Source organism: Pagrus pagrus (assembly GCF_965226575.1).
Source record: "Pagrus pagrus genome assembly, chromosome: 4".
Classification (NCBI taxonomy): domain Eukaryota; kingdom Metazoa; phylum Chordata; class Actinopteri; order Spariformes; family Sparidae; genus Pagrus; species Pagrus pagrus.
In genome coordinates, this window is record NC_140188.1 from 17910913 (window position 1) to 17983001 (window position 72089).

The 72089-nt window shown below is 41.0% G+C and overlaps 4 protein-coding genes across 4 annotated transcripts; 3 read left to right on the plus strand and 1 right to left on the minus strand.

Annotated features, from left to right (window-relative positions):
- The first annotated feature begins 7361 nt into the window (after window positions 1–7361).
- On the plus strand, window positions 7362–10423 carry LOC311255920 (uncharacterized protein). Its single transcript, XM_084350621.1, has 2 exons — window positions 7362–7494; window positions 8130–10423. Exons 1-2 carry the CDS (start codon window positions 7462–7464, stop codon window positions 9345–9347), a joined length of 1251 nt encoding a protein of 416 aa, XP_084206747.1. The 5' UTR covers window positions 7362–7461; the 3' UTR covers window positions 9348–10423.
- Window positions 10424–36618: 26195 nt separating this feature from the next.
- LOC311256759 (mRNA decay activator protein ZFP36L1) lies at window positions 36619–41506 on the plus strand. Its single transcript, XM_084352052.1, has 2 exons — window positions 36619–36865; window positions 38518–41506. Exons 1-2 carry the CDS (start codon window positions 36812–36814, stop codon window positions 39769–39771), a joined length of 1308 nt encoding a protein of 435 aa, XP_084208178.1. The 5' UTR covers window positions 36619–36811; the 3' UTR covers window positions 39772–41506.
- A 5527-nt stretch (window positions 41507–47033) lies between these two features.
- On the minus strand, window positions 47034–51647 carry trappc6bl (trafficking protein particle complex subunit 6B, like). The gene is made up of 7 exons (XM_084350745.1): window positions 51401–51647; window positions 50993–51090; window positions 50677–50744; window positions 50467–50584; window positions 49936–50019; window positions 49714–49807; window positions 47034–49061 (listed from the first exon to the last, which is right to left on the minus strand). The coding sequence occupies exons 2-7, from the start codon at window positions 51086–51088 to the stop codon at window positions 49030–49032; spliced, it is 492 nt and encodes a 163-aa protein (XP_084206871.1). The 5' UTR covers window positions 51089–51090; window positions 51401–51647; the 3' UTR covers window positions 47034–49029.
- A 105-nt stretch (window positions 51648–51752) lies between these two features.
- On the plus strand, window positions 51753–54304 carry bloc1s3 (biogenesis of lysosomal organelles complex-1, subunit 3). The gene is made up of 5 exons (XM_084350186.1): window positions 51753–51839; window positions 52092–52207; window positions 52420–52606; window positions 52795–52895; window positions 53462–54304. Exons 2-5 carry the CDS (start codon window positions 52094–52096, stop codon window positions 53645–53647), a joined length of 588 nt encoding a protein of 195 aa, XP_084206312.1. The 5' UTR covers window positions 51753–51839; window positions 52092–52093; the 3' UTR covers window positions 53648–54304.
- The last annotated feature ends 17785 nt before the right edge of the window (window positions 54305–72089 follow it).

Sequence of the window (72089 nt, forward strand, 5' to 3'; positions counted from 1 at the left end):
TTTACTGGTTTGTTCTATAAAGTAACTACCATTTATTTATTAGTGGATGTGTCGAGCAGGCCTACTATCTATGCATGGTTGTTTTTACAAAATATGGTGATTTATACTGTTGTAGGGTGTTTTTTAAAAATCAATCACTCAATCATACATCGAATGCAACATCAAGTGATGAGCAAGAGCAAGAGTAACATATAAAAGTTAAATGTTAAAACAGTTTAAATAAGGAAACTAAAAATAAAACTTATAATAATGTAAGAAATGAGAGATAACAGTAAAAATCCAATCAGCACTGCCCAATTTTTTTTCTCTTGGATGGATGGACAAAAACTGAAACAGATGTTACTGTTTTGTTTCTGTTAAGATGGAAAATGGTACTAAGATCACAAGTTCCCTTTACTGACTGACTTCCTGCACAAAGAGCCACTCCGCCTGCTTTACTCAGTGTATGAGAAATATATAATAATTAGGGATCCTATGCATATTAAAGGGCATTTTTACCTCATAAAAAACAAAACAGCATTAAAGGTGATATTGATAACATTTTTATATAGACACATTTAAAATAAATAAATAATACATCACCTATACATCTACAGAGCTTTTGGAAAGGTGCAGAATAATCTCTTTCTTGCACAAGACAAAAGCCAGGTCAAAAAACACATATCTTTTACTATTTTACTACTATTATCTTTTACTATAACTATTCTAACTCTAGCTCATTTACAATATATACAGTATATATATTTTGATCATTGGGGCAATGTCTTATTTTCAATACAGTGAAGTTGCTCAAGAGTATCACCAAAACTATTTGGAAATTTAGCGAGGCTAACACTTTTTTTCAGTGTCGATCCAAAATACACTTAAAATATAATATTGTTAAGTGAAACAAGACTCAGTTTCACTGCAACACCTCTGCTGCTTGAAACAGCAACTCTGTTTACACTGTGATTTTGAGAAATGCTCTCTCCTCTCAGAGATGTTTGTTCCTTCCAATAAGGGCTGGTGAAGTCATATGAGCCTCATAGTAACGTATGTGTTTGCACGTTCGCAACGCATGATTTGCCAAAGTCCACAGTCCCTATTATCAAATTAACCTACACAGAAATGACCTTATCAGCTACATGACATATATAAGATAAAGATGGTGACACTGTGTACCAGCCTCTCCAAATATACATAAGTCTGGAGAGGCAGGTACTTTCCCCAGCCATAAAGTCAACACCGACCAACTTGAACCACTGACTCACTTTCTCTCCACCTCATGCTCCCATCCCTCCTTTTTTATCCCCAGTCATCCTTCCATCCATCTCTCTATCCTGATGAATCACCTGATAAATTCAGACACACGAGCAGCTCCGGCCTCATCACATTTCTGCGGCAGCCATGTTAGCTCTGCAAACCTGCTCAGCGGCTGTCGCTAAGTAACAGTTGAACCTGTGCCCGCTTGTGTGTGCACTGTTTGGCGTGTCACCATAGCGATGTTGTGGAGGGTTAAATATTTGCAAAGTATCACTTATTAGAGGCACAGGCTGGTCAAACTGTATCTGTCAGGGGCTTAAAGTGAATCTGGGCCAGAGTTAGAGGGATAAAAGGCATTAAAAAAGAAACTAAAGAGAAAAGAGTGGATGTTGTGTGTTCTGAAGCCGCCACAAGTAAAATAAAAAGAACATGCAAATTCATCTCAATCGTCATCAGCATCAATTTTGTTTCAGCATAAAGGAAACCTCGGTGTCTTGTATGTCGAACAGTCATCATGAGCCATATGATGGTGACTTGGCAGTTTGCAGCCATCCGATGAGTCAGACTCCTTAAAATTCCCCTCAGTTTCCCTCCTCTTAGGGTGGAATAGCAAGTGTCTCTTTAGAAAGAGAATCCTTGAAGGATGAAGATTGATCATATGATATCTTTTCAGTGTTATTATAAAAGCAAAAAGTTCAGTTGTGGGAAGTGAAACTATTCATTTGTATTAAACCGTAGCACCAACGCACAGTTGAGCCTGCCTTTTAATAGTCTATTGTAAATCAGAGGTTCCCAAACTTTTTGTTTTAGATCCACATTAGATCGCAGACCCCCAGTTCAAGGGGATTTTGTCTTACGGTATCCCTTCTTAGTAATTTTCTGAATAAAAAAGTCTTAATAGTCAATTAATTCTTAAATCAGGATCACTATGAATTAAAATCGATATTGCTTTCCTTGCTTCCACTATAGTTACAGTTTCTGAGTTTTGATCAAGATTTTACATTCAAAGCATATTATCAAGTTATAAAGTATGACACATTGTTAGAGATTAAACTTCCCAACAGTACATGATATAGTTTTATAAATGTTTCTTTGTTAATAATGCATAAGTAACATTAAATCTTTTACTTTTACCCCTTTATGTACATGTTGCTGATTGCATTTCTGTACTTTCACTTAATATAAGGACTGCAGTCTACTGTTAATATTAAGTAACAATCAAGTTATAGATCTGATTATTTCTTTCACCACTTATCAGAATAGTGAAAAACATTAGAATTCAGTTATTGTCAAAAAATATGTTTACTTTGTACTGTTTAGGCAATTTGACGATAGTTAAATTCAACAATTAAGAGGCCGAAGTTGTGTAAAAGTAAGGGAGGAGAAATTGTATTGACTTTCTCCTGGTTGAGTTATATGTAAAGCAGACGCTACATGGTTGATAAGGGTAAACACAGGCCTATTTTAGTTAATGATCCATCTATACAGCTTAGTGACACTACACAGTCACAGCACACAAGACGCCACGCAAGCACACTATAGGGATGTGGGGTATATTTTATTACGACCTGTGCTTACTTCTTCTTCTGTTTTACAGTTATAGTAAATACTGTGCATGTAAAGTTATAGCTTTCATTCAGCTTTTACAACTTTTTTTTTTTTTGTACATTTTTTCAATTAGATCATTCATATTGAAAAACTTCAAAGCAGAACAAATGAGTCAATGTGTTTTTTTGCTTTGGAATAACAACACTATTGTGTGATGAACGTGATATGAGGGAACTTGGTCTCCCTGTACTAGGTCAACCCAGTCTCTTGATGATATGGTGTTATGTCCGTGACGACGACAAGTTAAATACATAAATAAGTTCGTACATGTCAATGTTAATGGTCAGCTTCACACGGACCCAAACATTAGTCTCCTGGGTGAAAGTCTGGTGTTTGCTTGACCCATCCATCTGCCCCAATCCCACCCAAATGTGGGCTTTTTGTTCTTCATACTACATCACCTGACATTTTTATGCCTTTGTGCCAGCGATAGCCGTGGCAACATATTTTGTGTTGTCTATACGTACATATGTTCTTGTGATCATGATATCTCAAGAAAGTGTTGAGGGAATCTCCTCAGATTTGGCACATATACCCACTTGGACTCAAGGATGAACTGATTAGGATTTGGTGGGCAAACGTCTAAGGTCAGGGTCACTGTGACCACACGAAACACATTTTTAGCCAGAACTCACCAATTCGTATAGTAATTATGACAATCTTACACAAATGTCTTATAGGATTAAATGATGACATTTTATATCCAAAAGGTCAAAGGTCAACACCAGATTATTCTGTGATTTTTTTTTCTCCTTGCTTTATTCTTGCAACCTATCCCCTCCATTTCTCATATTACAGATTTTCCCACAGTCCTACCATCCTTCCACTCGCTTTTAAAACATCACTGATGCAGCACTGTATTAAACCATGCCCTGACATGTTAGAAACTACATGTACGCCGGTATGCCTGAAAACCCCAGTGGAAAACTTGGCATTGAGCACTCACTCGCTTAGTCACCAAAGAAGAAAAAAAAGAAAAACAACAACAACCTGGAAGGCAGCGTCAGCAGGAATGCTCAGTTAAGCTTGCGTTGTGTGAGCATGTATGTGTGTCTGCCCCTCCCTGTTAGAGTGACTTTCCATGCAACTGAGGCAAGAGGAGAACAGAAACAAGTAGAGCAAGGTAACCACAACACACACAAAAGCACACTACCAACACACATGTCACTGCACCCATTTTCTGCCCTCCTTACCTCTAAGCCTATTTACTGGCATTGCATTCGGGAAGTCTGGCGAGGGGAGAGGTTAAATAAGAAAGACGGGGGGCGGGGGGGGAATTATTCCACACCCTGTAGATTTTCCCATCTTATGCTGTCAGGTTTATAATTAGGTAAGTTATTTATAGCTGCAGTTATTAATAGCTGAACATGAGAGGCCTGCTCGGCTTCGGTCAGCGTGTCGGTCTGTCCATCTGCATAAGAGGCCTGTGGGTTAGATTTAATTCACACTGGAGGCTTTTTATTTTCACAATCAAGCATCCCCGTCCCCTTAATTTAAAGAATGAATGCAGAATTGTATCCCCTTCAATTACACGTCAAACAAGCACGTTCAGTTTCAGAAATCTTTTCACCTTTTTGAACGTGTGGATGTTTTAATGTTTTTAATTATTATGTTCAAACATCATCTTTGACGTTGATGTTTTTAAAGGGGCACTATGGAGTTTTGGAAAAGAAATTCAAACTAAGAATTTTAATATTTATGATACTAATGAGGTAATTATACAAACTCTATATTATAAAATATTAGTTTTTTCTATCACTTAATGAAAAAGCTGTGCTCAGAGGAAAATAAGGTCCCCAGGACACTGTTTGAAGCTGAAAAGGTGGCAGGGTCCGCCACATATAAACAAAGTAGAACAGTATGACATTTTGTTGTCCTTCAAGAGTTTGTCTATTTAGTTTGTTTAGGCTAGTGAAGATCCTTCTCTTCTGATTAAATTGTCTTCCCCAAAACTACATAGTGCACCTTTAATGTAATTGTGTCATTTAAATTTTTGCCATATTATTTGTCTGCTGCTGTATGTTTTATCCTATTGTTAAGTTTTCTGCAGGGTGATTCTGCACTTTAAAATAAATTGATGTCTTGATTTATCCCAGAAATTCAAGAAACTCAAATAAAAAAAAAAGAGAAAAAAAATGTTTTCAACACCGAGATCACTAATATGGAGAAAACTCTGATGTAACTGATGACACGGGTTCACGTGTACAGAGAGTTATGCTGTGGGGATACACTTAAGAAAGTACAGTGAGAACTGGGACGTGTCGTGGCGGTAAGCTGAAGTGAAACTATGGTTTAATGTGACTTGAAGCAGAAGTGGGAAGTTCAGTTCACGTTTGAAATATTCATTGTGCTTGATTTTAAAATTCTACTGCTTCACGTGTGTAAAAATGACTTGTTAGACTTTTAGTAAATTAATCCAGTAGAGATGTTTTGAAATCTTCTGAAATACAGAAAGATTTAAACAGATGACCTCTACTTCTACTTTGGACATTTAGGAACATTAACCTTAACTAAGTCATTAACGTCACAGAAATGGATGTCAAGAAAGGGCTCATACATCAGTGCCCTTACTAATAAAGTACGTACTTAATACATTTTAATAAGACAAATAACATTTTGTTTAACTTGAAATTATCTATAGATGAGCTCATTCCTCAGTACTTCTGTTTGCCGTCTTGAACAGTTGGAGAAGCTTTGTATATTTGGTGTTTTGGCCTCAGGTTGAGCAGACAGTAGTCTGCTGGCACCCTTCTGTTTACCAATCTCACGCGTTGCCACTAAGCAATCAATATTGTCCTGATTTTTCTGGACTTGCGCAACACTTAATAGAACATGTGCACCGTCATTGCCAGGATTGAATATGACTCATGGGAGTGGGTGATTCATGCAGCAGCAGAGAATTGTGAAGTCTCCTGATTAGCTGATATCAGCACAACAGCCTCGTAGAAAACAAAATGAAAGCTCTGTAGATTTGGATTCAGTGGTCACTTATTGGAGTTTCATGGGGTCACGTGACTTCATCTGCGCGCCATTTCCCACATATCTCGCTCCTAAATCGCATTTAACATCTTATCATTCTGTGTCCGTCGTGCTTGTGATGTCATTAATTAACCATCAGATAATAAAGCTACAGTATTACGAGCTGCATAACTGATTTAAAGTGTGTCTTAAAGGGGACAAGAAAAGAGTGTGTGACATGTTTTTTACAGCCTTGAAAGTCAGATGACACTATGTGAAAACAGCCCTTGTAATGTGGGACTCTCGGAAATAACTCTTAGTGATTGTGTCTGCAGTTATACGCTCACATAACACACACACACACACACACCATGTTACTGTTATACATTCTAGTGCGGGGGGGAAAGGAAAACAAAAAACATAACTGCAACCCTCACCATAGAAACCAGCATTACATTTTTATTTTTTTTTTAAAAAACATCATCAGCCACATCAGCCACTAACATTAATCTGCTGCTAATAACATGTTCAGATTGGTTTGTGAAGTTTATTTTTATTTGACATTTCCATTGTGGGCCATGCAGTTAAAAGTAGGACAAGGGTGTGAATCTCCCATAGAAGCATCTTTAATAAATGCGCTTGGTGATAATGATTCATGTAAATGATAAAATTATAGTCACAAGAGCGAAGCTGAAAGAACGCAGTGTTGAGCACAGAGGTATCAGAGTCCAGTGTTCAGGTTTATTTAGATTACTCGGCCCTGGTGTTTATTTTTACTCACTTCTATCTTGTTTTCAGCCCAAAGGTTTCTGCCTTGTACTAATCAATACTTCTATTGGCTGTGTTCTGGTAACTGCTCGACTCTTTCGCCGCTCTGGTGGAATATTAGACCTTTGTTGTACAACAGAAACCAAGGGAAAAAAGGGGAAATGTATTCTGGTAAATGCATACATCTGTCTGTAGGTAAAAACACTCAGATCACGTGACAAGGTGTGATCTGAGGCAAGATGATTGACTACTTCCTGAAAACCCATTACTCATAGGAATGTATGTACTGTAAATATATGATTATGTTCCTGTGTGTGGTTGCTACAGAAAAGCCGTGTTGTACTTGTTCGTGTGGGATGAAAAGCATCAGTCAACACGTCTTCGCTTCAGGTCCTGAAATATTTCACAGAGCTGGAATCATTTCCTGCAGAAAACGTCTCAGTATTCAGTATTCACAGGAATGAACGAAAAAAACACAGGAAAAACAAATGTACACTACTATGAAGAGAGTGCATGAGTGCTGTGTAAATAAGCCACTTTGCTTTCACATGCCCACGAAACTGAAGCATTTCACACAGCTGGCTAAAAATACACCGTTTTCTTTCTTTTTCCTTTTTTTCTTTTTTTTTCTCTTGTTGTTGTTTAACTACCAGCCCTCCTCTGAGCTCACTGAAACCTGAGGTGGAGGGAGGGAGGGGTCATCCGGGAACATAGCGAGTGGAAACTCCTCCCCAGCCAAGTCCTGGGAGGGGTGTTCAGAGGCGGCTATAAAAAGGCAGAAGACTGCATAGACAGTTAACTTAAGTCTGGACACAGGTATCAAACAGCCAACCCGTGGATCAGAGCTTGAATCTTCTTCTTCTCTCTTGGCCAAATTGGTACAGCATGTCCGAAATGCTTGACGACATCCTCACAAAGGTGAGTCAAAGTTTTGTGGATTTGTTTTTTTTCATTTTGTTTTGGAAAAAAAAGGCTTCATAAAGTTGGAGAGGGCTGGGTCTGTGGCTATGTTTGTTTTTTCCTGCTCGTTTTATTCCTCTGGGACTCACTGATCTGACAGTGGCTTCCTTTTGAACTGAGCGTAGTCACAGAGGAGTTCTCCATTCTACAGAGATAATGAGATAAGGGAGACAGTCGGCACTCGGTTGTTTGTTTCTTGAATTCCAATCCTCCACTCGCAGAATATTCACGAGAGACAGGATACGAGTCAAAAACTGCAATTATCTATATGTAATCTGTATTTTGTGATCTCATAGAAATGGCAGATAAGGATAATGGTTATGTAACTTCTAGTACTGCACCGTTTCTTTGGTGACTTGATTTTACTTTTTATAATTGCCTTATTAATAAGCGCCTTTGGTATTTTTTGTACTTTCTTTCTTTAAATGTGAACTTGCTCTTGAATAAGTTTTCTGTAGCTGAATAAAATAGTTAAAATTGAAATAGATTTGTTGTGGAAAGTAGGCACAAAAAGGAACGTGATGATGAATATTCACACAGTATATGAGCGGTATGAGTGTCTGTATGTTAACTATGTCAATCTTCTGTCACAGAACTTCATGAACCTGGCCCTGGATGAAGTCTTGCTCTCGCAACAGTCTCAACTCAAAGTCCCAGGGCAGAGTCGCCTCAACCGGTCAACTTCCTTCTTCTCTCCCCCCTCCCCTCCTGCCTCCTCAGGCCACAGCATGAGCACCGAGCATGTTGACGACAATGGCAGCCCTTTTTGGCCATCCAACATCTGGGGCCAGGGCCCTGTCTCCAAACCCAAACAGCTGCCCTTCAGGCCCGACCGCTCCATGAGTCTGACCGAGTCCAGCAGCAGCCTGCTCAGCTCCTTCGCACAGCTGAAGAACCTGGAGGCTTTCACCTCAGGCCCTGCCACCACTGTGGCTCCACCGCCTGGCTTCCCTCCCTCATCTAACCTCCCACCCCAGGTCCAACCGATGGTGTCCCCTAATCGTTACAAGACTGAGCTGTGTCGTGGCTTCCAAGAGACCGGCAGCTGTAAGTATGGCAGTAAATGCCAGTTTGCCCATGGCGAGGCAGAGCTGAGGGGACTGTACCGCCACCCCAAATACAAGACGGAGCCCTGCAGAACCTTCTACAACTTCGGCTACTGCCCTTACGGCTCTCGCTGCCACTTCATCCATGAGGATAAAGCCAGCGGTGGTCCGTTACCATCTGGTAAATTCCAGAATCAACAGCAACCTCCCACAGCAGCTCGCCACCAGCTCCGCCAGAGTGTCAGCTTCGCTGGGTTCCTGGGCTCCTCCCGCAGCTCACCTCCTCCATCATTCCCTTCATCATTCAATGATCCTAACATGGGGTTCAGCCGAGCTCCCTCTGTTTCTCCACCACCTGCTGATCTCCTCTCCCCAGTGTTTGCCGACTCCCTGCAGCGGGAGGCAGCCGCATTCCAGTTTGGCAACCATCAGACCCGTGCCAGCACCGGAGACATCCACAACATTCCTCTCATCCTGGAGCCAAAGGCCTCACGCTGTGTGTGTGGCCATGGAAATAACTTTAACAGCAACAACAGCAGAGCTTTTGCCAACGTGGAGGATGGGCACCACCAGGACGGCAAGCTGTTTCCTGGTCCTGGGGGATTCATGAAGCCTGCTGGACTCCAGCGCTTCTCCTCCGAGGACTCCCTGGAGGACAGCTACAGCAGCAGCAGTGGCGGCTCCAGTGGAACCGAGTCTCCAACGTTCGATGGGTCAGCCACCAAGAGGCTCACCGTGTTTGAACGCCTGTCCCTGTCCGACTAAACGGCGGGAAAGAACAGAAGAGAACTGACACCTTGTTAACTGTGTCTGTTTGTCTGAACTTTCTCCAGAACCAGAACTGATCAGGACAAGTCAACCTTTGACACAATAACACTTAAAGTTCTTAATTTATGTTTGTAAAAAAATGGAACTCGTCTTGGATAAACTACACATGCTGAGATGATTTTAATACCCTCTATTTTTATACTTTAAAAATTGTGTAGCCTATTAGACCTTTGTATGTGGTCTTCCATAAAAAATAACTCTTCTGCAGGTTTTGACAGTACCAGTAAATAGCCTGGTTTGTTCTTACCGTAAATCTGTAGTGATCAAAATGGCTTATCTTTAGTGATAATCATGCTGTGCCTTAATGATTCTCCTTGCCTCATAGGCTATGTACTCTGGTGCCATGAACAGTATGTTTGATTCAGTAGCCTTAATCAGTGAGACCTGACATGTGTCATTGATGCCATTTTATCTGTGATATGCACTTTACAGCTAATTCAAATGGGAGAAACTGTCAACTCTCCCAGTAGCATTCAACCAAAGCTTCATACTTCACTCTGCTTTGTGTGTGTGTGTGTGTGTGTGTGTGTGTTTGAGTCTGTACATATGCGTGTGTGGGTGAATGTGTCATTTTCCTGAGACCTGGGGTGCAAAAGCATGTGTGAGTTGCAGAATGCTGAAAGATCAAAGTCTGCTGATAGAAAAAGTGAATGTCTGACACATAATGTAAGATTTGCTTCTGTAAAACATTCTGTTATCTTTGCCATTTTGTAGAATTGCACCCCATCTTTCATTGTCCCCCGTTTGTTTGACAACCTGGTTCAGGGACTTTAACACCGCAGTATTCCTTTCGGTTATCGGTTGCCTTGTGTTTGTTTAACTTAAACTAATATATTTATTATGATATTTATTTGTGTTTAAAGAAAAAACGTGTATTTTGTACGTTATTTATGGTGAAATATTTCAAGTTCTGTGAAATACCAATGTGAGAAAGTGCAGTAAAAAAAGAGAATCCTATATTTTTAATTGCCTGAAAGGGACAAAATACATTTCTTAATAAAGAAATGAATGTACTCGCTTCTTCTTTTTGACTCATTTGTTATTCAGTGAGAAGTAGATGCTCACACAAGATGCCCTCTGAATAAAAGATATAGAAAGATATAGGTCACTTAACTTATAACACATAACTTACAGAATATACAATTTAGTAACACCCTCACCCACAGTGCCTTTAAGAGATTTTAGGGAAAATTAAGGTTAAGAAAAAGGATATAGTTAGAGGAATACTTTACCTTGAATGTGGGATGTTATTAACACTAACATATGATATAATTGGTGTTGATATTGTCAACAATACTGACTCTATGTTGTAAACAGTAACTGGTTTCAAGAAAAGGGAATCATTTTCAATCTCTCGAGGAATCTGTGTCAGCCACTTGTCAATTATTGGCTGAAGATCAATTATTTTAGTAAGTATAAAATCATCAAACACAAATTTAGGACAACATAATGTATGTCAGCGAGAGAGAGTTCAGAACATTTTTGCAAATTGCCTTGATTTTAGGAACATGTTGCGGTCTATAGACTGAATCACAATGTTTATTGTTTACAATGACTTCCAGGTAGAAAACCGCTGTTTCCTGCACAAGCTTACATATAATATCATTTTCTTTTTTCAAGTTATTTCAAGTGCATACATCCCGATCATCTAAAATGCATGCAAGTTTGATGCTTTCATATCTCGTTAATAATGAGGCTTTCACTAATGTTAGATTGGAGACTGAATTTACCTGTACCTGGGCCACAGACTAAAGAAAATGATGGCTTGAGTTTACCCAAAACTAGCAGTTAGTTTGAGATTTCGCTCTTGGGAATATATCAAATACATTAGCAAAGCAACAAAGTGCATAAAATAAGCACAACAGAAACATCAAATCCAACAGGTGAACCACCTTGTTTTACTATAAATCTTAAAATGTTACAGTTACGGCTGAAAATGATGAGAAAAATAAACAAGTTTGCCAATTTCACATCTCTTTACAATGCAGATCAACTGCTGGTTTTCTCCCAAAGTCAAGCTAAGTTATATAGCAGATTTCATAGAACAGGCGTAGACTCAATGTGCTTAGAAATAAAAATGAAAAGCAAAGTAAACACCATACATGACAAAATCCTATACAAAACAATCCAAACATACAAGAGAGGAAAATGTAAAACATATATGATGAGAAGGTAACAATAAAAAGGAATCATAAAAAAAATAATGATAAAAACAAAAATACCAGTGATTTGGTCTATTACGGGTTACATACACATAAACAGGATAGCCTGTTGTTTGTCAAACTCTGAGCCACTGTCCTTCTGTTTCTCTCTCCTCCTGTGTTTTGTGTCATACAGTGTCTTTGTTGTGTATACAGTACAGACCAAAGCATTAAGATCATCTCACGGAAGGTGGCACGTATACACACGAACACTCAGCTTTTCAATCCCAGGACACAAACAGTCATTCCCCCTTGCAGCGATACTCCAAATTACCTTTGGATCTTGACAAATAAGGTTACAAATACACAAATAAACACTGTACAGGAATTTTAAAAGAAACACGGATGTTTAAATAAGATCCCACGGTACATGGTGGAAATCAGATCCAACAATTGAGAAATCTAAAACATCGTGGAATCCACGAGACCTTTTGGTCTCTTTCCGGTCCAACTTGGTCATTGCGCAAGATGGATTTCTGTCAGGGAGGAAGCCAAAAGCAGAATATGTTACTCTGATAGCAGGACGGAAGAATTCTGCTTTTTCTACCAGAACCTCATTGAATGTCATCACAGATCCACAAACCTGTTGAACAGCAACCTTACATCCAAGAAAGTATACCATGCAATGTTGTGATCTGTGATGACAAATAACAACATCCCCACCGGGAATTCACAAGTGGTTCAGAGTTAATAGCCCACCTGGCAACACACCCGGGATGACTTGAGTGAAGTCATTACAATCCAACGCTTCTAATCCAACTAATCCCGCTGATCTTGAGTAAAACAAAGGGAAAGACAGCGGGAAATACTCAAATTTAGATTTATAAAGCTGATCTATTAACAAAGACTCACAGCTGTAATCAGTGCCAAGACACTGACGACATTTAATTTTTAATATTTAAGAAAAAAAACTTGTCTTTCATATCAAATTTCTGTATTAGTCCATTTTTGTCATTAACATACACACAATGTTCTGTTCACTGGGAATTTGCAGATGCCGTTTGATGGATCACCTCTGCTTCCTGGGCTGCACAGCCTTTGTTCAGAGCCCAGATGTTAGATACTTTTATGGAAATGGGATTGTGTAAGGCACATTTAAAAGTTAAGCAGAAGTTCAAGAAAATACCCTGTTGCAATTTCCCCTTTTTACTCCGGTGCGATCTTGTGTTGAGCAACCTGAGGCTACAGCCACCACCCCTAACTGTCACAGAGTAAAAGTCCTGGATTCTGTGTTGCAAGGCTTCAATCTGGAAAAAACATTTTTTATAGTGATAGCTCACAGTATCAGAGACAAACAATGGCCACTTGTTAAAATGAATTATACTCACAGTTTATGACACTGTAAAACAATGACTAATGAGCCGCAATATGATTTGCATCAGGCATTTTAAAGTAACTTTGCCAGATCTTGATAGTACACCGTTGTTGAGATAAATATGACTCACAGGAATCAGATTTCCAAGGAACATGTGGGGGTTGACTGATGAAGAAATTGGCATTAGGAATCTTGATTTTCAACACTGCAGAGTGCTTCCTTGTAACCTCTATAACTCTTTCTTAATCTGAAACATCACACACATTGTGGAAATCTGGTTTTACACTTCAGCTGTTTGGTTCAGCTCAAATAAACAGTTGTATTTTTGGTTCTGGTTCATCTGGGCTGGTTCCAACATTGTTACTGGTCTCAATCCACCTCCACACAAACTCTGGTGTGGTGAGGACATATGGTGGCCCAACCACAGGCCTGTGTGATGGTGGATATTTGACACTTGCATGAACTGAAAAGCTAAAAATGAGCAAATTTACACAATATTCTGAGGGATTTTCCACAATATTAAGGGAGTGTAATGTGATTTTAAACAAAGGTGCTTTGTGTTAGGTTCTTACACATTTGGCAGTTCCTCTGTTAAAAGGAAATAAAAGTTGTGACCACGGTTTTTGTTTAGTTTAGTTTAGTTCTTTAACAGCAGCCATATTCTCTGTCATATTTTGGTGGTCAATTACTTTATAACTTAAAATACCACAAGAGTCTTTGATGTACTTTAGCTGATTCCAGCGGTACACCAATCCTAATAGGTACAACGCACTTGTGCAATAGCTTCTGCTTAAACTTTGTACAGGGAAGTAATGTAACAAAAAGTGAAGCACATATATAACAGCATGCATACTGTGCACGCCAAGCCTAAGTGAAACTGAAAATCTAGCAGTGAGATAGAATACCGAAGTAATGAGCAGGTTTCCCCATATCCATCCACCCATACCCTATTATATGTTATACTGCCTCAGAAGACACCTTGTTTCTGTACTCTATTCCCACCTTGTTTGGCTTAGGACTATCATAAAGAATTTTAAAAAACAAAACAAAACCCAAGGCATTTAAAAAGTGTCAATGTGAAGAGGAAATGTGTGAGTACTTGTGAGAACTAATGTGTAACTCCACCAGTTTTACACATTAAAGTGTGTTGACAGGTCTTGGGGAGTACTACTGCATATGTGAAGTAGTATAAAGCCTTTTGTGGCTCCAGAGGAAGCTGCAGTCCAATAAATTCCCCTTAGTGATGTCACTTAGAGGTTAAGTTGCATCGTGGGTATAAAGGAAGAAGTGGAATAAAAAAGGTAACATCTTTGGTTCTGCTGTCGGTCTTAAACTGTCCATAATGAGTCCATAATGAGAACAGTGAGTGCAATGCTCAACAGTGACATCACTGGAGGCTACAAAAGGCTTTTTAGTGTTGTTTTTCAGTACTCCCCAAGACCTGTAAACACACTTTAATGTGTAAAATTGATGGACTTACCCTTTAACAAGAAAAATACATGCTTTTTTCTTAAGTCTAAACCGGGGAGGCAAACTACACCCTCAGTGCTGCTGTAACCAATTTTAATTTCTTCCACATAGGCCTGTTATTTGTCTACACTGTGTTAATCATAGTACATGTGGGCCTGTAACCAGACATTCTCTCTCAAAACCGGTCTTTTTACACAATTTCTCACTTGGTAAACTCCTTATCTTACCTTGCTCCTATTAAAAGCCACATTTGGCAGAAACAGAAAAATTGCTAAAGGTCTTAGCCTATAAAAAAAATGATAAATATTGTGGTTAAGCTGTATCTGTGTAGCCATTCTCAGCTGCGGTTCCTACTGTGCATTGTGTCTCAAACCCTTGTTCCCCTTTGGACCAATGGCAGGATGTGTTGCTATGGAGATGGACAATGACCACAAAGAGTAAACAGCAAACACAAAAAGAAGGGATCAGTGTGTGTTTGTGCGTTCACAAATATTAACTTCCCAGCCTGTTTTATAAGACCGGACTGGTTAAAGTTCACCAAACTGTGCGGCTCGTATCTGACAGAATACTGTAGATACAGTTAGATTCATTATACTTTTGTCAAACTTAAGGTGAAAATATGTGAATTTAAAAAGCCTTTGATATAGCTGTTTTTAACTCTCTGCAAAGTATACAAAGTATTCATTTAATTATTACCTACATTTTCTTAATGTTTGTTTCATATCTCCTCAACCCCCTGACCCCAACCACTGCGGCAGCTCCTTCCTAACACAGGCCTAACATTACCACCACCTTCTGTTAATGATCAGCCACAAAGCTGCTGCTCACCTGATCCTGAGCACACAACATGAACAGACACAGACACACACACACACACACACACACACACACACACACACACACACCTTAGAGATAAAGTTTAAACCCGGGTGGAGATCTATGAAAGCAATTACATAGTATGTCGTCTAAAGGTGAGAAAGAGGCTGTGAGATAATGTTATCCACAGAAACTTAAGCAACAGTCCCGAGAGGACAAAAGACGCGTTCATGCACGTTGTATCTGCAAAGAACACAAGAGAGTTTGTTTTAGAGGGACTAATTACTGTAGAGCAAAGTTGTCAGGAGAAGATAACTAGTTAACCCTTTTGAAGCATAATGGAGGGACAAGTGGGATTAAAAGTGCAAGAAAAAAGAGATGTGATAAGGCCAAACTATAGTTTTAAGGTGTTGAAGAGTGTAAATTTGTTCAGGTAAAAGGAGGAGTCTCTGTCAGCAATCTGTTTTTCAACTTTGCTGCTCGTCTGGCCAGTTCTGTTGGAACTTTTCAACCTGAGGCAATCGCCAACCAAGATCGGAGCGCTCGTCTAGAAACAACACGCACAGTCACATTCCTACCTCTGAAATGTGCTCCCGTGTGTGCCTTTATGTGCATACTGAAGCACAGTCAGTTTTCAGACTTGGTTTTCCTCTCAATCCCTCCTTCTCTGTCATAACGTGCAGATTAAGCATTATGGTTGAGTAATCTTTCAACCCCAAACCTTCGTCAACCAGTCCAGAGAGTGACGGAGTACGTTATGTAACTTCTCCTTTACTAACTAGGTCATTGGAAAGCGCTATCTCCTCCTTCTTGGAAAAGACAAAAACCTGAGAGGTTAATGCACCTTCAGAATACGTCATTTATGTTTAAACTTTGACCAATACTCCCACCAAAAACAACTTCTCTTTGGGAGGAGTTTGGCGCAGTTTGTAGGGGCATTTGAAAAAAAGTGACAAGCTAACCGACAGTGCATTGACAGAGTCATGATCAGAAACCATCAGAAAATCAATCACTAAAGACAAGCAACAAAGTCTGAAGGGTCAGATTGTTTCCACTTCAATATCACATTACCCCCTCTAGTGTTCAAGATATTTGAACCATGCTTAGTGCGGTACTTAATGACTAACATCCCCAGAGTAAACTTCTCTTGAGTCACTGCTATGACTCACATTCACGTGCAATCAGAGGAGGGAGGGGTCAAGGCGCCAAATGAAGAAATGGGACACAACACTGGCTGTGCAGTACACTTAGATCTGTATAACTGAGTAAAGTGAAGATTTGAAGTTACTTTCAAGTATAAAGTTTCCTTTGTCTTCCATTCAGTTGACCAACTGAATCTGAAAGAAATTACTATTCTTCTGATTATTTTTAAATTATTCATCCATTTCACTTACTGATACAGGCTCTTATCCATAAGCATAGCCTGAGCTTTTTGTTAATGTTTATATGTCGCTGATTGCAGTTTAGAGATTCTTTGTCCAAATGCAGGGGTCCAAACCAAAGGGAAAGGACATGCTCTCTTGGAATTATTTTCGATTTCCCCGAACAGAAAAAAAACTCATCTCTAAGTTGAGTAACAACTAACAACTTTTTTTAACAAAGAGTCCAAGTTGGTATCATCTATTATGAGGGCATGGGAAAGAGAAATGAGTGATGGTCTCCCCAATGAGGTGTGGTTGACTGCACTCTCGTACATTCATAAATGTTCAATAAACAGCAGATACAGGTTAATTCAATTTAGAGTTATACATAGGTTTCATTATTCTAAGGTTATGTTGCATACATTCTATCCTTCTGTGTCCCCAACCTGTGACAAATGCAAAGTAAACAATGGTACGTTGCTACATTTATTTTGGAGTTGTCCAGTCATCTGTGCATTCTGGTCAAAGATTTTTTCTTTTTTTTCTGAGGTATTCCACAGCTAATTTTTACCCGACAGAGACTTAGCCCTTTTTGGATGTTCAGTGGACTCATTAACTCTTCCGTTCTACACCCAATCTGCACTATTAATGGGTACAGTGCTGGCCAAGAAACTCATACTGGCAGAATGGAAGACATCAAATCCACCATCTTTTCAAAACTGGCTGCATGAACTTGTCTCAGTTATACATATGGAGAAATTGCGATACAACGGACAATCCAATCAATGCAAATGGGAGGATTCCTGGGGCCCTGTGATGAAATATCTTGGCTGCAAAAGTCAATAGGCTGGTTTGGGGAGTTGGTGAATGTATGAATTGTCATTATTATTATTATTGTTATTTTTATTTTATTTATTTATTTATTTTTATTATTTAAATTTTCTTCTTTCTTTTTCTTTTGGATTTTCTTTAGTTCATGTAAACTTCTCTCCATAGATGTGTGAATGTGTGTGTGAGTGTAGCATGTGGGGGGCCTTTGTTTGTCTGTTGTCACATGTTCTGGTCTGGTTGTGTATTTTTGAATGAAAAAGAATGAATAAAAATGAATATTAAAAAAAAAGAAACCATCAGAAAATCAATCACTAAAGACAAGCGACGAAGTCTGAAGGGTCAGATTGTTTCCACTTCAATGTCACATTGTCACTTTGGACAAAAGTGTCTGCTAAATGCCCTAAATGTAAATGTAAATGTAAATTTCTGCCCTCTACTGTTCAAGATATTTCGAACACCCCATGATGCTTAGTGCGGGGCTGATGACTAACATCTCCAGAACTTCTCCTGACTCACCGCATGATTCACAACACAACACTGGCTGTGCAGTACACTTAGATCTGTATAACTGAGTAAAGTGAAGATTTGAAGTTACTTTCAAATATAAAGTTTCCTTTGTTTTCCATTCAGTTGACCAACTGAATCTGAAAGAAATTACTATTCTTCTGATTATTTTTAAATTATTCATCCATTTCACTTACTGATACAGGCTCTTATCCATAAGCATAGCCTGAGCTTTTTGTTAATGTTTATATGTCGCTGATTGCAGTTTAGAGATTCTTTGTCCAAATGCAGGGGTCCTACACCTTTTCAATAGTCCAATTCAAGCACCTTTCAAGCTAGTTTTTCTGGCAACTTACATCTCTGGTAGATTAAATATTTCTGTGTGTGTATATACTTAAAAGGAATATTTCACTTCATCGCATTAAATCTGACGTTATTATGCTATAAGCAACAAAATTTATGTTTCTTGACAGCATTCTACAGAGGCATGACACAATAAAGGAAAACACAAATAAATGTCATGTTTTAAAGTGTGTCACCTGTCTGTAGGTAGACTTAGCATCCCATAAAACTGAGCCAATAGAGACAATTTATGCGGGAAGTCATTCGGTTACGATTTCAAGCATTTTTCAAACCTTGAAAACACCACTTTAAAATTCAAGTGTGTGCAAGGATTTCCAGGACCCGTACAAACCCTGCAAATATGTCCCTTTTCAAAGCTAATAGAAATTACAGGCCTATATTTCATTTTGTTTCATCAATACAGACCCCAAGATCAGTAGTTAATAGTGGGTATCATCACCTAACTGAATGAGAGGACGCAACCTTGAAGTTTAAATGACTTCAGTATGAGTGGCTTATATATTAAACATTGTAGGCACGATGCATGGCCCATGTCATGCAGATTATTCCACGTAATCATCTACGCACTAAAACAAACAACCCTCTTACTTCTAACCTACATAGTTACATACTTATTTAGCTGGAAAGAGAGGAGGAGATATCCAGAGAAATTTAGGAGAAACAGCAGCGTCAGTAAGTCAGGCCTGGATGTGAAGGAAGGAGGAAATACTTGAGTAGTGACATCACAGCAACAGAGTGGAAGTGCTAACCTTTTATAGCCATGTTCTCTCTCTCAGCCACATTCCTCAGCTACACAACTCTCCTCCTCCTCCTCCTCCTCCTCCTCCTCCTGCCCTCTTTTTCTCCAACTTAACTCTTGCGCCAGCCCAAGTGGTGTGACGCAAAATGCAGGGAGCAGGGGGAGAGGAGATGTGGGAGGAGGAAGGGGGAGAAGAATTGGTAAACTCTGCGAGGGAAAGGCAGAAAATTCCCTGAACTCCCCCTCTCCTCGCCCTCTTGACCACTTCTCTTTTCCTTTCACTCCACGCTTCCTCTCTCCACTTTTACTTTCACTGGCGGGCTCGTTTTGGCACAGACGGTAGACTTGGAGGACTTTGTGACAAAGAGCTCTATTTGCCTTTTCACTGGAACACCTTTTATTGGCTTTCTAGTGTGTCTTGAAAACCCCTGCTACTCACAGGAAGGCCTCAAGGGAGTTTGTCACTTAGTGCTAAAATATTACTTTGATTTCAATTCAAAATCGTTTGACAATCCTCGTGCTGTGCATTTAAGTCTTACATGACGTTTGTCATGAACAGGATCTGAAAGACGTACAACATTACTCCTGAGGTTAACAAAATATTGCGCATAGAAGTGCGAAGGCAAGACGCCAAGGTGAAAACAATATGATGTACTCATCCACAAGAATAGCTATTACATATGATTGCCGTGGCTGCCTTTTTTTTACAGAACAGGAAGTGAATCTAGATGAGTATGTACAAACTGATCTGAAAAGCAGAAACAGCACTCGTGGGCTGTGGCGCGGATATAAAGTACAAGATGAACTATAATATTTGCATTTCCTGTTGAAAAAGTGCATCTGCTACTGTTGTTAGTTACGTGCAAAATAAACAAAGTCCTGTAAATGGTAATTTATTAAATAATTCTGTGTAGTGCCAACTAGAGGGGATCACATTTCACAGCAGTGAAGGTAATTTATGTCTGATGAGACAACCAAAAATTGGGGAAAATACAATATTGCGTGAAAGAGATATGGTACCTTGCTTTAATGTCGCACACATGCTTCATGAGAACTGCTGTATCAGGATTCATTTTCTTAAAGACAACAGAAATGCAGAAATATCATGTTATATTGTTTCACAGCCTGTCCAGTGCATCAGGCCATGCCCTCCAAAATGAGAATGAATAACATATTACAGACAAATGGTAAGTGATACCAAAAAACAAACACAAATGTTTTGTTTGGGGTCATCAAAAACCAGTATGTCATAGAATAAATGTCCTCAAAAAGCTGAACATTTTGATAGTCGAATGGATTATTGTTGCTGAAAGTATGCTGACGTAGTAGCGATGCAAAAAATGTATGGAAGAAGAATAAAACTAGAGAAACGATGCATCACCTCACGTGACCCCTCTCAAGAGATCTCATGGGGAAGTAGACATAAACAACTACTACTACTTGCTATAGTAACCAGTTAAACAAAATAAACAAAAGCAGAAGGTTAAATGTGTGTGGATGAGTGGGAGACATGGTCAACACAGGTTTTCTATTCTTCAGCGAAAAACTGTAGGTGAGACTTTAAGATTTTTAGTTAACAGTAGAATGCTAGCTAACATTAGCCTCAAAGGCTAGAATGTTTACGGCTGTTTGGAGACACCATTACCGATTGAGGACCAAGACCAGATCTCCTCTAAAGGCTGCCCTTACAATCGCCTTTGTTTGTTCACACTGAACCAAGCAGCGCCGGCATAAAGCCACTCCAGTTTGTCATTTCATACTACATTACAGCGCGCCAAAAGAGGCATGACGGTACACATCGTAACATTGAGATCTGTGTGTGTCTATTCACGTGTTTCCCCGGGTGTCCACCTGTTAATCTAAACATGTACCCGCCGACTGTTTATAATCATATGGATGCTGTTATAATATGTTCTGATTGAGATCCTGACCCACCATGCATCTTGGAAACTGACAGTGTTACATTTTTTGCTCTAAATTACATAATTACATAATCAGCATCAACAGCGGACGCTGTCTGACTCTCTCACTCGCTGGGAGGGAGGCTGTTTTCTGGGGGAAAGTTCACCGAAGTCCTGGTCGGGAGGGCTGACCGTTGCGGTTTAGCTACCAGAGACAGTAACTACAACAATACAATAGTGGAAGGTGACAAACACATGGTGAGTTAAAAGTGTTTTGCTCTGAATCCCATCACATAATCACCGCCATTCAACTGCCGGAGTCGCCTGGCTCTACTGTCGGGGACAAACGCTATTCTTCAGACAGAAATGTGACGAAGAGTCGGTAGGACAGACAGGATGACAGAGGCTTTTCCACATATAAATTCTGTATTGTTTTTCCTCATATAAGAGGCTGAAGACACTACCTGCTACCACATTGCAGTTTTTTACTGTTTGGTCCTCTAACGTTTGCTTTGTGGGTTGAAGTGTGAGACATTTCTCTTTTATTTGATGAGTAAAGGATCTGTTTAGTTGTCAGACTCTGAACACCATCAGACCGACACACTCCTGTCCCACGCTGCCGGCTTTCCCATTCACACAGAAGCCGTCTCGCCTCTGTTGTGGCTCTGTCACTACCTCCGGTGGCGGATCAGAGGTGGAACGAAACTGTCCCCACAGTCCGCCTCTGTAACTTTCACACAGACGGCGAGGCGGAATATCGGCGCAAGGTTCCTGCCTTGCAAAAGCTAGCAAACCAGATACGCTCTCGATAGTCGCTGTTGACCGTGACCTCTCACACTATCTCTGTATGAACACATGGCTTATTTGCTTACAAGCGAGACAGGAAAGAAGTTTTGCGTTGGATACTGGAGGTGAAGACTACAAATCCAAACTGAAAGGGCCTGTAGACGTCACTGTTACTCGAAAGTAGGCCAGACTTTACGGCGCCCCCCAGCGACACAGAGGACACTGAAGGGGCTCACTAGTGTGTCCCTTAGCATGAACTAAATTCCAAAAGATAGCGATTAAGGTTACAAATACCCTTTAAATCATCCGAAATTAAGCCCAGCACCTCTGACTTCCCAGATGGTACCTTGTGTTTACTTGTCTCGACGGGAGGATAGCAGGAGAGAAAGTGAAGTTGCTGAGTTGTTTGATTTTTGATCTCTTTGTGTACTTTCTGAATGTCAGTGGTGATAATGTATTAGTCTATGTTATGTATTCCATTATTATTATTATCTATCGTCTGATCACGTATTGATTTTTAAAAAAAAAGATAAACAACAGGGGGTGAGTAATGTGATCGTTGTATGCCTGAACCCTGCGTAACACAGGTGACACCGACTACTACGGCAAGCAATGAGAATGTGTTACAAATGCACTCTTACTTGTTTATTGTTTCCACATAAGATTCATTCAGAAGATCTACTCCACATTTCTCCCTAGTTGTGTGTAATGTCTCCCCCCCCCACCAAACCCAAACTTTGAGAATCAACAACACATTGTATAATAGTTCAGATTTAGATATTAGTTTTTGCTCTTATTACCAGAATTGTCAGACTTTTATCAACTGTAGCCTCGGTCTTATCAGTTGCATCAGTGTGTTGGGCAGAAGAAGAAAGTCCCTTTTGACAGTTTCACATCTGTTTGTCTTATTAACGTCGATCTTTCACAACAGGCTGGCCCATACATGATCATTGCACACTTCCTGTTCATGCTCACACTCAGTACATGCTTCTCCTTTTAGACTTCACACTTCCTGTTTTTATGTCCTTTTCTTAATATGGTATGAAAATAAATTAGCACTGCGTCAGTGTGTTTATTAAAAACAGATGTGTGATCTGCACAGGAGACTGAAAACAGCTATCTGTGTTAAAGGCTAAATGTCTTTACATGTCAAACATTGGCTGAGGAGAGATTGTTTTTAAACTATACATTACGAAGAGTACACAAGTTTGTATCTTTTAAATGTGATCAAAAGCCGGCATTTGAATGACTGCATGGATACGCTCTTCACATTTACACTCTGTAAGTATATTAAGACACTGAGTCATCAAAACCCCCGCATTGTGTCCTCCTTCTGTCTTAAAGGGGCACTATGTAACACATTGTAGCAATTTACACATCTTAATCATTTTTTTATTGGCCTTGTGTGAGCGGATTGTAACGTGACATGAAAAATGACACTTTCCCCGTCTCTCTCAGTTGCCTAAACAACTCTGTGGATGATTTGTTAAAGTTGTTTAATGCTGCTGGACTGTGGATTTCTTTGTGAAGGCCTTGCAACGGATTTTCCGCGACAGTCGAAATGATTTCTCTTTATGCGCGTTCTCGAGTGTTTCGTCTCAGTGCCTCCCTCTGCTCAGCTAACAGAGAGCAACAGAAGCTAACGTTAGTTTAGAGAAGAAGTCTGCTAACGTCAGAGAAAGTTCAACAGAGCCCCTTTAACAGCGTGTGATTCTTCAGCACCATTTCAAAACGATTGTGGAATAATTTAGGTTTTAAGAAACTGTACTTTTTTGTCGATGCTCTAATCAATATTTTTAAAACAACATTGGATCAAAGAACTATGTAATATGAAAAGAGTCACTCATACAGTTTGCTTCAGCTCTACGGAGCAACAGCTGTTTTGGTTCAGTCTTACTGCTCTACTGAGCACCAAATGGCACACAAAGCAGAGACCAAAGGAGAGTGAATACTGTCCTTAAATGTATCAGGTAGCCTAAAACAACATATAAATACTGAAGTTGCTCTGTAGCACATAAGGGGTGTGTTTTGAGTTTAGAAGGATCTCCGTAAGCTAATGCTATGATGTTGGCTTGTCCTCAGGGTGATTATTGCAGGTTTGCAGTTATGCTGATGGATACATGAGGTCACGTGTTAGTGATAAAGGTATGGACTTGAGGCCGAACACACAGGCGTTTAAATAAACACTCATAGTTAACTGTTGACAGCTCCAGGTGTGGCTTAGGCATGACGACCAGCGAGAGAAGTGACTGTTAGAGAATATCAGAAGTGAAGAGTATTTTTCACTGAAAGTAGAAAGCTTGTCTCGATGTAAAAGATGCTCCTCTCTCAATGGGCTTCGGAAAGAGTTTGATTTCCCAACTGGCCCAACTGGCGGTAGCTCTCTCCTACTGTTGATCTGACTGGTTTAAGTTAGCCCTCGATAGACGGTGATGGACAGATGCCTCGTCCAATCAACAATTTTTGCTCAACTCACAATTTAACACACAAAGTAAACAACAAAGTAGGCTACACTTCCTCAAAAAGAAAATCTTTCCTATTTCTGAGCAGATAAATAAATGAATATATAAATGAAAGAGACATTAATTAACAAAAAGAAATTAGTGATGTACATTAAGATCGTTTATGTTTGCCTGGTCTTAAGCTTCTTTATTCCCTGCCTATATTTAGATATTCACAGTAATCGTCTCCTCTCAGACAGCAGACCTATTCTCCGCTTCATGACAATATTTTTTCTGTGTGTCACCGCTTTCAAGACATTGTGATTCATGTCCTGATCCTTAAAACACCACAGCCTCGATGCTGAGCGAGCAGTATTAAGAGCTCAGCTGCGTCTTGTCCGTGGACGTGTTATTTTAGGTCCAGTGTTTTAGTTTTAAGCTAAAATCAGCAGTGGGCTTGTGGCTGCCGAGCCAATTCATGACACAGCACACACATCTTAGCTCGGAGGACAATAGGCCCCTCTGTGAGGACGCGCTCATACGCATATGCACATACACACACTGCTATGTTTATACAGGTGGGCAGAAAATGAAGTGGTTAGCGAGGTGTGCGTGTGTGTGTGTGTGTGTGTGTATGGTGAGTTTGGTTATTGAAAGGAAAGGAATGGATATGGCGTATGTGTGTTTAGCCTTGGCTCCCCTCCAATGAATACATACCACAGTGACACTAGCAGTGCAGAGACCAGCAGAATTCCTTCTTATGAAAATAAGCTTCATGGAAATGGAGAGAAGAGGAGAAAACGGAAGAGGAACAAAATAAGACATAAATGGGCACGAACACCTTTTACACTTATGCAATACAATGCACGTGGTCTATTAACAACCTTTCTTGACCTTTCGTACACATTTCCTGGTCTTCATTGGCAAATTGAAATGGCTCAGGTGTCGTCATGTTTGCCTACGTGCGCAGCGTCACTCAACATGATATCAAGTGGTCACACATGGCAGAGGTTGTGACCTTCCTCACAATCGACCACTGATTTGCTGATGAAGACCATGAGATATGGTTGAACGCTCAGAAAAAGCTGGCAAGTACACCTTGAGTTGAGATTATTTTTGTAACACACTGACCCCAGGGTCAAGAATGAACTTCCACGTTCTCCACCAATATTAAAGTTACAAGAGTTAAATGAACATCTCTCAAATAGCAAATACTATTTTTCTTTTGGGAGTTTTGTATTGGACTGTGCTAGATAGTGCAGTCGCTTGAGATGTTGCGTCCTGTGTAGTTATGCCAATAACATTCGTTCATTTCAAGATTCTGGGCATATTTAACAGGTACTACCTTTAAATGTATCCCTGTCTTTCGCTGGGATCAACATCAGCTATCATCATAAGGAAGCAGTGGTCAAGAAATCCAAAAATTACCGCTACGCAAACAAAACACGTTGGTGCAGCAGTCAGCCACGTGTGACAAAACAAACAGAGCCCATATAGGGAAGTTACAAACGATTGGGTACATGTACGCATGGAGACAGGCTGAGCTTTTGGGAAGTGACTTGTTGTGTGAGGTGGTTTTGGGGTACTGACGGCTGCAAAAAAAAAAAGAGGAAGCAGAGACTCTGATGACGCTGTGTGTCAGTGTTTGGCCAGAAGCCCGGTGAAGTGTTAAGAAGCACTAAACAATGAGATAAACCTGAATGGGTATTTTCATGATGGTTGTTCCCAGAGGAGTGTGTGCTCTCATCTCCTGTGCGTTTTCAGGCGAGTCTAGCCTAGTATCATGGTATGCTCTTACCACACTCGCACACACACACTCATCCTTCACCATGACATAATGTTTACCTTTAGCCTGATAGGTGAGCTCCTTAGAAGAAGGAGAATCACGTCACCTGGAGATGCTCACAAACACCAAAAGCTGGATGTGCGTCATCAATTAGATCACAGTTAGATAGTTAGATAGATAGATGCGCACGCTCGATGGGCCCCACAATGCGGAAGACAATCGAGTCATTATGGCTTCATGCGCCACTGAGCAGCTTTCATAGAAATGAACGGGACTTCGCCTCCATGGCTGTGTCCAGGTATAATTAAAACGTCCTTGATGGACTCCAATGACAACATACAGACACTGACATCACGAAACATTTGCCAGCGTCATTCCCCTGATTCACAGACAGTTGACAGACATGCAAGCTAGCACAAAACATGGAAACTATACAGGAAACAGGGTGGCACAGACACTTCCTTTCCACAGAAACTATGCACTGGAATGACACACACACACACACACTCACACACACAAAGGATTGCACATGCACACACAGGAAAACACATTCAAAGAGTTATATATCGACATGTAGCCGAGAGGAAACACAAGGAATGGGAGGAAATGGAAACCTGAACGCACACGTACTAGCACAGACACACACAGAACTGTTTTCATTACACGTTTCCTGGATACCGATACATAAATAAAAGACGTCATTTTATATGAAACTTCAGATCCATCAATATACCTGTGATCAAACACACCGATCAATATTATGAGCTGTTCCCTGGATACGGATGGATGAGCACAGTTTGAGAATATACAGACCTGGAATCATCTTTTGGCTTCACACACACACTTTGACACTCACATCCACACATCAGCTGCGGCCGTAACTCCTCTCTGACTCGGGTTAACAGATAAACAGTTTGTCTCTTTTCAACCATACAAACAGACACACTCTCCATTACCGTTATGTATAGAGGACATCTTGTCACAGAGTGTTTACACAAAGCTTTCAGACGAATGAAGAAAAAGCTCTAAAAGTATATTTACATTTACCTCTCACAGCTGACATAAATGAAGTTTGTAATATTATGTGTGTAAAAGATGAAAAACCGGAGTTATAAACATACATTCCAACAGAAAATGAATTGCCAAACCTCCTGCCCCACTTCTGACTGGATAGGGCTAGGGTCAACTGCTGTGTGTACACAGCTATGCATATATAAACACACTGATAACATACACACAAGCTAATTCACCTAGCCTCAAGACGACCGTACTGCATAAGCTGCTGAATGAATAACATCGTATTAACTCTTAAATCTGACAGTATTGAAGTATGTTGTGTTGTTTAAGAGAGCAGAAAGAAGCATAAATACACATTAAAGTTGTAATTAGTAAAATATGGTGCAAATTTGAAAGTAGGCCTAAAAATATAGAGCATATAGAGAGCAAGGCCATTAAAGTCCTATGAAGTCAAAGTCACTGTGTAAGTCTATGGCTTGTAGTTTTCTAGGTATTTTGTTTTTTAGAGTTTGTAACTTCCTGGAAAAATCATTACAAATGTTCATGACTCATCCTGCACTCAGGGACGTATATTAATTTTCTTTATTTTATGATGTTGCCATCGATGTACAAAAAGAGGAACACCACAGTGTCTCTCAGGACCGCACCACATGGATTACTGTACAAAAACTTTAAAACTTTTATAACTTTATTCAGTGATTTGGGTGAAACTGGGTCATGCTTTATGAGGAAAACGTTAGCTGCTGTTAGCTCGGTAAGCGGCTCTATTCGCTGACTCAGTCCCGCTATTGGCTGCTGCCTGTTTTTAAAGGAAACAACGTAACTATGTTGATGCAAATAGCACTCCATTTGCCGTTTAATGAAACCTCACGCTTTTAGGATCACATCGGTTACAGTAAATTAACTTGAAATATTATTATTCTCTGTGATTTTGCGACTGAGATTGTTTTACAGAAGCGGAAATAAACAGATGAGCAGTTTGAAGAAGCATTGTTTGGACTGCACAAGGGACCTCATATATGTGCACAAATATCTCAGCAGCACAACACTGCCAACAGAAAATGTGCGCTCCTGCTTTTCAAAGTCCTTCATTCCGTTTATTTTGAGTTTAACGTATGATGTTGATTTGTGAGTTTAAAGCTTCAGGGGCTCAACACAGGTCCCAGAGCTACAGGTTTGGAGTGTGAGTCATCCTCTTGAGGAACGTGCCGTATCATTTCATCATTATCACAGTTTCATCTCACCAGAATTACCGAAGGGTTTGCCTGACATCTCACTGGATTAAACCACCCGTAACTGCCGTATCTCAAACGTTCGATATCTCTTTCATTCATCACCAAAAAAAGCACAAATCGGTTGATGTCGTACGTTTGTGTTTTCCTCACTCTTCGCCAGCACATGAGAAAAAACCAATACATCAGAAGCAAAATATCTTTGGGGAATTTTTACACAGAAAAATGTCTGACGCTGCAGAGTAGCAGACGGACACTCTGTGTTCCCCTTTAACTGCTGCGGCAAATCAATTTGTTGCAACACTACTCCCTCTGACGCTCTTCACTTGGCCTCACTTCAGTATCCAAACACCTGACATCACTCTGCGCTCTTTTTACGTGAGTGATCTTGTTCCTCTCTAAGCCTGAGGTAATTACCAAAAAAAAATCTCTTTCAAAGGTTTTTTCCTGAGGAGCAGATTAAGAGTAATTAGTTCCAATTATTTTTGACATTTCAGCTAAGTAAAGTCTCTTCTGAGTTGGATTTTCTCCTCAAATCAGCCACGAGAACACCAGGTCAGACCGTTCTGATGACAATTTATTCTCCAATTCATTTCAAGGTGCAACATCTGAAAGGAACACAGCCCGCTCGTCTATCATGACACTTTATCTTGCTTTTTCCTCACCTCTGCCCTCTCTCTGTCTTGCTAGCTTAGCATTTGAAACATCAAAACTCAATTTTTCTTCTCATCAAAATGAATTTCCCATGAATATATTTAGATCTTATCACACACTGTTTGAGATTAATGATCTTTCAGTGGGAATTTTTGATCCCATTCCTTGTGTGTGTGTATTTTTGTCCCGTTTCCTGAATTAAAACACACACTTCTGGATTCTTCTGGTCAACATAAGTCTTATCTCGCATGAGGCTGTCAAAAAACACTAAGCGATAACGTTTTTTTTGTTATTAGAACAAAGTTTTGGGTGTTTGTTTTGGGTTCAGGAGGATCTCCAGGAACTGTTGCTTAACACACACACACACACACACACACACACACACACACACACACACACACACACACACACACACACAGCTTTGGGCTCTCTTCCAGGGACTGCTGGGGTTGTGTAAGTTCCCCTGCCTACCAGGCTCTGCGTTCGCTCACAGGCTCTGGCTCCCTGCCTTTGCCTCTTCCTCTTAAAACATGTTTCAAGTGTATGGTAGTAAGCATGCACAGACATGAAAAATAAATAAAAACACACATACAGCGTAAGGTAAAAGATCCATTTCTTTATACATAAAGGCAAATTGATTGAATCCTCTCAGTGAAGTCTACCCAAACACTGTGGACGTGGTACAACAGCTCCCCCTGCTGGTGGATCAGACACACGGAAGAATTTAAAATGATGGCGGGATGTTTTACATGCACGTCTTCTCATATACATGTATCAACAATTACAAGTCTCAGAGGAGATGATTCTTTTCTGTGTGGCAATTAAATCTTGTGTGATTTGTGAAAAGTTGGATGTGTTTCTGTAAAACAACCAGTCGCAGGGATGTTTAAAGGAGCAATCTGTTAGAAATCGTCACCAGTTGGGGCAGCATGCCACCAGAATAACCGCTACCTGATGCTAACTGTTGATCTTTTTACATCCATGACTGTAGCTGCCCAGTTAGCCAGACTAACCTTGGAGTGTTAGTGTTTACACCGCAAGCACAGAAACCTTGGGACTGCCAGGAGGGAGTTTTTTAAGGCCCATGGCATGATGGGAGACCCAGCAGGGAATGCTGGCAAGGAGCAGGACAGGCAACAGTAACCCGGGCTCAGCAGAGATCGAGACGTACGCAGGCCAGTTTGACGACAGGGAATTCAGCACCAAGGTGGTTGACAGTGGCTCTGACCAGAGCTCTGACTCCGGGGATGAGTAAGACACAGCGGGCTCAGGCAGGGAGTGGGAGGAGGTCGGTCATCACAGAGGCTGGCAGCAGGGAAACGGAGCCAAAGTGTTTTCACAGAAAACTGTGAGTTAAGGTTTCATTTTGACCAAAGTTGGTGATTGTTGGAACAGTGCAAAGCAAAGCAAAGATGGTGTTGTGTGCTTACAATGAATTAACAAGGCAATTAAGATCGTATTAGTTTGGTAAAAACCAGAAACTTGAATTCAAGCTTACAGTTCAATTAGGAAAACAGACCTGAGCTACACTATCGCCTCTTGAGGGGCAAAGTAGTGATAATTTGAGTTCTTTTAATGAATTTGTGAATGTTTTAAACCAAAATTCTTACATATTGCACCTTTAAATTACATCTACTGATGTACCTTTATTTCATCAATCATTTTTTTAATAAAATACATTTCAAAGTGTATGAACCTCTTGACAACATTTTATTAAAACTGTCAACACAGTAGCCATCTTGTGATTATTACACATCAAAAGCAGCCTTTAGGTCTTAACCCATATAATGTTTTATTATCTGAGCTCAGCACACTTCACCCAGCAGAGGGCAGCAGAATGAAGCAAATACCAGCAACATCCAGGATGTAAATATTCAGTTCCTCCACTTTTAAAGAAGCTGTGAAACTGATTTAATGAGGTTGCAAATATAAAGGTAGTTATCTCTATTAAATTACACTACAGTGTGGTCACCCAAACAAAGAGCGTATACATCTGAATATTTACATCTACATGTGATTGTTGGGCCTCTCATTTCCAAACCACGAGCGTTAATATGTTACTATAACAGCTTTTACCGTCTGAGAAGACTCTAATGTTGTCTCTGATGTTGGGTGATATGGTTTAACTAGCAGTCAGTGTTACAATTCATCCCAATGACGTTGAAGAGGTGTGAAATCAGGACAGAAAAGTCCTTCCACACCAAACTCAAGTGTTTTTTTTAAGTTTCTTGCTTTGTGCCCAGGGATACTGTCATGTTGTAACAGAAAAGGGCCTTTCCTGAATCCTCATCGCTGAGTTTGAAGCACACATTGTCGAAAAATATCAAGGCACGGCAAGTCTCTTTGTATAGCACATCTGAACGAGGCAAAACAACGTACTTCACATAAGACTCAAAAGGCCTTAAGACAAGATATAAAAGTAACACGAGACACATTAAAAAGATTTAAAGAGTAAAACTAAAGGAACATACAGGATCATTGTCACTTTGGGCCACATAGGGAACCTCAGTATGTCTGTTGTACACAGCTGATTCCTTCTTGGCCACTTTCCCCCCAAAACAAATGGTTTGAAAGAACTGATGCCTCATCTCTCCCATCACTCTCCCACTCTGAATCATTGTCTCTTTCACCACGCTAGATCCTCGGCAGACATTTGTCACTGTTATCTTGTTTTTAACCCTTCCATGCCCTCCTTCTCTCTCGGTCTCCGGCTCCCTTTCTAATTGAATCCACAGGAGTGAATTCCAGTGGGCAGGAGAGGAGGAGCGGGGAGGGAGAGTGATGTCAGAGGTCAAAGGTTGGGTTGTGACCTTTGGCCTGTGAGTAGAACCCTACTGTGCGACGTTTCTGGATGTGTGTTCATGGGAGGGGTTTGTGTGTGTGTGTGTGTGTGTGTGTGTGTGTGTGTGTGTGTGTGTGTGTGTGGATACGAGAGTAAGAGTCATACTTGTTATGTATTTATGCATAAAAGAACATTCCAGTGTAGTCACTCTGGTTATCATGTCTATTCATGAGGTAGCCTTTATACTGATGCTAATTTTTTTTATCCTCTCTGCAGTGGTGGAATGTAACTGAGTACATTTACACAAGTACTGTACTTAAGTACAATTTTGAGGTACTTTTCACTCATTCACTCCATCTCAAAGGGAAATATTGCACTTTTTACACCACTTCAGTTACTTTGCAAATCCAGATTATTAATACAAAATACTAATGCTGCAACATTGAAGTGATGTACACATTAATTAATGCATCAATAATTATAATCCATTGATATAATATATATAATTCTTATGCTAATACTTTTGTACTTAAAGGTGCAGTATGTAAGAATCAACCACCTGTCGAATTCATATCCCAAACAAACAGGGGGCAGCATATCACAAGAGTGACCGCTAACTGCTGCTTACTGTAGCTGCTGCCATGGGCTCATCTGACTGTGCAGCTAGCGGTTGTATTAGCTGAATCTTTCCGGACTGGGATCTCAGAGCACCAGGGGATTATTTGTGTTGTTTACGATCAGACTACCATCTCTCGAGGTAAAATGAGGCTAGGAGCTAGCTGGTTAGCATGCTAACCTCAGTAGATGTCCCTGCAACACAATAGATAGACGAAAAAACTGTTATTTTTTCACATTCTGTTGGTAATTTTAGTTATTTTTTATGTTTTAGACCCTAATCTTTATATACAGTAGTTCTACAATGTGGTATTACTACTTTTACATGATGAAAAGTTGATAACTGATCTGTTAAATATCAGTTTTAAGAAAATAAATGTGATTTCGGAAAAAGTATTGTATTTTTTCTTCACAATGACAAACACTTAATGTTCATTTTTGGATCACAGTTGCACAAAGATTGGGAGAAAGGGTGGCATTAGCTTACTAGTGATAAGATCACATAGTAATTACACTGATGGTTATCAACTGTGGCTTTGCTGAAGTTTCCCTATCAGTGAATCTCCCTTCGTAATTCCCAAACACTCTCTGTGAGCACACAAATGCACACAAGCCAGTGGAGCGGGGGGGTACATTGTGAAAGAAGGGAGGTGGTGAGGGGCGTAGGAGGTGGTGGGGGGGTTGAAGAAAGGGGAGGAAAAGAGGAGCAGATGTTCCTCAGGTCCACAGACCCCTCCTCCCCTCTCTTTAATATGTCACTGGTAAAAGTGGCCTCTTATCTGAAGACGCCTGCGTGGGGCTGTGGAGGAATGACTTCACTTAATCAGGACTGTTTCAATAGGCTGAGTGTGCAACAAACGAGGCTGAAATACAATTGTTTCGCTGTTGACAGTGTTGCGATTGCTGTATAGATTAGCAAGCTCTCCCCACACATCCTTCCCATTCTTCCTCTTAATGGAAATATGCTGCAGTGTTTGTTCATCGGGAATTCTGTTAAATATGTCCCAGAAAAAACATGTGACTTCATTTCATCCAAACACCTTGTTGGATTAGGGACCCTACAGCCAGCCGTCCTTGGCAACCCAGCAGTGCAATGTCACCTCTGTAAATCTCCTGTAACGTCAAACAGATGTTGGATCAGCAAACGCCGTTCTAATGGCACGGCTAATTATTTCCCTGCAGGAGGATGATGTGACAAAGCGAGGGAATGCGTCCCATGACACTTTAGCACATTTTGCGTCTGGTTGATTAATCCCAAATCTATAGTTCAACCTTGTTGCAGTGAGTCTGTTGCCTGCTTCCTTCCTTTAATGCCTTCCTCTCATTCTCCCTGTTTCTTCTAAATAACCCCCAATCCTGCCCCTTCATCCCTCTCCTTACCCCCATCTCTTTCCTCCCTAACAAGCCCTCCTATCCCACCCATTCACCATCCTCTGTTATTTCCACCGCATGTGCATGTGTGTGTGTGTGTGTGTGTGTGTGTGTGTGTATGGGGGTAGAGAGTCGCAGAGGGCGGGCCATTAGTTTGTTAGTTGGTTCTGCAGCTCATTGAGCTCATTGTGCTCATTGTGGCCCTCGAGCCCAGCTGGACTCAACAAGAAGCAAGAACTCTCTTTCAAATCTCTCTCCACCTTTCTCCTCCCTCCTCCCCTCCCCCTTTCCTCCAGAAGACTCCCCCCCCTCCCTCGCTCTCCCTCCACTCGCAGTAATCCCCACCTCACCCAAAAGGGATTTGTTTACAGAAGTAAACTCTACTCGCCAACCAAACAGCTTGTTTATAGATAACACTTCTTTACTCAACCAAATTAGCGGAAGAGGCCTGCTTACCTCAACGCACTCGTGTTGTTGACGTCTTGCTAATGGCTTGTTGTTCGCAGCGGTGGTCCGCGTCTCAGGGTAACAAACAAACACAAACCTCTTAAGACGATGAACTAATTAGGGCAGTGTCTCACGTCTGGGTTAGCACACAAGGGTCAGTCGCAGTATAATTAGGCCTTGTTCACACTTGGCATTAAATGAACTTTGGGTCATATGATCAGTTAAATACAGGAGAGAACGCGGCCAAAATACACACTGGGATCCTCAGAGCTGTTGGAGGTGGTGTGGAAAGTCGTCCACATACGTGAAGGTTTGTGGACCAGTTCCACTTCTGGCCTGGGACCTTCGTTGCATGTCATTCCTCCCCTCTCGACCTTCATTTCTGGTAGGGGCCCAGACACACCAAACGGACATCAAAGAATTAGTGGCAACCAAAGGCGACTGTTGCTTCGCCTCCCCGTCACCTGTGTTTCGGCCAAAAAGCTGCACTTGAACACACCGCAGGGACTACGGCCAATGGCCAACTTCTGTGCCTGTGTTCATTACAAAAAAGCCAAACTGGAAGACTCTGGACTGTGGATATACAAACCTAAAGAAGCAGATACTAGTTTCACACCACTCGAGCTAATAAAACCACTTCTGATCGAGAATATGTCAGATAAAACGTTACAAACTGCGCTGACGTTTTTATCTTTTCTTGGATAATACAGCAAAAGGCTCAAAAGGCTTTCACTATGTTTTTCCATTTCAGCCTCAAGTGTGTTGATTTGTTCGGTTCAGACGTGGTCAGACTCCTCATGATGAAATGAAATGTGATCGAGGAAGTTAAATCTGATAACAAAAGGTCACTTAAGATGAATACTGATGCCGGTAGAGATCTTAATTGGATCTCAACGCAATCTGGTACGTCCGGACGACGCTGCATCTGAACATTACATTATAAAATGAAGAGCTGGTTTCACGAGCAGACAGAAGAAATGAATGACCAAGACAGCTGAGCAGATAGAAACCACTGAGAGGGAGAGAGCAGAGAAGAGAGATGCAACGAAGACACCAACTCAGCCTCATATACACATCACACAAGTCAAAGCACAGCTGGCTGAGGCAACCTCCAGGCTGTGTGGAGTGGACCTGTGCCATTACATCATCAGTGCTGGGGTAAGGGGATGTAATGGCACACACACACACACACACACACACACACACACACACACACACACACACTCTTAATGGTGACCACTTGGCCGGACCGAGACAAAGCTTGTCGGGAGGCTTTTTTCTCAGCTGAACTCATCTTTCTAAAGCGGCTCAGAGCCGAGGAGCTGGTTTCCAGAACTTTCTGACATTTTCTTGGAGTTTCAAAACTTCATCTATTCACTCCCAACTTCTTTCAAGTTGTAACATCTCATCTAACTTACTTATCAGATAGAAAAAATAACTAATTTGCAGACGTGCTTTGAAGGGAAAAAAGGTGTAAACTATCATCTTTAAGTGAAGTCACTTGTTGCTTTTATTCTAATCAGACATGTTTATCGTCTCCTCCTCCACACGTGGTATTCAAATGAGAATGAGACCTTTATCGTGCAATCAGTCTAAGACTTCAGTTTAAGGACATGTGAAGACATAGGGACAACCCTGTGTGTGTTTGTGTGAGAGGGACTGTCAGATATTCTCATGGCGCTGCTCTGCGGTGGAATTTTTCACACTTCTACCTTTGAAATCAAAGGCTTCGCTCCTCCTCGTCTGTCTCACAGGGCTAGGCTGTCTCCATGCTGTCTTTTCATCCCATGTGTTCACTCCTCCTGTTCTCTGTCTGCGCTCCTTTTTTGTCCTTTTCTGTTTGTGTTTGTCTGCTCCATGTTTCTTGAGGGAGTTTTGTGAACATATGAAACAGCAGATGTCATCACAAGATATCGGGGTCACAGTCTTAAAGTGCAAACTGCATTAGGTCTAATTGTTCTGATTGCAGCGGATGATATTATTTCAGCTCTAAAATAAGAGAAGACTAATACAAAGAAGTACAAGCATTAGCTTAGCCAATGTGCTGAAAAAGTTGTAAGTACAAGACGATATAAAAAGCCAACTATTACGATAATCAGTTAATCATTTCAGTAATTTTTCAAGCAAAATGTCAACATATGCTGGTTCCAGCCTCGTGCTACTTTTCTTTATTCTTTGACTTTCTGTTGGACAAAAAGACGTCCCTTTGGAAATTGTGATAAGCATTTTTAACAATTTTTTGACATTTACAGACTTAAGTAAAAGATTATTGTGAAAATATTTGTCAGATTAATGAATAATGAAAATACTCATTAGCTGCAGTCATAGTAAGGACAGACTTACTTATTATAAACAGGTTTTATGGTAATTAATTTATCGTCTCAAACCTGTATTTTAGATGTTGTGTCATTCAAGCTAACTTTTAAGCACTCACAACACAGGATTTCTACATGATCTACCATCTTCCTTTAACTTTTAAGGGAGTTAAACACTACTTTCTATTGAGTTGGGTACCCTCCTGTGGATTTGGGTCTAGTAATGTCTGGAGAGAAGCTGAAAACATTGTGTGTCTGACTCACAGAGACGTGGGAGTGGCCAGCAGCAGTGTTAGGTTTTAAATCCACACGTGGTCTGGCTCTGCGGCTTGTTTAGCACCGCACTCATAACTAGAAACTTCTGACCGACTCATGCCAGCGAGTTGCCCACGTCTATCACTGCGGGGGCGGACGTGATCGGACCAAGCTTTTGATAACACGGCTAAGAAGAAAAATGCCTTCTTACCCCCTCAGCCAGTTCACGGACCTGGAGGAGATGATGTGCAAGGTAAACGGAAAAGCGCAAAGAAAGCGGAGCAGGGGGAAAAAAAGTTGGCTAGGTCAGGAGGGTGATGTTAGCCAGCTAGCTCGCTAGCTAGCTGCTCTGCTAACTTTCTGGCTAACTTTGCTCGCTTCATCTTTTTTTTTCCAAGTGTGCGTTAGCGGATGCTGTCGCTGTCCTGCTTGAACAGTTTGGTGGTAAACGGGGGCTTTGTCGAGCTTTTTTTTATCTGTTTTGTATGATGAGTAAGTTTGCCTGGACCTGAAGCTAACAAGTTAACTGTAAAGTTGACACAAAGTTGGAAGCGTTGTAGGGGTTACGGTTCATCGCGACGGGTGGCCATTAAACTTCTTCTAACCAGCTAACTTGGTGATTTAGTCGCAATTAAAGTTGGGTAACATGATAAATACAGCTTTCGCATGTACGTGTATAATCTCACTGGCTTTATTAACGATAAACGACGCCAACAAGTCGAGTCAAAACACCACCGCAACTTCAACAAAACTGAGCTAACTGGCTAACTTGTGTGCTTAAATGAGCTCATTAAAAGTTGCCAGTTAACGTGTTAAACGTGTGTGAACGCTGTGTTGTTAACGTGGAAAAGTGTTTAAAGTATACGTTAATGCTATACTTTTTACTGTAACTTACTGCATGAGCTGCATAGCACCACTGTATCCTGCCCCTGCTTATTTTCATCACAATAGTAGATGCAGCTGTGTGGGATGCCAGGTTACATCTTTGTGGGTTTTTAACAGGTAGGAAAGTTTGCTGCTCTGTTATGACTTGAAATGTCAAGTGGCCTCCTGTTGTGAACCCACTCAGCAAGTCTCAAACTGCACATTTTCAAATGGCAGCAATGTAAATATTGTTTTTTAATGTATCATGCAGTGGTCGGTCTATAATCTGTCTCATATGTAAGCACATCAGAGTTTTAACTAAGTCTTCAAGCTCACTACTCTGACTTAACTATTGCATCATCAGAGATCCTTATCTCTTGAATTTTTATGTTCACTTTCATTTCTGTCCTGTAGCTGCTTTTATAAGAAAAACGGAGGAAATCTATCAGACAAAGTAAAGATGGACTGATTGTGAAAAAAAAAAAAAAACCAGAAGAGGGTGATTCAGACTGCAGAGCCGAAGAAAAACATAAATCTGCAGGGTTTGACAGAAGTTTAAAAAAAGTCTGTTTTAATTTATACTTGTATGCAGTGTTGTGTAAAGTACCCAAGAGTCATACTTAAGTAAAAGTAAAGATATCGTGTTAAAATACCATTTTGGTCAAAGTAAAAGTCACTCATACAAATAGCACTTGAGTAAAAGTCATACAGGAGCAAAAGTAGTTTTCTAGCAAAAACTGAACATAACTGTCAAAAGTAAAACTAATTATATATACTGTATACTTTGGGTTTATAAATTACCAGCCGGGCCAATTATCAGATCAGATATTGACATTTTTCTGATTATTGGAATCAAACTTCATCAACTTGTGATGAAGTTGTTAATGTAGTCAGTAAAAAGTACAATATTTGCCTTGAAAGTGTAGTAGTGTAGTGTAAAACAAAGAACAGGGACTTGAAAGATATTATTATAAGTCATTTCTTGATTTGAGTTGTAAAGTGCATGGGCTTATGTTGTGTTCCTGTCTGTTCTTTCTACAGCAGTTACTGAATCTGGATTTGAGGGAGCAGAGTAGACCACCACCACCCCTCAGCTTGGCCATGAGAACACCAGGTTACATCGGTCAGCAACGTAGCAACACGTCGTTCTCCCTCTCGTCTCTCTCCTGCCTCCCTGCTGATCCTTCAGACAGTGTATTCCAGACCTCCAGCCAATGGGGGCAGCAGCCAGAAAGCCCGCTGCCCTCTCAGCTCGCCAATTCCACCCAATGGGGCAAGGCGGGCTTCCTGGCCCAGCGCTCCATCAGCATGGTAGAGACCAGCAGCGCCACAGCAGCAAGTCTAGGCTGGCCCGGTGCTGACATGAAGCACTCCCAATGTGACATCAGCCCCACTGCACTGACCAGCAGCTCCTCCTCCTCCACCTCGTCTGTTTCCTCTTCCTCGTCACGTTATAAGACTGAACTGTGTCGATCTTTCACCGAGAGCGGCTTGTGCAAGTATGGAGGGAAGTGTCAGTTTGCTCACGGGTTAGACGAGCTGCGGGATCTTAGCAGGCATCCGAAATACAAAACCGAGCCGTGTCGCACGTTTCACACCATCGGCTTCTGCCCATACGGTATGCGCTGCCACTTTGTCCATAACAATGAGGAGGAAAAGAAACACTCCTTCTCTCGCTCCTCCTCGTCCTCTTCCTCCTCCTCAAGCATTACCCAGCAGCCACCTTCCTCCTCTCGCCTGCACAGACCTCCTCTTGTCAGACAGAGCTTCAGCTTCGCCGGGTTTCCCTCTGCTCCCCAGCAGCCCCTTCAGCCTGCCCTTACTGCTCATCCTCCTCCTGCCACTGCATCTTTCACATGTGCTCCATCGGCTTCTCCTCCTTCCTGCGCCGACATTACCGACCTCCTGTCTCATGCCTTCCTGGAGATGGACTCTGCCTTCGAGGCCTCCCCTGCCCACCAGTACCAGCCCCCCATGGGCCAGGCCGCTACAACAGATACCCGCTCTCCATTCCTGCCCTCCCCAGACTCCGGCTGTTCTCCATGTGGGCCATCTCCGAACGCCTCCCCTTCTCTGAGACAGAGTCCCAGTGCCATCGGTGTCTTCCCAGGACCATTGGGTGCAAGATCCCTGTCTTACACCTCTCTGTCAGATCAGGATCAGGATGGAAGCAGCTCTGCTAGCTCGCTCAGTGGCTCTGAATCCTGCGGAGGACTCAACGACGCCAACGGCAGACGTCTGGCAGTATTCAGCCAGCTCTCCGTTCCTGAGGATGCTACTGGGTTCTGCCTTTAGACTGGAACACGGACATACACATTCGACATGCAGACCCAGAATACTCTGTCGAGACTCAATATATACTGCACACACAATGCTCACACACACACACATGACCCTTATACATGCACACCTACACATAGCTACTGGACTGAGACCTCACACGTTCCTTGCACCTGTGTGGCGTCAAAGGAAACAAAGACTTTGTGATTGACTGTTAACGCTCAGAGAGATTGGCCTGTTAGATTCATGTGGTTAAAATGTCACTGGCATATATGCGTAAGGGAAGCCACAGTGATACTGAAACTAAAATGTGTGTTGCCACCAAAACAGAGTACATATCAAGAGAGAAGTTTAATAGCGTTGGAAGTTATCGATGCTTTATCACAACTGTACGTTGAGATGGCAAAGATAATGTAATCAGTGTGATTGGCCGATGAGTGCCGCCTGTTGTTAAGTCCAACCACACCATTTATATAACATCATCTTGTGAGTGATCTAAAGAATGTGACAAAGCCAAAGACATCTGTTTGTAGCTCAGACGTACGTTTTGATTACAGTGGCACAAACACACAATGTGACCTTTTTGTTTATGAATTGTTGTTTTGCCACTAACTGTCCACAGTATTGCGTTTATAAGCTGGTGAAGTAGTTTTCTTTCCCTCACAACTGTACAGTCTTGAGGTCATGTTTAGATCACTGGCCTCGTACCTGAATGTTTTAAACAACTGAAGTGCCTGTAGCGTTATTGAACAGGCCGTGTTACCTTGTTGAAGCTGGTTTGCTAGGAGAGATGTGACAAGGGGTGAGAGTCTGTTTTTGTTTTTTGTTTTTTTTTAAATCAAGCAAGTTAGTGTGAGTTCTCTGTTCTTTGTCTCTTGTGCCAAACGACCAAATATATAACCTTTGACCCTCAGATTGAACTGAACAACAAAGCCCAAGTGTGCCTGATCAGACTTGTACAAATCTGATGTCCATGACATATCTCTAATTTATTTGTTGGCACAAACGGTTAGCATTGCGGAGAAGAGATAAAGATGGACCAAAAATGCCCTCAATGAGATGCCGCCACGCTCTTCTGCATCCTGTTTTGTTAAACTGATTTCATTTGGACATAGCTTGAGTTACAAGTCAGCCTATTACGTCATGTTTACCTCTTGCATGTTACCTAAAAAGAACCTCGTGGTGCCGATCTGTATTTTAGATGATCTTAAACATTCCCAGGAGTGGTTTCTTCCCCCCTCCCTCATCGACAGGCAGCACCAACGTTACATTTTTGATAAATATTAATGTTTCCGTGCCTTTCACCCCACTCACCATATTTCATATCTCCTTCTCATTCAGTATTGATTCCTGTTACAGTTTTGTCCTGTTACGAATGTGTAGCTTCCTCACACATGTGAACTGTGCGCCCAGGCCTGTTGCCTTACTGAGCTAGATCCAGCGTTCTGTAGGGTAAGGGTATGTATGCTTAGTGTTATAGAAGTTTTACTGGGCTGTTTTGTGTGTTTATGATGTAGTCGGTTAGGAGAACAGACACCATGCTGTTACTGGTCTATTTAAAATTGCCTTTTCATCGACATGTTTGAGGCCTGTTTAGTGTTAAAGGTGATAATCTTTAGTAAATTAATTTCTTTAATTTATTTTAACGTATTTATAGAGGACTGAGTTGTTAATGCTTGTATCAAGTTTAATATATTTGTTTTTCTTTTTGCTTTTTTTGTACTGGAAATAAAGTTGTTTTTTTTTTTTACTGACGGTCTTTACTTTCAGCTTGTTTTTCTTGTATCACCTTCAGGGTTTCACTTAATCCTCCACAGGTAACCGAAACCTATTGTTGAGGTGCTGATGCAACAGAAGTTACGGGACTCGTGCGCATTTCCTTGAACTTTATGCGTAGTTGTATGTATGTATTATGCTGTCTGTAGTATATTTGCAACAAAGTTGACACATGAATGACGTTTTTGATGCAAGGTGCAGGAAGGGAGGAAGCAAGCAGGAAACCAGTGAACTGTCATTATGGTTTGCATTGTAGATCACTATCCCCCAAAGGGCCTGCACTGTTGTGGTTAACTCGATCTACACGCGATGTCAAAAGTGTTGATGAGCTATGAATTTACTGTGAAGTTGATCATCTCAAACTGAGTGATGATAAGATGATGTCTTCCTGGAAAGCAACAAAGCAGCTGGGGAGACAGATTAATTTCTCACACTCACCATTACTGGGTAAGATAAACCTGAACCCACAGACATGATGGATAATTGTACGAAAATTGCTACAGAGGATACAATCAATAATGGAACATCTAATAATTATAATACATTTTATTTGTCTAGTGCTTTACATGATACTCAAAGACACATATGGTTTAGTTTATCTGAAAACTTGAAAAATCACTGCTACGCTGGGAAGAGATGATTAAGAATACAGTGCTTTATAAAAATACAGTAAATAAAGCTTATAGCTAAAGAATACCTTTAGCATGAATGCACATCATTTAGTTTAAGAGTATTTAGAGACTGGAAATTCTGTTTCCATCCACAAGTGGCACTATACAAAAGTGAAACAAACACAACCTTCATATTTCCTGGTGAAATTGCACCTGGGGAGCAGGAAATGAATCAGACTGACAATGAGCTGCAGCTTCTGCTTGAAGAATGTGCTTACAGACCAGTGCTGCGGTTTGTTTCTCAATCCTGGACTTTTCTTTCTTTTTAACTGGAAGGAACTCTGCAGGCTTTTTCTCTGATTGCACCAAAATAAAAGTAAACCATAAAGTATTAATAAAATGTGAACTGTTTCTTCTGAAAGTTCCCTCTGTGTCCTGCCTTCATACACATTTTATATTTTTAATAAATAATAATTTAAGCAGCTATTGTTCTGTCATTCTGTTACAGCCAGTCTGCTGAAGGATAGCAAGACACTGGTGTGTGTGTGTGTGTGTCTGTGTGTGTGTAGTCATGCCATTGAGATTTCATGTGGAGATAAGAAGTCTTTTGTTTGGGGTTTAATCTGACCAATCCTAGGCTCTCACCCATTTCCCTTATCCCTCACTGCCTCCACTGAATCCATCCTTCCTCCCTCACTTTGTTCCTCTCCTTTCCTTCAATTAACATCCCCTCACCTCTGCTCTTTCCTCACTCTGCCCAGCAGCTGTGCAGTAGTTTAATTTGCTATAACTGGGGTGAGGGAACAGGCGCTTGACACAGCTTAATGAGACTTTATTTGGTGCCACATTTGGGGAAGTACACTCATAATACATTTGAAAGTGAAATTAGGAAAATTGTCTTGTACTTAAAACGAAATTGTGGCCCAGACTACCTTAATTAAAATGATTTAGAGAGGACTAATAAAGCATCATTACTTTATGAAAAGTAATGATGGTAAGAAGTTTTTTGTTTTTTTTCCACCATTCAGGATGTCCAACAAAAAAGGGGCTACATATGCATGCTCATGGTTGACCCTCCAGGAATCTCTCTTTCATGCACACACACACAAGAGCTATTATCTTGTCACTGTTAACATGAGATGGGCTGGCTGTCTGGGAGTGATTAGTGGCCGTGAAGGGGTTAAAGGCATGTGTGTGCTCGTATGGTTCCTCACTGTGTGTGTGTGTGATCTGTATTGTATCAGATAGACATTCTCCCACACTCTTGCCCTGTGGGACATAGTAAAGGCAGGCAGATGGCTGTATTCAGGTCCACCACGGGTCAACATATGGCCCCAAGAGACAAAGTTTGTGTGTGTGTGTGAGAGAGAGACTAAGACAGAGAATCGCACTCTTACTATGCATGAGTGGAGGAGGCTGAATGAGTGGGCAGGGAGGGAAAAAAGGTAATGGCGGGGGCAGAAAAGGAGTTGTGAAAAAGAAGCTGTGACATAAAGAACAGTGGGACAATCTGAGAGGATGAAAGTGGGCAGCATCCTGTGAGATCATACAGGTTGTTAAATACAGCAACTCGCTCGTCTGCAGTTTTGTTAGAGGAAATTAAGACGGGGCCTTTTGAGGCAGTGAGACTTCATCATGCTTTAGCAAGTTTAGTACACGGGACCTCACTTAATTCATAAAACACCCAAGTGGATGAAATTAAGAAAAGAGTGGTCACTGTTGTTCAAATATTAAAGCTCGGTCGAGGCTTTCACATTGAACGGCTGGTCTTGATTACCGACGCTACACAACAGGTTGTAGTGCTACATAGTACATCAGAAGTTAGAGCGACCCGTTAAACATCCAGATATTGATTCTCACAGAGTACGAACAGTTATACCTTTGTTTGGACCCGTTTATGTTATAAAGTTACACAGATTGATCCGTTTATTCCTTCATATGCATCGTTTTGGATTCAAATTTAGTAATTAGTGTTTATTTTAAAGGTACAATGCGTAGTTTTGGGGAAGACATTTTCAATCTAAGAGAAACATCTTCATTGACTGAATTTTTTATGCCTGAACAAACTAAATATACAAACCTGTCTTTGTTTTCATGACTCAATAAACTGAATAAACAAACTGACCTTAAAGCACAACAGTTTCATACTGTTTTACCTTGTTTATATGTGGCGGACCCTGCCACCTTTCTAGCTTCAAACAGTGTTCTGGGGACCTTATTTTCCTCTAAAGAAACAGCTTGTTGATTCAGTTATACTGCTCTTATACTACTACTGAGTTTGTATTATTACCTCATTAATATTGTAAATGTTACAATTCTGAGTTTGAATTTCTTCTCCAAAACTACATAGTGCCCCTTTAATTAAGACGATTTCTAGTACTAAATTCTCAGGGTTGAACTATTTTAAATTTAATTTGGTAAATATTTTATTTGGCATAGGCCACTACTCCAATATATATAGCGATACATAGCCTACTTCATATAGGCTCGGCTCATATAAGCCCTGCTGCAGATGCAAACTCAATGGACTCAGAGACTGAAAAACAAGTTTACACAGTGGAAGAAATGTCAGCAAAACTGCAAATGAAAAGGGACGTTTTCCTACAAAGAAGGATTTGTGTGTTGAATGTCTAAATGCTAGGTTGTCGCTACACAGATGTACTGCTAGAGGATGAAAAGAACTGTCAAGGACTTTTTAACAGTATTAAAGGTAAAGGATTCAAAAACCAAAACAATGTTTGAGTCATTATTTGTCTATTTGAGTGTTGATGAATTGAGGAACTCCGTAGTCTTGTGATACTTTTGCCAGTTTTATGTTCAATGTTACTGATATTGAAACTGAACATTGGGATTTGGTTAGTTTGTTTCTGTCTACAAACTAAAGTGGACTGATGTGAGCTGCCTTCAGGAAACCTAACCCAGGAGCCTCTGTAGTCAAACTACAAAAGACTTCAGCCAGCCTTTGGACACTGTTACAGAATTTTAGCAAGTCATCAATTTGAGGGAATGAATGCCGGTTTTACTTGCACACCCCCAACACCTTCTTTTCTTTCTTCTATAGCCCCTGAACATCCCCCTCCTCCTCCCTCCCTCCATTCACCGCTCCTCTTTGTGAGTGTACCGGTGATATTGTGATGCAGGGTGGAGCAGGAGGAAGGGGAGCGAAGCTGTGCAGAGAGAGCAGCACACAACAGCTGTTGCTGCACTTTCGCTGTCCGAAGAGCTCCAGATTACTTCACTCCACAATGTTTCTGAGACTTTTAGGCACAGGTACAAGAGGCCCCTCACATCCTCACCCTTTCTTCTCCTTTTTCATCTTCCTCTTCTCCTACACTGCTTCCTCTCCGGCCCCCACCTCTAATAAACTTCTCTTGTCTACCATTCATTTCCCTCCAGCCTCCTGTAGAGGCTCTTCATTCTCCCCATCTCATTTTCCTCTGGCCCACTCTCTCAGTCTCGCCCTCTCCTCCTCCACTCCACCTACTTTCTACAATTCTGCCCCCTCCCAGGCTTTCCTCTCTAATCCCTCCTTCTGTTTTTTTTTTTTCCATTCTTTCCAGAGAGGATTTGGGCAAAGTGTTTAATGGGTTGCAACAAATGGGCAAAGGGGTGAGCTGTAGTCAGGTGCTACACATTTACGCAGACGCCAAACTCTATTTTCCAGACTGTTTTCTAATTTCCTGGCACTCCTACAACTGTACAGATGTTCAAAATATATCTGTCACCTACAGTGCACTATGCAGATCAGCCGGGGTAGAGTGGCAGTCTACTTACAACCAGGGATCTTATTTAACTTTTCTTAAACTCTTAAGCTCGTTCAAGAACTCTTGTCTCAAGGGCTGCCATATTGAGGTAAGGACATAACTCAGTTCGAGTGCAGAAATTTCAGACAAAGGAGTTCAGAATATATTAAAGGAGCGCTCCGGCGATGTAGTGCTGCACTTCCATGGAGTTGGGGGGCTAGATGGTCAAAACAGATGCAGCAAAAGCCGAGGTATCCTGACTTTTAGTCGTTATCATGGGTCAAGCTCCAAAAACAATGGGTCCTACACTTCCCATGATGTAACCAATGGCAACTCCTTTCCCCCTCGAAAACCAAGCCAAAATAACCCAGATGACCTCACCAGGGTTCTTTTCCTAGACTTTAAGGGATCCCTCGAGCAACAGAGGCCATTTTACAGCTGTTTTCACAGTCCAACTGGACCTCCCCATGATGAGTAAGTTCTGTAAAATTGGTGGAGTGCTTCTTTAAGATGCAGTCCATGTCATTCTCTTTCTCTCCTCACCTCCTCCTCCATTGTATGGCAACCATTTATGCCTCATGGTGGCTTTTGTGAACAAACACAGTAGGGTGGCTATTGTTTCCACATAAGTGGAAAACTATACGCCTCTGAACAGATGTTGTGACAGTGTTTGAAGCAAAGAGGAATGAAGCAATCAGCGCTGGGTTTATTAACTGATGCTCTGCCAAAATGTTTTTGCAGGAGTTAAAAACTTTTAAATGAACTTTTAAAATTACATTTTCAAGTATACATGCATTGCAGCTACTTCTGCCAAACTTTCTAAGATATCTGCTTGTGTGTTAAAGGGGCATTATGTAGTTTTGGAAAAGAAATTCACACTCAGAAATGTAATATTTACAATATTAATGAGGTAATGATACAAACTCAGAAATATTTATTTTTTCCATAACTGAATAAACAAGCTGTTCTCAGAGGAAAATAATTAAAAATTAAAATATCCTCCTCAAAACTACGCAGTGCATTTTTAACTGAAGTGTTGTGACTACAAACAGTCAGTTGGGTCAATTTATGATAGCAGCCATTACGTCATATGTACGATGAAATACAGTTTTTCACTGACAGACACACTGGGAGCACATGAAATGAATAAAGTTACCTGTAACAACCTTTATTGTGTAAAACTATTACACTGATGGCAGTGGAATACTGGAACACAGTCAGGGGTACTTTATTAGAGCAGAGACACAAATAAAAGCAGAGTGAGCACCGTAACACATCAACTAGTGCCATACTGTCAATGTGGTGCCAAATGTAACTATAATGAAAATACAGAGGGTTAATAATCTAAAAATATTGTACCAGGTCTGATGGTGGATTTTACTGAACCTGGGTAAGCTTCTTGTAAAAACTAACTTACGATTTTCTTGACTTTACGGTTTAGCCTCCTGGGACAAAACTTTAATATATCTCAGAAGTGAAGTACACTCACATCCAGCACAACCTCTTAATACCAAGCTCATGATATGGATCAACAACTTGAAAGAAATATTAATAACTTAAGCAGGGGTGATGGGAAGTGGACAAGCTGTTGCTAGTGCACACAGTGAAATGTGTTCTCAAGTAAAGGGAGAACAAAAGAGAAAAGGAAACACAGATTCATTGATACAGTATATACATGAGACAGTTATGACTAAAGTATGAAGGGGGGAAAACTGCAAAGGGTATGTATGCATTTTGCGTTGTCACATATTAATTGTATCAATAACAAAAAACGACAAAAGATTTTGAATAAGGTAGAACAATTGGTAAAGTGACAGACATTAAAATAATGACAGCTTTATGTGTCCCTCTAGTGGCACAAAGAGGCAACAGCATCTACCAGAGAGGTGAACTCTTATCGTGATGTCACTATGCTGTCGTCTCTTGTTCAACTGGCCTGGTTTTTGTGCTGTTCTTGTCACGACATTATTATTCCAATATAGGAAATATGTAGTCGACAGTATGAAATAAATTAAACAAACAGCACATACCTATGGCCTTGGTGTTTTCAGCTGTTATACGACTCATATTTGAGGTGACTCAAGGTTTCATTTAAAGAAATCCATGAGAAACCCACGTGAAGGGATTTCAAATGACTCAATCAGATTTGCAAGGAAAAACCTATTACTATATGTTTACATATCAATGCTGTACAAAGGACAACAAATGTACATCTTGGCACAAAAAACAATAGCCTAGTTTAAAAAAAACGTGGTCAGCTCTGAAATGTGACATCGCTACACAGAAACGAAGCGATGCTCACCGAGAAGATGTCATCCTTTAAATTGTGGAAAAGCTAAGCCAAGAAATTGTTATTACACCTAATTATATAATTTCTTTACCAATACCATACATTGAACACCCAGCTCCTAAAGGCAATCTGCTACGAGGCAGAGCAAAGCACCAAGAGCCGGTTACAGCTACTCAGCGAATCTGCAGAGGACGCGTTGAATAATGAATCTGATCTGCTCCCTCGCTGTTATTTAGATGGATGCTCAAAGAGCTGTTATGGCAGTTGATAGTCCTGTGATATCAACTAAAATTATGTCTTTTATCCTAGATTCTGCTGAATTTCTTTTCAATTTGCAATTATTTCCTAATGAGCACTCAGTCTTTTCAATTTGAAGTCTCAAAATTGCAACACATTACAAAGAATTTTACATTACCGTGTGATTTACTATACATTCACATTGTTGTATTCGCAGCCACTGACAGTTTATTTTTTTCAAGCTTGGCCGAGTGGGGTGAGTCAGGGCCAGGCACCACTTATTTATTGAAAACATAAGTTGAGAACATAATTCGTTATTTTGCTGGAAAGACAAAATAACCTATGTTAACATCAAGACGCAAAAGGAATCCAACAAATCTTGTTCTGTATCAAAGTACCACAAGAAAAAGGTAAGCCCTGGCTAAACCTTCTCACTCTGTCAGGGGTACCTGGTTGTCAGCAGAACCTGGCTTAGTCCTGTTTGACCCAGTTGTAGAAATCAGGGTGGTGTCTGATTGTCTCTGTGGTTGGACAGGGACGACTATCCTCACTTTAGGATTAACAGAACCCCCACAGGGCCCTGTTCATCAGCATCAGGGTAGCAGAGAGGATCAGGTCACAACTTCTGGATCACCACCTGGAACTTACCTGGCAAAACAAAGAATAGGAGAGGTGACCATTTGTTTAGATCTTAATAGAGATATCAAAAATTTTTTAAGAATATGTTACCGAAGGATGCCCTTATGAATCTGACCAATATGTCCTGACTTAATTTACCACATAATCAGTATGACTCCTCACATGAGTAAGAACCATTATGCGATTATTGATAGCCAATGAGCATGTTATGTCACCTCACTCTACCAATCATGTAACACTTTCACACTGGACAAAAGCCACGGACACCTACTAACATCCGGCTTTTGTCTTCGGTGAGAAAGGGTATAATCTGTGTTTATGCCCGGGTCAAATTACTCTGAAGTAGTCACAGGTATTTATCAATTTCAGCGCTGATTGTAATTTGGCGCATAAATACTTTTACATCTTTTTAGTAAAGTAAAATGTAAAATAAAGTAACCATTGTTTCTTTGTCACTGGCCTCCATGCTGCCTTCTACCTTTCCCTGTTCTCTGGCGCATTGTAGATGTTGAAGTCAGGCCGACTCGTCCACAGACGATGTGAAAGGAGTCAACCACCTATTTTAGTGGGCTTAGCCGTGTTAAAAAAACAAAACAAAACAGCATATTTGTGCTAATTTTGGTGTAAAACTGTAATAGATTGGTATTCAGATTGTACTTACAGGATGGCATAACAGAGACCTCTGCTGTCACCACGCTGTCCAAACCTAGGTTAGACAGTGCTCCTCTCACCACACCGCAGGAAAAGGCGAGGTACTAAAAGTAAAAACACACACAGAAATTAATTGTAGCTACAATGCGATTGATTCTGATTTTTAAAAAGAACAGCAGTAAGAACGTATCGTGGTGTGTGAGAGAGAACGAGAGAAAGAGTGCACACTAACCTTAGGAGCCTGATCCAGGTACTGTTTTCCATTGGATAGCTGAGTCAGCAGAGAAAACTTGTTGTCCTGCAGAACATAGGTACCCTATGGCAGAGAATAAACACATGTATAGTATCAACCAGTAATACCGAATTTTAACCAGTGCTCAATATGCTTTTGTTTATTTTGCATCCCTTAATTTACCAATAAGGGTTCCTGTTATTTAAAGAGGTCTGCTTTCTTGTGTTTCGGAGCATTTTTGTGAATGTAATAGGTCTGCAAAGTGAAAAATCCCAAGCCTGGTTTGGAGTGGAGCCTTTACTTCCATAACTTTTGTGCATCACGATGTAACAGGCGTTATATAAATATATATTTTTATATAATTATTATAAAATATATACACTTAAGTCAGTCAGCAGAAAGCTCAGTGACTGGAGAAATAATTGTAGCTGATCAACAACCCGCTAAACACTACACCCACAACCCAAAGCGTGGTGTGCCATTTTTCGTTATTTCCCCTGCCAGTCCACACCCTCTACATTTTGATTGTACCTGATGGTTTGTTCTGAGGTTGTCAACCTGCCTCCTGAACACCTTCGTCCAGAAGTCTTTACAGACGAACTTCATTACATCCAACTCATCCTTGAAACTGGGAGAGTCCCGGGTCAACCTGGACAGAGCAAACATCAAAACAGACATTTAACAGGATGCATGTCACACAGCATTAACTGCTGCACATACAGTATGAGGGTGTCCACCTACCTTTCGATGAGTCCTTGTCCCACCCTGAAGCCCATACTTTCAAGGACAGAAACACAGACAGCTCTGTCCTGAGGAGACGACAGTAAAGAGGTTTAATTAGTAAGTGGACAACAATTAGCTTTATACGTACAGTTGTGTATGTTTATTTTTATGGCCTGTCCTGTAAATGGTCATGTTGAGACTACCATGTTATAATCAGATATAATCAGTGGTTATCACGGTGCAAGGTGAATCCAGACAACAGTGTAACTCACGTTTAAAGCTTTTCTGTAAATTATGTGTCAACTGATTGATTCCATGTCTTAACTGAACCCACCTTGTTGTCCATCTCTCCTTTACTGGATTGCTGCTCCTTGTAAACATGGGACACGATCTCCATATGGAGAAAGTCAAACAGAGATTCGTCTGCCATTCCTGTCAAACACAGAAAAGGGATTATATAGGCCAGTATAACGCTACCATGAAACAGTTTCACTTTATCTAGCTAGCTGTGCTCCAAAACACAAAATAAGCCCCGCGTCTCAGGCAGCTTAGCTTTAGCTAGATAGTTAGCCAAAAGCAGCTAGCTAGTGTTTGCTAGCAACGTTCTCCAGGCGGTGGTAACCAGTTTTTTCCTGTCTCGACATAAGAGAGATAGTGGGGAGAAGTATAATACATGTAACGTTGTGTATGGCATACGTTGCAGTTAATAAGAAATAATAAAACAACGTTAACGCTACTGTACCTGTAATGACTTTAGACTACACGACGTAAACAAGTCGGCTTCTTTGGTTGCACTCGATATTAATGCCAGGGTACTCCTCGGGACTCATTTAGGCGGAGTTAACAGGAGTCAAACCCCTTGAGTAACGTGAAAAGTACCCGTTGGTGGTGGGGAATATGCTACTTGAAAAAATGAGGTCATGCTAAAAATTGTTCGTCCAGTAATACAACATATGTTCCCGAGTGGCGCCTGAAACACATTAGAAAATTGCGCACAAGTTGATATCCGGCGTACGCCGATTTAATTTCGAAACAGGCTCTTGAGTACATGGTGCGCGTCTTCCAATCGCGTTATGAAACGTCACGTATCACATGACCGGTTGTCTCTGATCGGATTGGGTGGCGTACAACAAGCTACTTCCTTATTGCTCATGTGATTTGTGTTTGACATCTCAGAGGAGGTTTGACAGTTTTGTGTTTTTTAACTGTATTTTTAGAAATTAAGCTTTTAGCTAAGGTTAAGTTATCTTGTACTGAGAGCAGATTTGGGGAAACCTTTTGCTCTCGGTGTCACTTCCGGTTATTTACATACAGTAACATTACATATTTGTTTCAGTGTAGCTAACGACATTTCGTTGTGTGTCTGTGCGTGTGTGTGTGTACGTGTGTGTGTGTGTGTGTGTGTGTGTGTGTGTGTGTGTGTGTGTTTGCAGTCATGTCAAACAGGTACCAGATAGTGGTGCAGGGCGAGGCCTCTGAGACAGACTCTGATGATGAGGTCTACATCACCTCCATGCCTGCTCCCCAAACTGCCACAGCTGGAACCAAGGTTGTCTTGTAGGCATTGCCTGTGTGTGTGTGTGTGTGTGTGTGTGTGTGCGTGTGTGCACACGCGTGTGCACGCATGTGGGTGTGTGCATGAGTGTGTGTGTTTGAGAGCGATGGCATTAAAGTGAATTCATATAAATCAAACAATGTCTCCACCCCTCCTTTGGTCATGGAGCTACAATGTGCTTTGTCTGTGGTTTTGGATGCTGTCAGGTTCCTGGGGAGGCGTCTGAAACAGACAGTGAGGGTGAAGAGGAGCAGGCGGACCGAGCCTCTACAGTGAGCCAGGAGAGCACTCAGATACTCAGGAGAGACCTGCCTCCACTTATAGTGGTTAGAGACCATCCTGATATACAGTCGATAGTGGAGGACCGGCCGAGCCCGACACACAAGCCACATGGTGAGGATACAAAATTACACAATATTTTACATGATGTGTGACAGAACACTCTGAACTCAAGGCTCAGTTTATTAGGGATGTGGTTGAAAGGTCTGAAAAAACTGATAAGTGGACCTTCGAGTCCACACATTGGACTGGAGGAAGGCGGTTTGGATGTCAGTCATTTCAGTATGTAACTTTGTTTCCAGGTGACACCCTCTTACAACAGAAGCTGCAGGAGTCTAACATGCGGCTGTATACTGACGTGGGACAGGCTGTACGGCAGGTTTATGGCAGTGCCAGTAGAGAGGTACACAGATGTGCTTAACTCAGGACACTTCATATCATAGATGCCCTTTATGCTACATCTTTACTACAAAGACCACTGCACTGATTAAGAATATTTGAACACTTAACATTCTGCTTCATAAAAGAAAAGTAATCAGACTAATGAAGAATTAGAAAAGAGAAATACTTTATTGATCACTGAGGGAGGAAATTGGGATAAGTTGCAGTTGCTCCTGTAAGAAAAGAAATGTTAATGCATAGATCAATTTTAAGAAAATATAAAATAGAGAATAGATAACAAGAATTGAGAGTATTTTAAAATAAAAACATATAAAATGTAAAATATGTACGTGAACCTATGATATATGATAACTAATTAGAAATAGAAACATGTAAAGATATGTGCCTCCTACTACACTACCTAGATAGATCATTTTGAGTCATACTGAAATCGGTAATAGAATAGGTCAGAATTAACAACAACCCTATGATAAGTATCTTGTAACAGATAACTGAATGTGACCAACATTCCCTCATTTCAGTAGTTTTGTTGCTGTGGTTGTTTGACTCTGATTGTTTGTGTGAAAGGTGCAAAGTGCGACAGCTCAGCTGAATGGTTCGCAGAGCGCCATCATCAACGCCTCCCACAGCATCCGATTAATCCTTGACGACCTGAAGGCTGTGTCCGAGAAGATTGACATCATCACCAGCTGTCAAATTCTGCCTGATATAAACATCAACAATCCAAATAATAACACTGCTCCTGTACCTTAAAGAAACAAACCAGTATATGTATTTAAAATATATATATTGTGGATGGATGCATGGATGTATTTTCCCTGATATTAGAGTAGGATTCAAGCTGGAAAGAACAACATGTTGGTTTTACTTCATTGTTAACAAGCAGTGCCTACACAAATTAACAAATGTGTATATTTAACAGTCACACAATATATATTTATTTATGTATGAGGATTATTTGTCCTGTGTTTAAAGCTCCGGGGATATTTCTGTAAAGAGTAGGATTCTAGGAAAATACTGGTCCTGTCATTTCATGTTTTGAGATACGTTTAACATAGGAATGTGTAAAATGTGCCCTTTTCTTGCTGTAAATATTAATATAACTCAATACAATCTCTTAAACCACTGTGCACTGTTTCACTATTTTGAAGTCACATCCTTTGCTGTCTGTTTTATGCTCCTCTGTGAAAGTTCAATGAGGCAGTTTCTTTTTTTCTTCCTTGTGTAAAATTAATTTATCTCAGTCATTTACATTTCTTTTGCCAAAAGTCTGTAAGTGTGTGTGTGCTGGGAGACATTGATCACCTGGTAGAGTGGACAGCCCATGCACTAAGGCATGTCTTCCCCCACTCTTTCAACCATTTCCTGTCACTCTTGCAGCTGTCATATCAAATAAATGCTAAAGAAGCACTGCTGCCCTGGTGGTTCTTTCACAGATGTTGCTTTGAATGAAGGTAAAGGTGTAGATACTCGAAACAACTGGGAAGAACATTCTTGCTTTAAATTAATTGGTTATAAATATACATTTATTTCCAAAAAACAATGTAGAAAAAAACAAAAATACAGACAGAAAACAAAGAGTATGAAAATAATTTTCTGTGATTGTGTATATTTTGCCACTACATCTACAAAGGTTGATTGTATCAGACTGAATACCAGTAAATTATCCTCAACATTAACAATATCATAGACTGCTACTGATACAATAGGCCTGATATGTGTGATAAGTGTATTGTATTACTACAACTCTCTTCTGTGTACAAAGCACGCTGTCCCGTCCTTCTACTTGTCCTTCCATCCATCTATCAATTAGAAGATTTCCCATTTCTACATCTGTCCATACCATCCAACAGCTTCAAGTCCATCCATGACCAGTGTGTGCAGGCATGTCAAATAGGTGTATAGACGTACACTAACACCACAACCAGCAGGTTGAGAAATGTGCCCACAATACCCACAATGCCAAGTATGTCTTCGAGGTCACCCTTGCATCTGCATGATTCAGGAGGCATGCTGACAGGTTCAGCCACCTGAAAGAAAGAGACAGAGAGGGAGACGTGCAGTGTGAGGCCAGCGTTCACTCAAAGCAGGATGGTTCAGATTCAGTGTCTTGATGTGTTTCAACCACATGATGGCGCCGTCGACGCAGACATGACAACATGCAAAACACAACCCGAAACTATCTGCAAACCTTTTATGCAGTGAGGCAAATATTGTACTTTTTATTCACTACAGTTATTTGATAGCTTTAGTTACTTGTTACTTTGCAGATTACATGCTGCATCAGAGCCAAAGTGCTGTAGCACATTTTAAAATGTGTTTATTTTTATCAGTAATCAGTTAAAAAACACTGAATATCGAATACATTAATAGGGGGACTTTCATTTTTGGGTACTTTTGACAAAACTGTTTTTGTGTCCCACAAAATTATGTGCATATGTTTTATGATGCAGTGATGGAAGGAGTACTCTGAACTTTAACTTCAGTAAAAGTACCACAGGGTAGAAATACTGTTCAATGTCATGCATTCAGAATTATACTATTCTAAAATACTCATAATGCAAAATGGCTCATTTCAGAATAAAAAAAGAATTCAATGTATTATTGGATCATAATTACTGATGCATTGATGTGTACATCACTTTAATGTTGCTGCTTTACAGGTAGAGCTCATTTTGATTGTTTCATAAAGTGTGTGAAGGGTCAATAAAGTTTTTATTGTAGCCTGTAATAAAGCAACATCATTTATCTGTTTATTATTATTTATATTAATGATCTGAATCTGCAAAGCAGTAAGTACCCAGAAGTCATACTTGAATAAAAGTAAAGTTGGTTTTAATTTAATAATTTTATACACAAGTATAAAATTATTAAATTATCTGATAATAAATATAATGATTAAGTCATTATCTGGAACTAAAAGTTCTGAAGTAGCAAAAGTAAAAGTAAATCATACATATTTGCATGTATGTATATACTGAATACTATTCTTCAACCAATTATTGAATCCAATATTCAGAATTTTTCAGATTTTTGGAATCAGTGGCATTTTTTAAAATTTCTTTTATCCGATTGCGAATAAAGAAAATTATTTTTAAAATATGCTAGTTTAGCTCTGATGCAGCAGGCAATCTGCAAAGTAACTAGTAACTTCAGCTATCAAATAAAAGTAATGAGTAAAAAATTACAATATTTGTTTCCAAAATGTGGTGAATGAGTGGCAGTAGCAGAAAATGGAAAAGCCTAAGTAAGTTAAAAGTGCCTCAAACTTGCACTTTGTTATGTAGTAGATTAAAGAATACAGTATTTATATTGTGTTAGAGTTGAAGTATTAAGTAGCAAAAATGATATAGGCTAGAGTAAAGTTCCAGTATCTCAAAAATGTACTAAATACAGTACTTAATTAATGTATTAAGTTACTTTCCACCACTGATATTACTCTGATGTAATATGCAGGTAACGTTAAATGTCCTTCATTTGTAGACAGGTCTATTATAATCATATAGTTACAATATGGACATAAAAAGCCACCATGTATGTTGTTAGGAAGTAAAATTAGATGAAAATAAAAATCCTCTGAAATTTACCTCTCTGCTGTGACTCTGTCCTCTGCCATTCCTCGCTTCAGTTGGTGCCATGGGCAGCAAGTCTCACCCTTCCAACTGGCTCAGCCACTGAAAACTCCTCCAAACTCAATCCAAAACAAAGAGATCCAAATGTTCACGGCGCTGACAACTGGCACCACTTTGCGCACCACTCGAAGCTCTTGGAGTTGAGGTCTTCTTCACTCTCTCCTCCCAGGGCTCCAGAGACCCACAGGTCTGTAATAAATGAGAGGATAAAGGGACGCTGTGTTGTTTGGCTAATGGCACAGACCGTCACAAAAGGCCAAGAAGCTGCTCAGCTGCCAAGCCACTTTTTCTGTGTCAGGTCGTGATGAAGTTGGCTCATAGCTGCCTCTGTGTGTGTGTGTGTGTGTGTGTGTGTGTGTGTGTGTGTGTGCGTGCGTCTGTTTGTATGCTGACTCTCATCCATCATGCTTAAAGCAGACAGAAGGGCAGAGTGTTTGCTATTAGAGAACATTGATATTAGAGATCCACTGAGGCACCATTACAGGCAAAGCGCAGGGTGTTAGGTGAGGTGTTAATGAGGGTCATATGAAGCTCCTGCAGGCCATTTGTCATTTCATACCGCGGGTGTAGTCCATACAAAGGATGATTTGACTTAATCAGTACGTGAAATGTTCAGAAAAATGTAGATTTGAGAAAGAAATATTCACCCAACATTGCAGGAGACAATGTTTGATTACTGCGACCCGAAACTGGAACATGGTTAAAGTATTAACCCGTTTGCGATGACACAAGTTAGATTCATATCCTGTGTGTCTGCTGTAAACGATAATAAATCTGTGAGGGTGAACATAAATATATGTTTATGTAATTGCACTGTTTACTGCCTGTCAGCACACCCTCCCTCCCTCTGCAATGCTCTCATAACCTTGACTGAAGCGTTCATAATCATTGGACTAATAACCGTTCAGGCATCGACCTGATCTTTGCCCTTCTTCCCTCCCTGGGACAGAGGTAGCAGGGAAAAGCGGCAGAAAAAGAAGCGATTAATCGATTGATCAGGATCTCGCGGGGCTGCAGAGAATAGATCAGTATAATGAGACCCCAGAGACATGACAATCTGTTATCTTCATTTGAGGAGCCAGATTTTTCAGCTAAAGAAGCATTTCTGGCGTCCTCAGATATCTATTATCTTTGAACCAGTGTGTGTGTGTGTGTGTGTGTCTGTGTGCACGTCCCTCAGTCCCAGCTGTGCTGACTGAGCTCCAGGCTTTGTGGCCTGCATGAGTGATAAATAATTTGGAACATACTCAAAGACGGAAAACACCATCAGGACTAAAACATCACATCAACATTGTCACATGTTGTCAGTGACAAAGAAAAACAATCAAACAAACAAACAAACAAACAAACCATCCCAGTGATGATGATGATGATGTTTGCCTGTATTTTTAGTGTGTACAGTACAGTGTAGTGAGCATCTTACTGGTGGTGACACTGAAGCCATGCAATCGCATTGTAGTTCAGTTATAGCCTCACATTAGCTTTTCCCTTCTTTGCGATAGCTTCAAAAATCATAAAAGTGGTGTCTTTTTGTGAAGATTGTCTTGATAAACAAAAAGTATCGTAAACTTGTGTTTGCCACAGGCTTTTTGTCGAGGGAACCACAGCGGTGCTAACTTCCTGGATAACCCACAAAAATGTGTCGTCTCTGCAGTGATATTATGGACCATAAAAGGAAAGGAAGGATAGCTCAAAGCTAAGTTGTTATAGGGCAGTTTTTCTGTAGTTCAGCTACCAGTGTGAAGTAATTGTTTTCTAATTATCTTCCCCAACACTGCATGTAAATGTAAACGTTGCCACCCCATCACTTTTTGGTTTCACGTAAAGACACTTGCGTTGTCTCGATATTCAATAAATATCTTGTAAATACTGATACTTCATTCGATACCAGGGGGAAAATGGAAACAACATTGAGGGCATACAATTTTAGATTTTCATTAAAAGATAAATATAACAAGGCTTGTGTGTTGTGTGTTAAACACAACAGCATCATACAGTAGGTGTCATGTGTCAACTTGCTGTTCGAGAGGCGAAAGAGTGTGAAAATGCAGCATGTACTCTTCTACTGATACTGCGGATAATGCGAACTGAAACGGTTCCAGGAATTCAGAATTGCTATGTATTGATATATTGATATTTCTGACGACACTAAAAGACACAAATATAAGCAATATCCATAGGCATAGTTTGTGGGGAGGCAGGAAATGCATTGCCTCCCCTAGCAGCTGTAACATGTCCCTACATTGAGTCTTAAATAGGTCCAAAACAGTTATTTCTTGTATAAATAGAAACATTATAAAGTGATATTATAAAATATAAATGATGAATGTAAGTTATAAAATTCCTTTATGTTTTATTTTGTAATAACTTATTTTGTGAGCAGTCACGTGACATGGCTGATTGTGACGTTAGTGGCGAGTTCTCTTTATATTGCAGTCAGTGATTCAACTAGCTATCTTTACAATACACACAATACACACATACAATGAGCATATTTCAGTTTTCAATTTCATGTGTGTGACTAATAAATGGTTTAAAAGGGTATATGGAAAATTAAAGCCTTATTTAATAATATAGCCCTACACAAATTGATAATTCACTTTTATAAAACTTTAAATTTATGGTTGCGAGTCTGCGTCAGCTGTGTACGCTCATATGTGAAAGACTATTTTGTTGGGGTATACGGCAAGTTTGATACTACTATTTTGTCTTTGATAGTCTTTACATATTCATTTACAAGTATGATATAACTTTTTCTAATCAGTCAACAATAATATTATTTCCTTTAATCCTCCACATGTGAAAATGCTAAACCACATGTGAACTTTCCCGTTCACATGTGCCATTATTGACCTTTTTACATGTTAAAATTGGGCTTACCAAAAGTTTATGATGTCTTCAGACTAGTTTCCTGACATCTCCCAGTGGGAATGTGATTCAGTTTGAGGGTGAAATGTAACGTAAATGACTTCGATCTTCCCAGACAAGTTGTAGCTTGTACATTAAACAGAGACCTGGGTGCATCTGAAGTCGCAGGGAAACAATAAACATGAGCAAAAAACTATGTGACTCAGTGGGTATTCTCCTTCAAGGCTGGGTGAACTTCGGAGGGAATTGTTACACTCAACAGGCAAGTAGGACATTATATTACTGTTTACATAAAACATCTTTCCTTGTTCCAGTGACAGTGGCTCGAGGCTTCGAGCCAGGGATGGGGTTCATGCTTGAGCTGGCAAACTAACTAAAGACTAAAATAGGAGCAGAGCAAATAATGGGCCGAGGCAGTGAGGAGAGATCGTAAATGTTTGTGGTACAGAGAGTGCAGAGGGTAAGGCAGAACAGGAAGAGAGATTATTAAATCACACTAGATTATATATTTGAGCTGTGGTCAGATTTATGCTGGAGACTATAGGCTGGTGTGTATGTGTGTATGCATTAGTGTGCGCAGAGGGCAGCCACTCATATTAGCCAGGTCAGTGGCTGTCTCATGGGGCGCCTGAGGACACATTGTTAGTTTATCTGGCTGGCTGAACATAGCTGCACACAACAGCACAGGTCTGCCAAAGCAACTATACTACTTAAAAGAGCTCGGCTCTGTGGGTGATAACCTTGTTTTCATACTGCTTGTGCGTTTGAGACAATACGGAATTAGGATGCATCCCAACGACAAGCCAGAAGGATAAACAAGAGCAAAAACCCACAGAGGAGCTAAAGGGACCGACAGCACCAAGCGCTCACGCTGATAAAAAGTGAAAGTGTGAATACAAAACGAGACTAAGATTATAGCCTTAATTTAGTTATTCCAACTCATTTCAGAGATCTTCCATAAATAAGAGAACACGATTTGGGGGAGTTAGGATGGCCACCTTGATTATCTTGTCAGCTAAAAAGACTTTCAGTGTTCAAGGCAAGAGAAATCAGGGTAGCAGTGGTGTGGGGTTTTTTTTGGATTTTAGTGGAATTTATATTTTTCATGAATATTTTTTTTAAAGATCAGCATTTTTAGCGAATACACTGCCCAATTTTTTTCAATAGCTTCCAGGATGTTTGACCAATTGACTCGAGATCAATACCAAACGTCGCCCTATAATAGTTGAATGAGACACAACTGTTTTCATTGGATTTTAGTGGAATTTCTATTTTTCATGAATATTTTAATGAAAAATCACCATTTTTGGCAAATACACCGCCTGATTTTTTCAATAGCTCCCAGGTCATTTTATCCATCGACTCGAAATCAATGCCGACATGTCTTGTTTTACTGGTAGAATGATACACCGCAGTTTTTATTGGATTTTAGTGTAATTTCTATTTTTCATGAATATTTTGCCCGATCTTTTCAATAGCTCCCAGGTCATTTGGGTTAGGGTTAGTTAGTATAGGACCACGTTTGGGAGAAATTTCGAGACAATCTATTGAAAAAATCGGACGAGTTTTTCATGAAAAATGGCCGCTTTTCTTTAAAATATTCACCAAAAATACAAATTCCACCCGAATCCAATGGGGACTGCTGTGTCTCGTCCAGCCAGTATAGAACCTTGTTTGGGAGCGATTTCGGGTCAATCGGTCAAATGACCTGGAAGCTATTGAAGAAATCGGCCAAGGTTTTCATGAAAAATGGCCCCCTTTCACTAAAATATTCACCAAAAATACAAATTCCACCCGAATCCAATGGGGACTGTTGTGTCTCGTCCAGCCAGTATAGAACCTTGTTTGGGAGCGATTTCGGGTCAATCGGTCAAATGACCTGGAAGCTATTGAAGAAATCGGCCAAGGTTTTCATGAAAAATGGCCCCCTTTCACTAAAATATTCACCAAAAATACAAATTCCACCCGAATCCAATGGGGACTGCTGTGTCTCGTTCAGCCAGTATAAAATCATGTTTGGGAGCGATTTCAGGTCAATCGGTCAAACGACCTGGAAGCTATTGAAGAAATCGGCCGAGGTTTTCATGAAAAATGGCCCCCTTTCACTAAAATATTCACCAAAAATACAAATGCCACCCGAATCCAATGGGGACTGCTGTTTCTCATTCAGCCAGTATAGAACCACGTTTGGGAGAAATTTCGGATCAATCGGTCAAACGACCTGGAAGCTATTGAAGAAATCGGCCCAGGTTTTCATGAAAAATGGCCCCCTTTCACTAAAATATTCACCAAAAATACAAATTCCACCCGAATCCAATGGGGATGGCTGTGTCTCGTTCAGCCAGTATAGGACCACATCTGGGAGAAATTTCGAGTCAATCGGTCCAAAGACCTGGAAGCTATTGAAAAAATCAGCCGAGGTTTTCATGAAAAATGGCACCCTTTCACTAAAATATTCACCAAAAATACAAATTCCACCCGAATCCAATGGGGAGTGCTGTGTCTCGTTCAGCCAGTATAGGACCACATCTGGCAGAAATTTCGAGTGAATCGGTTCAAAGATCTGGAAGCTATTGAAAAAATGGGCCGACGTTTTCATGAAAAAGGCCATTTTTTCTTTAAAATATTCACCAAAAATACAAATTCCACCGGAATCCAACCAAAACCGGCGAGCCTCATTCCACCCGTGAGGAGGACATGCGTGATCGATTTCGAGTCAATCGGTCCAGCCAAACCCTAACCCTAACCCTAACTTCTCACCTAACCCTAGCCTCAAGCCAGCCTCATGAAACATTGTCCCTCTCACTAAAATATTCGCCAAAAATACAAATTCCACCCGAATCCAATGGGGACTGCTGTGTCTCGTTCAGCCAGTATAGGACCACATCTGGGAGAAATTTCGAGTCAATCGGTCCAAAGACCTGGAAGCTATTGAAAAAATGGGCCGACGTTTTCATGAAAAAGGCCATTTTTTCTTTAAAATATTCGCCAAAAATACAAATTCCACCCGAATCCAATGGGGACTGTTGTGTCTCGTTCAGCCAGTATAGGACCACATCTGGGAGAAATTTCGAGTCAATCGGTCCAAAGACCTGGAAGCTATTGAAAAAATGGGCCGACGTTTTCATGAAAAAGGCCATTTTTTCTTTAAAATATTCACCAAAAATACAAATTCCACCGGAATCCCATAAAAACTGCTGGCCTTTCTTTCGCCAGTATGGACAACATTTGTGTGCAATTTCGAGTCAATCGGTCAAAAGACCTGGAAGCTATTGAAGAAATTGGCCGAGGTTTTCATGAAATATCGCCGCTTTTCTATGAAATATTCACCAAAAATACAAATTCCACCCGAATCCAATGGGGACTGCTGTGTCTCGTTCAGCCTGTATAGGACCACGTTTGGGAGCGATTTCAGGTCAATCGGTCAAACGACCTGGAAGCTATTGAAGAAATCGGCCGAGGTTTTCATGAAAAATGGCACCCATTCACTAAAATATTCACCAAAAATACAAATTCCACCCGAATCCAATGGGGACTGCTGTGTCTCGTTCAGCCTGTATAGGACCACGTTTGGGAGCGATTTCAGGTCAATCAGTCAAACGACCTGGAAGCTATTGAAGAAATCGGCCGAGGTTTTCATGAAAAATGGCACCCATTCACTAAAATATTCACCAAAAATACAAATTCCACCCGAATCCAATGGGGACTGCTGTGTCTCATTCAGCCAGTATAGAACCACGTCTGGGAGAAATTTCGAGTCAATCGGTCCAAAGACCTGGAAGCTATTGAAAAAATTGGCCGACGTTTTCATGAAAAAGGCATTTTTTTCTTTAAAATATTCGCCAAAAATACAAATTTCACCCGAATCCAATGGGGACTGCTGTGTCTCGTTCAGCCAGTATAGGACCACGTCCGGGAGAAATTTCGAGTCAATCGGTCCAAAGACCTGGAAGCTATTGAAAAAATCGGCCGACGTTTTCATGAAAAAGGCCATTTTTTCTTTAAAATATTCGCCAAAAATACAAATTTCACCCGAATCCAATGGGGACTGCTGTGTCTCGTTCAGCCAGTATAGGACCACGTCTGGGAGAAATTTCGAGTCAATCGGTCCAAAGACCTGGAAGCTATTGAAAAAATCGGCCGACGTTTTCATGAAAAAGGCAATTTTTTCTTTAAAATATTCGCCAAAAATACAAATTTCACCCGAATCCAATGGGGACTGCTGTGTCTCGTTCAGCCAGTATAGGACCACGTCTGGGAGAAATTTCGAGTCAATCGGTCCAAAGACCTGGAAGTTATTGAAAAAATCGGCCGACGTTTTCATGAAAAAGGCCATGTTTTCTTTAAAATATTCGCCAAAAATACAAATTTCACCCGAATCCAATGGGGACTGCTGTGTCTCGTTCAGCCAGTATAGGACCACGTCTGGGAGAAATTTCGAGTCAATCGGTCCAAAGACCTGGAAGCTATTGAAAAAATCGGCCAACGTTTTCATGAAAAAGGCCATTTTTTTCTTTAAAATATTCACCAAAAATACAAATTCCACCGGAATCCCACCAAAACCGGCGAGCCTCATTCCACCAGTGAGGAGGACATGCGTGTGCAATTTCGAGTCAATCGGTCAAAAGACGACCGTATCCCTAACCCTAGGCCCATAACCCTAACCCTAGCCCCATAACCCTAACCCGAACCCTAGCCTCAGCCTTAAGCCAGCCTCATGAAACATTGTCCCTCTCACTAAAATATTCGCCAAAAATACAAATTTCAACCGAATCCAATGGGGACTGCTGTGTCTCGTTCAGCCAGCATAGGACCACGTCTGGGAGAAATTTCGAGTCAATCGGTCCAAAGACCTGGAAGCTATTGAAAAAATCGGCTGACGTTTTCATGAAAGAGGCCATTTTTTCTTTAAAATATTCGCCAAAAATACAAATTTCACCCGAATCCAATGGGGACTGCTGTGTCTCGTTCAGCCAGTATAGGACCACGTCTGGGAGAAATTTCGAGTCAATCGGTCCAAAGACCTGGAAGCTATTGAAAAAATCGGCCGACGTTTTCATGAAAAAGGCCATTTTTTTCTTTAAAATATTCACCAAAAATACAAATTCCACCGGAATCCAACCAAAACCGGCGAGCCTCATTCCACCAGTGAGGAGGACATGCGTGTGCAATTTCGAGTCAATCGGTCAAAAGACGACCGTAACCCTAACCCTAGCCCCATAACCCTAACCCTAGCCCCATAACCCTAACCCTAACCCTAACCCTAGCCTCAGCCTTAAGCCAGCCTCATGAAACATTGTCCCTCTCACTAAAATATTCGCCAAAAATACAAATTTCACCCGAATCCAATGGGGACTGCTGTGTCTCGTTCAGCCAGTATAGGACCACGTCTGGGAGAAATTCCGAGTCAATCGGTCCAAAGACCTGGAAGCTATTGAAAAAATCGGCCGACGTTTTCATGAAAAAGGCCATTTTTTCTTTAAAATATTCGCCAAAAATACAAATTTCACCCGAATCCAATGGGGACTGCTGTGTCTCGTTCAGCCAGTATAGGACCACGTCTGGGAGAAATTTCGAGTCAATCGGTCCAAAGACCTGGAAGCTATTGAAAAAATCGGCCGACGTTTTCATGAAAAAGGCCATTTTTTTCTTTAAAATATTCACCAAAAATACAAATTCCACCGGAATCCAACCAAAACCGGCGAGCCTCATTCCACCAGTGAGGAGGACATGCGTGTGCAATTTCGAGTCAATCGGTCAAAAGACGACCGTAACCCTAACCCTAGCCCCATAACCCTAACCCTAGCCCCATAACCCTAACCCTAACCCTAACCCTAGCCTCAGCCTTAAGCCAGCCTCATGAAACATTGTCCCTCTCACTAAAATATTCGCCAAAAATACAAATTTCACCCGAATCCAATGGGGACTGCTGTGTCTCGTTCAGCCAGTATAGGACCACGTCTGGGAGAAATTCCGAGTCAATCGGTCAAAAGACCTGGAAGCTATTGAAAAAATCGGCCGACGTTTTCATGAAAAAGGCAATTTTTTCTTTAAAATATTCGCCAAAAATACAAATTTCACCCGAATCCAATGGGGACTGCTGTGTCTCGTTCAGCCAGTATAGGACCACGTCTGGGAGAAATTTCGAGTCAATCGGTCCAAAGACCTGGAAGCTATTGAAAAAATCGGCCGACGCTTTCATGAAAAAGGCCATGTTTTCTTTAAAATATTCGCCAAAAATACAAATTTCACCCGGATCCAATGGGGAGTGCTGTGTCTCGTTCAGCCAGTATAGGACCACGTCTGGGAGAAATTTCGAGCCAATCGGTCCAAAGACCTGGAAGCTATTGAAAAAATCGGCCGACGTTTTCATGAAAAAGGCCATTTTTTTCTTTAAGATATTCACCAAAAATACAAATTCCACCGGAATCCAACCAAAACAGGCGAGCCTCATTCCACCAGTGAGGAGGACATGCGTGTGCAATTTCGAGTCAATCGGTCAAAAGACGACCGTAACCCTAACCCTAGCCCCATAACCCTAACCCTGACCCTAACCCTAGCCTCAGCCTTAAGCCAGCCTCATGAAACATTGTCCCTCTCACTAAAATATTCGCCAAAAATACAAATTTCACCCGAATCCAATGCGGACTGCTGTGTCTCGTTCAGCCAGTATAGGACCACGTCTGGGAGAAATTTCGAGTCAATCGGTCCAAAGACCTGGAAGCTATTGAAAAAATCGGCCGACGTTTTCATGAAAAAGGCAATTTTTTCTTTAAAATATTCGCCAAAAATACAAATTTCACCCGGATCGAATGGGGAGTGCTGTGTCTCGTTCAGCCAGTATAGGACCACGTCTGGGAGAAATTTCGAGTCAATCGGTCCAAAGACCTGGAAGCTATTGAAAAAATCGGCCGACGTTTTCATGAAAAAGGCCATTTTTTTCTTTAAGATATTCACCAAAACTACAAATTCCACCGGAATCCAACCAAAACAGGCGAGCCTCATTCCACCAGTGAGGAGGACATGCGTGTGCAATTTCGAGTCAATCGGTCAAAAGACGACCGTAACCCTAACCCTAGCCCCATAACCCTAACCCTAACCCTAACCCTAGCCTCAGCCTTAAGCCAGCCTCATGAAACATTGTCCCTCTCACTAAAATATTCGCCAAAAATACAAATTTCACCCGAATCCAATGCGGACTGCTGTGTCTCGTTCAGCCAGTATAGGACCACGTCTGGGAGAAATTTCGAGTCAATCGGTCCAAAGACCTGGAAGCTATTGAAAAAATCAGCCGACGTTTTCATGAAAAAGGCCATTTTTTCTTTAAAATATTCGCCAAAAATACAAATTTCACCCGAATCCAATGCGGACTGCTGTGTCTCGTTCAGCCAGTATAGGACCACGTCTGGGAGAAATTTCGAGTCAATCGGTCCAAAGACCTGGAAGCTATTGAAAAAATCGGCCGACGTTTTCATGAAAAAGGCCATTTTTTTCTTTAAAATATTCACCAAAAATACAAATTCCACCAGAATCCAACCAAAACCGGCGAGCCTCATTCCACCAGTGAGGAGGACATGCGTGTGCAATTTCGAGTCAATCGGTCAAAAGACGACCGTAACCCTAACCCTAGCCCCATAACCCTAACCCTAGCCCCATAACCCTAACCCTAACCCTAACCCTAGCCTCAGCCTTAAGCCAGCCTCATGAAACATTGTCCCTCTCACTAAAATATTCGCCAAAAATACAAATTTCACCCGAATCCAATGCGGACTGCTGTGTCTCGTTCAGCCAGTATAGGACCACGTCTGGGAGAAATTTCGAGTCAATCGGTCCAAAGACCTGGAAGCTATTGAAAAAATCGGCCGACGTTTTCATGAAAAAGGCCATTTTTTTCTTTAAAATATTCATCAAAAATACAAATTCCACCAGAATCCAACCAAAACCGGCGAGCCTCATTCCACCAGTGAGGAGGACATGCGTGTGCAATTTCGAGTCAATCGGTCAAAAGACGACCGTAACCCTAACCCTAGCCCCATAACCCTAACCCTAACCCTAGCCTCAGCCTTAAGCCAGCCTCATGAAACATTGTCCCTCTCACTAAAATATTCGCCAAAAATACAAATTTCACCCGAATCCAATGCGGACTGCTGTGTCTCGTTCAGCCAGTATAGGACCACGTCTGGGAGAAATTTCGACTCAATCGGTCCAAAGACCTGGAAGCTATTGAAAAAATCGGCCGACGTTTTCATGAAAAAGGCCATTTTTTCTTTAAAATATTCGCCAAAAATACAAATTTCACCCGAATCCAATGCGGACTGCTGTGTCTCGTTCAGCCAGTATAGGACCACGTCTGGGAGAAATTTCGAGTCAATCGGTCCAAAGACCTGGAAGCTATTGAAAAAATCGGCCAACGTTTTCATGAAAAAGGCCATTTTTTTCTTTAAAATATTCACCAAAAATACAAATTCCACCAGAATCCAACCAAAACCGGCGAGCCTCATTCCACCAGTGAGGAGGACATGCGTGTGCAATTTCGAGTCAATCGGTCAAAAGACGACCGTAACCCTAACCCTAGCCCCATAACCCTAAACCTAGCCCCATAACCCTAACCCTAACCCTAACCCTAGCCTCAGCCTTAAGCCAGCCTCATGAAACATTGTCCCTCTCACTAAAATATTCGCCAAAAATACAAATTTCACCCGAATCCAATGCGGACTGCTGTGTCTCGTTCAGCCAGTATAGGACCACGTCTGGGAGAAATTTCGAGTCAATCGGTCCAAAGACCTGGAAGCTATTGAAAAGATCGGCCGACGTTTTCATGAAAAAGGCAATTTTTTCTTTAAAATATTCGCCAAAAATACAAATTTCACCCGAATCCAATGGGGACTGCTGTGTCTCGTTCAGCCAGTATAGGACCACGTCTGGGAGAAATTTCGAGTCAATCGGTCCAAAGACCTGGAAGCTATTGAAAAAATCGGCCGACGTTTTCATGAAAAAGGCCATTTTTTTTTTTAAAATATTCGCCAAAAATACAAATTTCACCCGGATCCAATGCGGACTGCTGTGTCTCGTTCACCCAGTATAGGACCACGTCTGGGAGAAATTTCGAGTCAATCGGTCCAAAGACCCGGAAGCTATTGAAAAAATCGGCCGACGTTTTCATGAAAAAGGCCATTTTTTTCTTTAAGATATTCACCAAAAATACAAATTCCACCGGAATCCAACCAAAACAGGCGAGCCTCATTCCACCAGTGAGGAGGACATGCGTGTGCAATTTCGAGTCAATCGGTCAAAAGACGACCGTAACCCTAACCCTAGCCCCATAACCCTAACCCTAACCCTAACCCTAGCCTCAGCCTTAAGCCAGCCTCATGAAACATTGTCCCTCTCACTAAAATATTCGCCAAAAATACAAATTTCACCCGAATCCAATGCGGACTGCTGTGTCTCGTTCAGCCAGTATAGGACCACGTCTGGGAGAAATTTCGAGTCAATCGGTCCAAAGACCTGGAAGCTATTGAAAAAATCGGCCGACGTTTTCATGAAAAAGGCCATTTTTTTCTTTAAAATATTCATCAAAAATACAAATTCCACCAGAATCCAACCAAAACCGGCGAGCCTCATTCCACCAGTGAGGAGGACATGCGTGTGCAATTTCGAGTCAATCGGTCAAAAGACGACCGTAACCCTAACCCTAGCCCCATAACCCTAACCCTAACCCTAGCCTCAGCCTTAAGCCAGCCTCATGAAACATTGTCCCTCTCACTAAAATATTCGCCAAAAATACAAATTTCACCCGAATCCAATGCGGACTGCTGTGTCTCGTTCAGCCAGTATAGGACCACGTCTGGGAGAAATTTCGACTCAATCGGTCCAAAGACCTGGAAGCTATTGAAAAAATCGGCCGACGTTTTCATGAAAAAGGCCATTTTTTCTTTAAAATATTCGCCAAAAATACAAATTTCACCCGAATCCAATGCGGACTGCTGTGTCTCGTTCAGCCAGTATAGGACCACGTCTGGGAGAAATTTCGAGTCAATCGGTCCAAAGACCTGGAAGCTATTGAAAAAATCGGCCAACGTTTTCATGAAAAAGGCCATTTTTTTCTTTAAAATATTCACCAAAAATACAAATTCCACCAGAATCCAACCAAAACCGGCGAGCCTCATTCCACCAGTGAGGAGGACATGCGTGTGCAATTTCGAGTCAATCGGTCAAAAGACGACCGTAACCCTAACCCTAGCCCCATAACCCTAAACCTAGCCCCATAACCCTAACCCTAACCCTAACCCTAGCCTCAGCCTTAAGCCAGCCTCATGAAACATTGTCCCTCTCACTAAAATATTCGCCAAAAATACAAATTTCACCCGAATCCAATGCGGACTGCTGTGTCTCGTTCAGCCAGTATAGGACCACGTCTGGGAGAAATTTCGAGTCAATCGGTCCAAAGACCTGGAAGCTATTGAAAAGATCGGCCGACGTTTTCATGAAAAAGGCAATTTTTTCTTTAAAATATTCGCCAAAAATACAAATTTCACCCGAATCCAATGGGGACTGCTGTGTCTCGTTCAGCCAGTATAGGACCACGTCTGGGAGAAATTTCGAGTCAATCGGTCCAAAGACCTGGAAGCTATTGAAAAAATCGGCCGACGTTTTCATGAAAAAGGCCATTTTTTTTTTTTAAATATTCGCCAAAAATACAAATTTCACCCGGATCCAATGCGGACTGCTGTGTCTCGTTCACCCAGTATAGGACCACGTCTGGGAGAAATTTCGAGTCAATCGGTCCAAAGACCCGGAAGCTATTGAAAAAATCGGCCGACGTTTTCATGAAAAAGGCCATTTTTTTCTTTAAGATATTCACCAAAAATACAAATTCCACCGGAATCCAACCAAAACAGGCGAGCCTCATTCCACCAGTGAGGAGGACATGCGTGTGCAATTTCGAGTCAATCGGTCAAAAGACGACCGTAACCCTAACCCTAGCCCCATAACCCTAACCCTGACCCTAACCCTAGCCTCAGCCTTAAGCCAGCCTCATGAAACATTGTCCCTCTCACTAAAATATTCGCCAAAAATACAAATTTCACCCGAATCCAATGCGGACTGCTGTGTCTCGTTCAGCCAGTATAGGACCACGTCTGGGAGAAATTTCGAGTCAATCGGTCCAAAGACCTGGAAGCTATTGAAAAAATCGGCCGACGTTTTCATGAAAAAGGCAATTTTTTCTTTAAAATATTCGCCAAAAATACAAATTTCACCCGGATCGAATGGGGAGTGCTGTGTCTCGTTCAGCCAGTATAGGACCACGTCTGGGAGAAATTTCGAGTCAATCGGTCCAAAGACCTGGAAGCTATTGAAAAAATCGGCCGACGTTTTCATGAAAAAGGCCATTTTTTTCTTTAAGATATTCACCAAAACTACAAATTCCACCGGAATCCAACCAAAACAGGCGAGCCTCATTCCACCAGTGAGGAGGACATGCGTGTGCAATTTCGAGTCAATCGGTCAAAAGACGACCGTAACCCTAACCCTAGCCCCATAACCCTAACCCTAACCCTAACCCTAGCCTCAGCCTTAAGCCAGCCTCATGAAACATTGTCCCTCTCACTAAAATATTCGCCAAAAATACAAATTTCACCCGAATCCAATGCGGACTGCTGTGTCTCGTTCAGCCAGTATAGGACCACGTCTGGGAGAAATTTCGAGTCAATCGGTCCAAAGACCTGGAAGCTATTGAAAAAATCAGCCGACGTTTTCATGAAAAAGGCCATTTTTTCTTTAAAATATTCGCCAAAAATACAAATTTCACCCGAATCCAATGCGGACTGCTGTGTCTCGTTCAGCCAGTGTAGGACCACGTCTGGGAGAAATTTCGAGTCAATCGGTCCAAAGACCTGGAAGCTATTGAAAAAATCGGCCGACGTTTTCATGAAAAAGGCCATTTTTTTCTTTAAAATATTCACCAAAAATACAAATTCCACCAGAATCCAACCAAAACCGGCGAGCCTCATTCCACCAGTGAGGAGGACATGCGTGTGCAATTTCGAGTCAATCGGTCAAAAGACGACCGTAACCCTAACCCTAGCCCCATAACCCTAACCCTAGCCCCATAACCCTAACCCTAACCCTAACCCTAGCCTCAGCCTTAAGCCAGCCTCATGAAACATTGTCCCTCTCACTAAAATATTCGCCAAAAATACAAATTTCACCCGAATCCAATGCGGACTGCTGTGTCTCGTTCAGCCAGTATAGGACCACGTCTGGGAGAAATTTCGAGTCAATCGGTCCAAAGACCTGGAAGCTATTGAAAAAATCGGCCGACGTTTTCATGAAAAAGGCCATTTTTTTCTTTAAAATATTCATCAAAAATACAAATTCCACCAGAATCCAACCAAAACCGGCGAGCCTCATTCCACCAGTGAGGAGGACATGCGTGTGCAATTTCGAGTCAATCGGTCAAAAGACGACCGTAACCCTAACCCTAGCCCCATAACCCTAACCCTAACCCTAGCCTCAGCCTTAAGCCAGCCTCATGAAACATTGTCCCTCTCACTAAAATATTCGCCAAAAATACAAATTTCACCCGAATCCAATGCGGACTGCTGTGTCTCGTTCAGCCAGTATAGGACCACGTCTGGGAGAAATTTCGACTCAATCGGTCCAAAGACCTGGAAGCTATTGAAAAAATCGGC

Excerpts from the sequence above, each read along its gene's own strand:
- LOC311256759 (XM_084352052.1), top strand. The coding sequence starts at position 36,812 with ATGCCTTCTTACCCCCTCAGCCAGTTCACGGACCTGGAGGAGATGATG. Across the intron at positions 36,866-38,517 it reads TGGAGGAGATGATGTGCAAG|CAGTTACTGAATCTGGATTT; the intron begins GTAAACGGAAAA and ends TTCTTTCTACAG.
- bloc1s3 (XM_084350186.1), top strand. The coding sequence starts at position 52,094 with ATGTCAAACAGGTACCAGATAGTGGTGCAGGGCGAGGCCTCTGAGACA. Across the intron at positions 52,208-52,419 it reads CTGCCACAGCTGGAACCAAG|GTTCCTGGGGAGGCGTCTGA; the intron begins GTTGTCTTGTAG and ends GGATGCTGTCAG. Across the intron at positions 52,607-52,794 it reads CCCGACACACAAGCCACATG|GTGACACCCTCTTACAACAG; the intron begins GTGAGGATACAA and ends CTTTGTTTCCAG.
- LOC311255920 (XM_084350621.1), top strand. The coding sequence starts at position 7,462 with ATGTCCGAAATGCTTGACGACATCCTCACAAAG. Across the intron at positions 7,495-8,129 it reads TTGACGACATCCTCACAAAG|AACTTCATGAACCTGGCCCT; the intron begins GTGAGTCAAAGT and ends CTTCTGTCACAG.
- trappc6bl (XM_084350745.1), bottom strand. The coding sequence starts at position 51,088 with ATGGCAGACGAATCTCTGTTTGACTTTCTCCATATGGAGATCGTGTCC. Across the intron at positions 50,745-50,992 it reads AAGGAGAGATGGACAACAAG|GACAGAGCTGTCTGTGTTTC; the intron begins GTGGGTTCAGTT and ends TCGTCTCCTCAG. Across the intron at positions 50,585-50,676 it reads GGACAAGGACTCATCGAAAG|GTTGACCCGGGACTCTCCCA; the intron begins GTAGGTGGACAC and ends TGCTCTGTCCAG.